The sequence below is a fragment of the Salvelinus namaycush genome, chromosome 3 (genome assembly GCF_016432855.1).
Source record: "Salvelinus namaycush isolate Seneca chromosome 3, SaNama_1.0, whole genome shotgun sequence".
Taxonomy (NCBI): Eukaryota; Metazoa; Chordata; class Actinopteri; order Salmoniformes; family Salmonidae; genus Salvelinus; species Salvelinus namaycush.
In genome coordinates this window covers 55,064,366-55,131,563 of record NC_052309.1, presented here as the reverse complement: position 1 = coordinate 55,131,563, position 67,198 = coordinate 55,064,366, and the positions used below count along the sequence as shown (strand labels likewise).

Below are 67,198 nucleotides of genomic sequence, written 5' to 3'. Positions count from 1 at the left end.
GTGGATTTTGATGTCTGCTTAGGGTTATTGCCTTGCTGTAACATTAGTTATCTTGTTGTTATTAGTTGTTATTAGTCCAAACCTTCAGCTCCATTCAACCCCTCTCATCCATCTCTTAACACCATCCATATTGGATTTCTATTTGCCATATATTTTTCAACTGTGCTGCAACATTTCCCAAAAGCTCTGCACCTTCCTATTCTCATTGTTTCTACAGATTGTAAATTGAAAATGTTTTGCTAAAATTATTATTATATTATTGATCAATTGACTGTGACTTTTCAGATCACCCAGTAGTGCTATCTGCAGGGTTAGCTCCAGGTAAATATTGCAATTATTCAGCCATTCCTGGACCTGTGACCAAAAACAAGCAACATATGGGCAGTACCAAAACAAATGATCTAATGATTCTGCCTCTTCACAACAAAATCTGCAGAGCTGGGAAGGCTGTATCCCCCATAGAAATACAATTATATTGGTTGCAAGAATTTTGTATAATTTCAATTGAAAAATTCGAAGTCTTGAATCCGTCGCAATTTTGCATATCAGTTCATATACCATGTGGCATGGAATCGGTACGTCAAAAATATCTTCCCAACTATTTTGCAATCTATATAGCACGGCTGTCAATTGTTTGGTCCTCAAATGAAACCGGTATACATTTTTATTTATCACAATTTTCTTTAACCAATTATGGTCTTTAATGCAGGGATGACAACCAGTTCCTTACTTTTTCCCCCTTCCATTTTCCTCTTCCATTTTGGCGGCAATGCTGCAATTAGTTGGTTGTAATTTCAGGTAGAGCAGACATTTCCATATGTTTTTGTTAGCTGTATATGTATCCTTCTTTCGATGCAAAACCCACCACCGGTGTACGTGGCCAAAGAGCTCTATTTTCATGTATCCAACAAATGTAAACACCTGGAGTTTGCTAACTTGGATTGGAGCTCTTTGGCCATGCACACCAGTGGTGGGTTTTCAAATCATATGTTATTTGTCACATGCTTTGTAAACAACAGGTGTAGACTAACAGTGAAATTCTTACTTACAGGTCATTTTCCAACAATGCAGAGTTAAAGATTAAGATACATTTTTTAATAAAATAGAAATAGTGAATAAATGCGTGTCTGTGTGTGTGTTTGTGTGTGTGTGTGTGACGTCAGAATGCATGTGTGTGTGTGTGTGTGTGGTATGTGTGTGTTATGTGTGTGTGGGCATAAGTAGTGTGTGTGTGTGTGTTGGGGTGTCAGTGTAATTATGTGTGTGTGTTTGGGTAGAGTTCAATGTGTGTGCATAGAGTCAGTGCACAACACAAGAGTTCGTGCTTGTTCAGCAGTCTTATGGCTTGGGGGTAGAAGCTGTTCAGGGTCCTGTTGGTTCTAGACTTGGTGCACTGGTAACGCTTGCTGTACGGTAGCAAAGAGAACAGTCTATACCTTGGCTGGAGTCTTTGACAATTTTTAGGGTTGTCCTCTGACACCACCTGGTATAGAGGTCCTGAATGGCAGGGAGCTCGGGCTCTAGTGATGTACTGGGCCGAACTCACTATCCTCTGTAGCCCCTCTTGTCGGGTTCCTTGCAGTTGCCGTACCAAATGGTGATGCAGCCAGTCAAGATGCTCTCAATGGTGCAGCTGTAGAACTGTTTAAGGGCATCTCTTTGGCTTGTTGGGCATCCTCTCATACTGTTATGAGGTTCTACTGGCAAGACGTCACTGCACCTTCATTGGCGCATACTGTCCTCAGTGTCGGGACCTCTGAGGGTTGAAACGTTGAGACTACCTGGCATCGGAGCACATGTTTGCGATACAGGAGTTGCGCATATCCCACATGTGAGATATCAAAACAAATAATATCAGAGAACCTGGGTTACGCAAGTAACCTTACATTTCAACACCCACTGTCATATCCATTCATCTCTTCCAACTCCATAGATCCCCCTTCTCCCACCCATTATCATTCCATCTCCTAGGTTGTCATAATTATAAACCACTCCCCCACGGCTGTACTGGTGAGAGTGTTCTTACATCGTAGGGTCGAAGAGGGAATTGAAACCTCTCTGGCCTTTCAGCTGTGAATAGCAACGGTGGTGAAGTCCCTCAAACAAACTGTAGAGTGGAAAATAAAACGTAACTCTTATTGTGTAGAGCTCAGCTCCACCTGGTAAAGTACAAAGGCCTAACTTGATCCAAATTTGACTGGCAAGCATTCATTGGTTTGGAAATGTGTACGCCCAAATCAAAACATACATGATAAAATAGTAGTGATCAAGTCTGATTGCATTGGCACAAAACTGATTCACAAGCTGATTTCCTCCCTGTGCCTTCTATACAAAGTTGAATGTCAAGGCCTTTCAAAACTGTTAACTTAAATGAAAATGAATGAACATATTTTCTGCAAGCATTTAAAAGAAGTCAAGTGTATTTTCTAATGTGCACATTTCTGGTGCTTTGCTGTGGTGCAGGCAGCCCTCCCCCACTTCCTCCATCTCTCTCTGAGCTGAGCTGTGGGTTGCTTAGACATGAAAATATCTCGCTATGAAGCCAGCAAGAACAATGTGGGTAAGAAGTCGTTTTAGATATACCATAGTGAGCCTTTCTACAAAGGTCGTCAGGGCAAAGGGGAGGAGCTATGTTATGCTACTTTACAGCATAATCCAATCCATATAGTTTAATCTTACCTATGAGAATGCCTATATACAGCCTATATACAGTATAAACATACTATAAACATGCAAATACAGTATTTCCTGTTTTCAAGAAAAGGAAAAAGAAAGCTACTGAGAGTGACATACAGTATGTGTGAAGACTACAGTGCAGGGGTAGGCCTCGCACAGGAAATAACATGTTTTTTTCCCCAACAGGTACTTCCTGAAATAGTATTATCAGACAGTTGCACAATACCAATGCAGGTAAAGTCACTGAGCAATGAATTAAAATAAATAATGCCATGTAGTGTGCTGTGGTATGTTGAGTTATTTTTTACATTTAGCATCACTACGTCAAGGGAAATATAGTATTCTTTCTAACAAATACTGTATATCTACATATATTTCAGGATGTTGTGTATCCCTTGAAATAATGTGAATTAATGTAAACATAACAGTTTTGAAAGCATAGGTTGTCCAATAAAAGTGGTCTCTTGGCACAACTTACCCCGGGTATGGGGTAAATAGAGCATAGGGACAGGGTAAGTTGAGCCGCCTTTCTGCATTTGAGGCTACTAAGCCCATGAAACTGCCCTGTGAGATTATTGATATGTTTAGCAAGCTCAGACTCCATGTCATCAGACAAGAGCGTGTGTGCCTCTATCTAGCCTCTTTGTCGAACAGGTACATGTTTGGTTTATTTTTTGTCATTGTACCTCTTCAGTGTCATTTCGATCAATGTTTTCATCCCTTGCTGCTGCTTGAATGGACTTCTTCCCTCCTCTCACTTCCTTGACTGCTCTTTCAAGAACCTCAAAGTGGGCAAGACCCCTGCTTGTTTGACATTTGTATACACAAGGCATGATTGTGTCTGCTCTGTGACAGTTAAAATGCACTATCTTGAGTTCATCTGCATGACAAATTGCAAAAATACTATACATTTTATGCATAAAATTGACAATGTAATCATCATTTGTATGGGGTATAATGAGCCATTGGCCCAACTTTCCCCTGGCCAAATGGCACAATTTCCCCCAGAGCAACCATTTTTACTGTATTAGACCACACAGCTACGAAGATGCACTTTCACGCTAGGTTTAGGATGTCATATTGTAGCTTATAGAGAACCTAACTGATGTATAAAACAGTATTTAAATGATCTACTTTGGTTTAGATACAAGCATCAGGAAAACTTTAACACAATACATGCATTTGACTTGTGAAAATCTTGCGTACCACTTTTTCCATGTGTTTTTTTCCTTCACAGACTCCATGAAATGATGACCTCTTCCTAAATATTTGGTCACATGATTAATTCTATGTAGAGTTTTCTAGAAACAAGGGGTGGCTCAACTAACCCTTTGGCACGACTTATTCAACCTCCACTGGTAAAACCAATAGACTTCTTTCACCTGACTGATCTCATCTGATATTCTTGTAACTATAACTAAAGTTATATAAAATGAACTAGATGTGATATTGGTGAAGAGACATACGCACACACTCATCATGAACACTATCGTAGTTTATCTCTCTTCCAATTGATTCTCATCATTGAATGTTTGTCAGTTTCTCTTTTCATTTCGCAACTGTGTTATTGACAATATAAAGCAGTCTAGATTACAGATGAGAGCATGGTTTCAAAAGCCAATGGAACAGAGAAAGAAGGAGATAAGAGGGGATAACTGTGGTTTTACCCGAAAAGGAACACGAGGTTGTAAAATTATTGGGGTGACAGTAGATGTGATTAGGGGGCTAAAGTCCTGAGAGGGCCCTCAGTTTCCTAGTTGGTATATCAGTACGTTTACTTCATAAATTATTGCGTTTATGCACTAAAACCGTCTATTGACATGTATTGGCTCGTTGACTTCCCTCCTTTGGCCTAATTTCCTACCAAGAAAGATGATCGAAGAAAGTTCTGAGGATAAAGTTGGATATGGGGCTGTGAGAGAATAGGTCTTAAATAACCAGGGTGGATTCTGGATTCAAAATGGTTTGATTTCAAAATCAACTAATACATGTAGATTAGAGGATGATGTGTCTGTTGTGTGTTTCTTCGTATGCCTGATAGGCATTGTAAACTGCATCTGCAAGAGCGAAAGAGAGACGGAAGGAGAACAAGCGAGACGGAAGGAGAAGGAGAGAACGCCTGTGACTGTTAGACCTCTTCCTGTGGTTTGTACCACGTGGGCGGAGAGGTTTAAAAAGGAGACAACTTCTTCTTCATCATCCACTTCTTCTAGGGAGGGGAGAAGACACCACCTAGACCGCTGGACAAGCTCTTCACTTTTTGTAGAGACAAAGGGGTCTTCACTCAGGTACAGTATGAACATATTGTATTAGGTAAAAAATTATGTTATTTCATTATGAGATGGAATAGAAATAGTCAAATTTAGGTAAGGAGAGATCATTCTAATGGGGGCCATTGTTACTAGTCCATTCACTCTCTACGACGCTAACATTTCTGAATGTTTACAGTTGATCAATGTGTGGGGGAAAAATGTATATAGTAATAGTGTGAAATCTTCATTCATTAATTTAAAAAGAAGAAACCATACCAAATGTTCACTGTAAAACAGAAATGGGGATAAATTCGGGACATTTTGGAGTTTTGTATTGTCTTTAGATTTTAAGTGAATAAAAGGTAGTTTACTATAACCAACAATCATATTTGCTGTAACATTGTTAGGATAATCATTTTTACTTCACCTGTCTTCAGAGGGGGAAAAAGCGCACTCACATAAGACAAAATGGCTTCCACCAGATAATGCCTCAATAGACTGATCTTAGCTGAGTACAATGGCGTTGGTATGTTGTCTGAACAGAACAATGCCATTGCACTGATCTATGTTAGAGAAACTGACTCTGGGCACAGTTTGAGGGAAGGGGAGGTGTTGTCTTTTCCCCTTCATTTCTACTGCCTTTGATCAATGCTAAAACCTGTGCATTTTATTCTCTCTCAAATATGTGAAACTAACTGCATCATTCCTCATAACTATACAATTGTACATGACCATAGGAAGCTCTATAGCAATATTTAAAAAAATCTATGACGCTTGTACGTTTCTGTAATTGAAATCTAAATATTTTATTTTATGACGTGTCTATGGCTGTAAGTTGTTACAGTATGTCTGATATTTGTTTCAAACATTGTTCCCCCTGCTGCTGTCTTGGTTGGACCAGGTCTCTCTTGAAAAATGTAGTTTATCTCAATGAGAGGAACCTGGATAAATAAATGGGCACCAGTGTTGAGGCAGGTGCAGGAGAAGAAGCGAAAGAAGCGGGAAAGGAAGACATTGGAGGAAGTACAGTGCAGTCATCCATAAAGTAGAAAGCACTACTAAACTCCTCACCAAAGTGTAGTGTTTCCTACTTTATGGATGAGTGTACTGTTGGCTACGGTGACAAAGACATAGCAACCAAAATGGCGCCTGAAGAGAGAGACTGTTCACATACAGGAAATGAGAAAAAGAGGAACCCGCTTTTTTCACATAGTGGTGGTGTGCGCAACTCAGAGTGTCACCCCCTACAGTTCACATGGGCTGTGCACCCACCCAACACTGAACAAAGCTGGAAATACCTCATGCGTCTCCTTAAAGAAATGTGAGGCACTGAATGCGTTTTCGTATTACAATTCTGAACATTAAATGTTTTAAATGTCTCAAACTGTATAGATAGACTCATTTCCGTTGAACTGTAAATGGTCTTGTCCTTTAAAGAGGTCTTATCATCCTATGTTGTATCATTCTATGCTTTTGATTTAGAAATGTATGATGCATATTGATAAGTCTGTATTGGTAAGGGTATTGCACAATTTGTGCTCAATAAAGAATGAAATAAAATGTGCATTTTTTTGTATTTTCTATAACTATACTTTCATTTTGCATTTTTAACACCAAGTCAAAATCAAAATTCACATAATAATCCACAGCACAACTGCTTTTTATGTGAAAATATACTTTATTCCTGTAAAAAGATCCATATTGAAAGAAATCGCCACCATTTCAAGTCAACAAGTCCTCTGTGCACTACTTCTGAGTTATTGTTCCTCAATCAACAACACTGCCTCCACATGCAAAAAGACATCTGAAAAACAATATTAACAAAATCAAAACAAAAACATATTTACAGGTGAGCTTTTCCAAAATGGGTAATACAAGCCTTAAGATACAAAAGGTAAATCTTCCCCTTGTTTTCAAAAGAAAGCATACATACAGGTCAGGAAAGACAAAAAAAAGTTCCATTCTCTGTATGAAAATATGATCATACCTTATAGTCCAAAGCCCCATAGTGCCTCACTTACAGTAACTTACAGCTAGCTGTAAATTATAATACACATACACACATAGACTCCTGAAACTCCATAATACTCCACACTTGGCTTCCACTGCATCGATAATCAATCAGATGACTAAAAAATTGCAAACATAATGCCAAGTAACGTTAGACCTATACATAAATATGACGATAATAAATAAGGCCAAATATGGGTATAACATCATTATTATGCATGCAATCAATAAAGTAGTGTAAACAACATATTAAGACTAAACAGGTCTTGTAAGGCTAAATATTATATCAACTATATCAAAATGCTTGCTAAGGGTTAAGGTCCTATTTAGATAGCAGAGCAGGATAGATGTAGCCTATGTGGAGACAGACATGGGCAGTAGTAGTTCGCTCCTAAAGCTTGCAATAACAATGAATGCTACTAGCTTTCTGACTACAGATTAGAGCAGGTAGGTAGGGGAACATTGGTCCATTAAAGGCTGTGAAGGAATACAAATATCCACTGTAAATGTTCAGCCACTTTAAAGTACAACCTGACACGTACAGTACAGTACTAATACCTTATCTCTGCTTTCTTACCAGGATTATTCAAGGCCAGCTCAAAAGTGGCGCAACCGATGTTTCCTCATTTTCTGCTATTCGTTATTGTCCCTTTTAATTTGTAACACTGATAGAACTATACAATTAAAATAATAAATAAATAAAACAAAGCATTCATAACATCAAAGAAACCAGATTTTCCTCCTCTAAAGTCTGGAGTCAGGTGTGCTTAGACTCCGCCCTCTGCTGGGGCTAATCCAACGGGTCGCAAGCAATGTTCAGAATGTTGCAGATAGAACTGTGGCCTATAGAACATACATGTCTCACATAGGCTGTTATTAGGTAGAACATACATCTGTTCTATGCTGTATATTTCGAGCTATTTCACCCCTGGTGTTTCATGCTTGGTATCTCCTCGTTATAGTAACGGATAAAGCACCTAATGTTTTGGCAAGAATCTCCCTCTGCGGTTCAACAGACACATTTTAGTGAGACGAGGTGGCTCAACTGAGCAGAGCTGAGTGACTAAAACTAGTTGAACCTGAGAAATTATTAACATTTAACACCAGCCCTGTATTCAACACAACAAACACATAAAACCAACTTATTACATTTACTAACTTCGCCTGTCATTTTGACACCTTCAGAAAACTATTACTGCATATTATACCGGATGGAGCAGCTGTATCAAACAATGCAGCTACAGTGCATGAGTTGGGTTGTTAACCATGGTAGAATAAAATGAACACTTCCAAATGTTTTAGTGTTCATTGTCCTTACAACACTCCTAAAATGGAGGAAAATAAACATCTAACCCGAAAGAAAAAGGACAGACTCAAGACAGACCCTGGACTAAGACACTATACTATGACAGTACAGTGACAGGAAATTACCCCATACACGCCCAGACATGCACGCACACACACACACACACACACACACACACACACACACACACACACACACACACACACACACACACACACACACACACACACACACACACACACACGAGTATGAGTTCTGTGCGCCAACATTATACAGAAAGGCATAGATAGGTTTCAGTCTCGCTACCGTCAGTCTCGCTTTGTCTACACACTTCAGGAGGCCATAAGACCCATCCTTCCTCACACTAAAAACACAATTTACCAAACATACTCAACTTCAACACAAAGATCTAAAATAAATTACTTTATGGTTGTCAATCGTAATGAATGGACGGAGTTGTTGTTAAACTTCCATTCAGCTATACTGTAGTGAGCTCATAATGAGTGAAAGTGTACAATTAGCGTTAAAAACAATCCTAGTTAGTTTCAATACTTTTGATATGAGACAGAGAGGGACTCACTGACCAAACTGATGTTTAAAATACATCTATGTAGAATAGATTCCAGATCGGTCTGAAAAGTGACAGGGATGAGAAACAACAGCCAACAGATAAAGAGATGCTCTCTTCCATCCTCAGTTGAACTGACAGAGTTGGACCACAGACAGAGTTGGACCACGGATAGAGTCTAGAGCAGCATTTGAACATCACCTCTGCATTTGTATCTGATCAACTCAAAGCAAATCCAATCCTTCCAGAGATTACTTCCAGATTAACGTCAGGTACAAACCCTCACAGAGTGGAGTGGACTACTAATGGTTAACACGTATTAGGTAATTGGTGGGTATTTAGAGGCAGCCTGTAAGCACAGCACAGGTTAGGAGTTTAAATACTTCAACATGCTCATTAGCATGCTGTCAGTGATGCTGCCACATTTTATATATGACAATCTCTGTGTTTGAAATGGCACCCTATTCCCAAAGTAGTGCACAATGAAGGGAATAGGGTGCCATTTCGGATACAGACAAAATATGCTCCACCATATAAAGCTCGCCAGCTTGTAGTCGTAAAAAAACGGAAATTAGTTACCTTTTGTTTGTTCAACCATTCCTATGGGGAAAATTAATGGGGAAAAAACAGGGTTTTGGGATAAATAAATGCAGAAAATAATGTCTGAGGTTAACACAAGCTTAGGAGATCTTTCTGTTCTCTGATACTTTCTGTTCTATGAGATAATAGCAGTCAGTTAACATAACCTTTATGAATTATGAAGCCTTTATGTGCTTTTTTTCCTAACATAAATGCTTGAAAGTTCACAAAAAGTGACATTAGCTGATGAAGATGATCTCATAAAAAAAACGTATAAGATCTCCTAAGCCTGTGTTTACCACAGATCCTATTTTCGACATTTATCCTAAAACCCTACAAAAACGTATTTAAAAGCAATAATCTCCTCATAGGCTTTGTCCTACGCACCATAGTGGAGTTAGTGCCTTAAAAAAAATTGATCTCTACTATTGATCTCTATTGATAGCTGGTTTAGTAGTATTATCAAGAAAGCCCATTGAAGCGGTATATTTAGCTGTATAATATCGGCCAAGGACAAGTTAGTGTATCTGTAGTTACAGAACACTCCAACTAAATTAACATAGACTAAGACAACGAAGACTGATAACAAACATGTAAAAGTGCTTTCAATAAGGTGGGGTAAATGTCTCAAGTTTCAATCCTTCTTGCTGGATCCAAGCTTTTTGAAAAGCTTCTTCCCTTTGGAGAAGAAGCCTTTCTTTTTCTTGCCTGGTGGGGAGGCATCTGTCTGGTCTGTTTGTGAGGGGCTTTCTGGTGGAACGTGGGGTGGAGAGGTGCTGATTCTGGGGGCGGCTTGTCTTGGGGCTGGGTTGGGGTAGTATGCGCCTGGGCCAGGGTCCGTGGAGGGGTCTATCATGGCTGCTGCGGCGGATGGATTCAGGTCTAGGTGCTGGAGGTGTGTGTGGACTGGGCCAGTCAGCCCTGTCTGTAGGGGTGAATGTGGAACCTTCTCTGGTGTTGTCTGCTCCATGGAGGTGCTCGGGCTCACCTTGGGGAGGGAAACCCATGCAAACAGAGTATAAGAAAAGAAAACTTTCTGATCATCTGTTTCTTTATTGTTATCAGGATTCTACTGAATCTGTCTATCCAAATAAAACTGTTAAGTAACATACTATCAACAACGCTCCTACTAAGTCAGTAACGTACATTGTACATGAACTGATTCAACTAACATCAACACGTAACAGAGAGAACATTTTACTCTCTAAAGCTAAACGTGTTAAAGATCAGGGAGTCTGAAAGTAATCATGGAGGCCAAGGGATACAGGAGAACGGTTGGGTAGGGAATGCATAAGCGAAGAACACCCAGATGTTCAGAAATCTCAACCCATCAACACACCACCCTGGGCCTGATCTCATGAACATGGGGACCCAAAAGACAGGACACTACACATACTAGTACTGGTACGGTAGGAAGGATAATGATAAAGAGTAGCACAAGGTGGAGGGAGTAGGGTGCACTAGTTACTAGCACTCTGCTGGGAGGGTGTTTCCGCCCCAGAGACACTTACGCTCAAGTCTTAAAGTGCACAGTTCGTTTTTGCTTCTGCAAAAGGCCATGCAGGAAACAGAAGGACAAAAGAAATGCAAAAACAGAACGGAAATTATAGAGACAACCAAAAAAAGACAAATGAATACAACGACTAAAAAAGCATAGATATGAAAACAAAATTAAAAGGGAATATTTTGGAAAATGGTCGATAATAAGTGCATAGAAAGATCGGCAGTCTTCTGCAACATAAAATGCTGTGTGGGGGATCCACCTTCACAAAAGCAATTAACATTTTTCATGCTTCTATTTGTGCTTTGAGAGGCAACGGGCTAGAAACGTTTTTGGCAATTAGGCCATCATCAGTGTTTGTTCACAAAGTAGTTGGTGATGTACTGTACACATGTATCCACAGTGTCATAGACGTAACCCGTACACAGACACACCTGTAATTCTCTCCTGGGCTCTGCTAGAGGCGGAGGCTGAGGGTCAGGTGGTGGGGCTTTCCGAGGAGTCTCTGGGATAGCCTGCAGGAAGTTAGACGGGACCAGGCCTTTGTGTCCGTTCAGGTCGCCCTGGAAACACCCGCATACACATTAGACACCCACATCACATATAACCTTTACTGTAGTCAATCAAAAAAGACAGTCTGCTAGCCTGTCTGTTCATCAACTACAACTGTATTACTAGTACAAGAACAACTAATGTTACTACTATCTAATCCAACATCTTCCCTTGTCATTCAAATGGTCATGCCTTTAAAGTGTTGAAACGGTATCAAAAAGAGAGTGCTTACAACCTTCTCAGAGTTTTTGTTTACATGAGAAATAGCTGCATTGTTCTCTTTGGTGTATGCTTGTACACTTACATAGAAGAAGCCATCATCGTCCATGTCACCAAACACATAAATGACGTCCCCGGCACTGAAGGTCAGCTCAGCCTGCATAGGGCGATAGAGAAGACCAGATTCAGATTACCTTTATTATCCCACCAGGGGGAAAATAATTTGGTCATGTGCTTAAAAAGACGGTACATAAAACATGGAAACACAGAATCTACACAAATTAATTAATTGAAAGTGCTATAGCTACACATTTAAAGTGAAAGTGTAATTTGCTGTATACTTGAGGGACCAACAGACGATGCATTACACATATATCTCTGTTTTGACTTTCTTTTGAAGAAGTCTCTTCCCCCTTGTCCGGCTGCTGCTGTGACTGAGTTTTGAGTGAAAGGGATGAGTACTGTCCAATTATCCTCCCCGCCGTCTTGATCAAGCGCTGAAGCTTGATTTGGTCTTGCACTCACATGTTTCCAAACAGGCATATCATACCAAAAGACAGTACACTCCGCATAACAGATTTCTAGAACATTTGTAAGATATGGCGGTCGACATTAAAATGGTTAAGTTTGCGTAAAAAAAACATTCTCTGTTGCAATTTCTTCATCTTTGCAAAGGCACTCCCCCCGTTGCAGGGGAGTGATCTATAACTGTGCTAATAACTCACTAACTAGCAAATGATATGAACAAATGTGCACACGTTGCTACATGTAGCTCTCGCTTTGATCTCTAAACAAGCACATCCACTCACGACTGCTCATGCTATAAACACAGTCCAGTTCAAAGTGAATGGCACAGATCAATATATGGCAATGGTCTGTTTGCATATAGGCCTACTGCAGCTCTGATTGGTTATGGCACACTGGTCTGTAGAATACGGGCCTGAGTTGTGCTTGTCAATGCAATAGAATCCTACTCCAATGTGCTTTGCCTACAACAAAACCTCTTGCATAGTTAGTTTTGCATACTAAGTCTTGCATAGTTCATTTTGTTTCGGTACTGTATTCAAAGTGGCTAATATTGCATTGATTCGATCACATTTCCCACAGTACAAGGAAATATTGATAGGTGTTAACTAACAGGGAAAACTCTAGAAAGTTGAGTGAAGTTCAATCTTCTGCTTCTCAGCATCAACTGATCTTTCTTCTGCACGGCAGTTTCGGGGAACATTGCAAACAATAGAACATTATAGTTACAGCGTTATTGTCAATTGAATCAGAAATGTGTACTTTGCTCTCTTTTAAAAATGTTACTATAACACAAGCCTTTTTTGTTACAGAGACGATTATGTCGCTTACCTCAATGTCAGCGTTGGGAGAACTCTCTCGAGGGTCGTAGTCAAAGATGGCCTTCATCCTGCGAGGAACGGGACCTGCTGGGTTCGCCATGGCAACACCAGACTGGCTGGGATCTGTCGATCCAACACAGAAATACAGAGTCAAATTTCGGACCAGATTTTTTACAATTTCTGAGTGGCACACCCTGTTCATTTGAACCTCCATGTCAGCATGCAGTTCATAGTAACTCAGAATCATGCAGTGCACAGCTAGCTTCACACCATCACAGGGAAAACCAAGATTAAAAGATTAACAATAGCAGTGGCTAGCTTTGATGATGATGTTTTTGGCCCATTTCCTTGCAGGCAAGCAAGATGGTGAGGGTCACATAAGAGTCACGCCAGTTTAGCCTGTTTTCACTCGACAGTTAGTGAACTGTAAGTGCAAAACACGAAAAGACATGAGAGTTCATGTAGTGATGTCACTTAGAAAATAAAATGAAACAGGGTTAGGAGGGTAATGGAGATGGAGAAGAGGGAAATGCATTTAAGGAGATCATCATCATCATTATCACCAGGCAAGCAGACAATGTTTCCCCTAAGTTTTATTTCCAGCAGCGGTGGCAGAAGTAGCGAGGAGGGGGTGAGGGGGGAAAATCAAGGACAGTTTAATTTAATTTTAATGACATCACCAGCCAAGTCTATTTTAACCCCAAAAATGATTTAGCTAGTGTAACGTTACTGTATTTTAGCTAACAATTATTACAGTGCATTCGGAAAGTATTTCTGACCCCTTAACTTTTTCCACATTTTGTTAAAGCCTTATTCTCAAATGGATTAAATATCCCCCCCCCCCCCTCTCAATCTACCTACAATATCCCATAATGACAAAGCAAAAACAGGTTATTACAAATGTTTGCAAATGTATATAAAAAAACCCCCGGAAATATCACATAAGTATTCAGACCCTTTACTCAGTACTTTCTTGGAGCAGCTTCGGCAGCGATTACAGCATCGAATCTTCTTGGCACACCCGTATTTGGGGAGTTTCTCCCATTCTTCTCTGCAGATCCTCTCAAGCTCTGTCAGGTTGGATGGGGAGCATAGCTGCACAGCTATTTTCAGGTCTCTCCAGAGATTTGATGGGGTTCAAGTTCCTCATGGTTAGAGTCCTTTAGGTGTCTTTTGGCAAACTCCTAGCGGCCTGTCATGTGCCTTTTACTGAGGACTGGCTTCCTTCTGGTCACTCTACCATGAAGGCCTGATTGTTGGAGTGCTGCAGAGATGGTTGTCCTTCTGGAAGGTTCTCCCATCTTCAAGAGGAACTCTGGTGCTCTGTCAGAGTGACCAGCAGGGTTCTTGGTCACCTCCCTGACCAAGGCTCTTCTCCCGCGATTGCTTAGTTTGGCCTGGCGGCCAGCTCTAGCAAAGTATTGGTGGTTCCAAACTTCTTCCATTAAAGAATGATGGAGGCCACTGTGTTCTTAGGAACCTTCAATGCGCCATTATTTTTTTGGTACACTTCCCCAGAACTGTACATCGACACAATCCTGTTTCAAAGCTCTACGGACAATTCCTTCAACCTCATGGCTTGGATTTTGCTCTGACATGCATTGTCAACTGTGGGACCTTATAGACAGCTGTGTGCCTTTCCAAATCATGTCAAAATAATTTAATTTACCACAGGTGGACTTCAATCAAGTTGTAAAAATATCTCAAGGATGATCAATGCAAACAGGATGCACCTGAGCTCAATTTCGAGTCTCATAGCAAAGGGTTTGAATACTTATGTAAATAATCTGTTTTTTTTATATTTTTAATCAATTTGTCTGAATACTTTCCGAATGCACTGTACATTCATCTATTAACAGAGTTGGCTCCACTTCCAGGATTACAAGCTATCTAGCTAGTTACCTTGAAGGTTTTTCGGATGACCTGATGAGAATCTGAGGAAGAGCTGTAACTTGATGTCATTCTGATGTTGAAAGCTTGTCTCGGCAGAAATGTTAATTATTTGTATTATTCTTATTGAGAGTGGCGGTACGCTACTGCTAAATTAATATAGGAGAAAACAGACAGTCCTTGGTAACAGCAGGATAAGGCTAATATCTGCCTGATAGAATGATGCAGTAAATCAGAGACAGATTTAGAGAGGTCGCATGTTAATGATGTCATCAAGTGTAATGCATGAGTCGTTCCACGAAATGAGTCCCTTTTGAGTCCTTTTGATATTGTAAGTAGAAATTGTGCACCAATATTGAATGTTAAAAGATGGTTATATATTAAATGAAGTGTCCTGTAATATAGACCACATGGAACATTCGATAAATCAGATATTTTATATGAATTAAGACTTTCTAGTGCCAAATTCAGCATTTTGACGTGCCCCTGGGCAGCCCGTTACTTCTAGGAATATTTTAACCCACTTAACCATAACATTTCTCCAAGTTTTCACAATCACTGTAAAGCCCTATTGTTTGGAAGCTACGGAAATGCTTTTATTAATGTCTACATTTGTATGACAAGCATTTTCCATTACAGACATCTTAATGCACACTTTTAAATTCTTATCAAATGAACTGAAAATAACAATTACAAAAAATATATATAAAACCAATATTTTTCCATAAAATATATATATTTTTAGGGATGCATGATATATCGGTGAACATATCGGAATTGTCCGATATTAGCTAAAAATGCCAACATCGGTATCTAGTTTAACACCGATGTTAAAAACCGATGTCAAAGCTGCCATGCATACCTATATTATGTAGGTACATGACGTAATGACGCCACGTAAAATTTTGCGCTACACTTGCAACACAGCATTCCTAACCTAGCCCACAATGTCTGCTGTGTGGATCAAGCAGTCAACAAGTCAAGCAGTCATATGAAAGAGTAAGAAAATTTCAGCGAGACAACTCAAAGGCGAAATCCATTAAAGCCAAGATAATGGAATTCATTGCCCTTGACAATCAACCGTTCTCTGTCGTGGGTGCTGTTGGCTTTCGCCGACTGGTCGAGCGCCGGTACACACTACCAAGTGCGCTATTTTTCAGATGTTGCCCTAACGGAGTTACACAGTAATAGCATCACTGCTATTAGCTTCACAACATACATACTATGGAACGCCGTTTGGGTCTTTGTGTGTCAAAAAAGATACAGTAGCACTGTCAAAGCTGTACAAAAAAAGTCTGCAAACAAGCAAATACCGGCCACGAACGATGTGTTTACAATACCACGTTGGTAATAAAGCATAATTTGTTCGACAGCAACTTCTGGGGTACCTAGCTAGCACCAATACAACCAGCCTGAAAACAATGACCAGTAGAAACTGGAGTCATGTTCATTATTCTTAGCAATGATTTAAGAATCCTTGTAAGTATTAGCTAGGTTGCCACTTGTTGTTCGCCTACTGAAATTGAAATTCAGTTCATGGAACAAAATAGCTAGCCAGCTACTTAACCCTGTTGCCCAAAGCTAACGTTATAAGCAGCCAGCTAGCTTCATCTGGCTAGTGAGGCTCGACCGGACCGGGTTATGTGCTGTGAAGCTAGCCACAATAAGGATTAGGCACAATAGTGGAATTTGTCATCGACAGTGATGCAAATGAATACAAATAGTAGAATTATGCCATACTTTTATTTTGAAGGCTAACCGCAAAGTCCACTATTGTGGCTAATACTTACTGTGGCTAGCTTACTGTGGATGGGTCCGACCACCATTAATCAAATAAGAACTGTCTTATAAATTAGTTTTTTTTTTAGATGATGACACCTAGCTATGTAGTTAGACAGCTACAGCTACTGAAACAGATTGTCATTTTGATATGTTTTTGGGGAAAAACAGTGTTTGCATCCATAAGCTAGGCACTGCAGGTGCGCGAGACAACTTTACCAGCATCATAGCATACGTATCGATGAATCGTTGTGACATATGAAATACGAGTGATAGTGTAATCAATGTGTAATAACTATGTAAAAAACGTACGAATGCGTTGAGTTATTATGTGACGTGCAGTCATATTCAGATCCTGATTGGTCAACAAGCTTATTTGACACGTCAAATAGTGTTATTTTGACACGTCAAATAGTGTTATTTTGACACGCCAAATAGTGTTATTTTGACACGTCAAATAGTGTTATTTTGACACGCAAAGACCCAAGCAGCGTTCCATAGAAATCCTGGTTGAGAATGAAACGACTGAAGAAATGAACAACAAAACAGCACAGCAAGTAAGTGAAAGAAATAGGTTTTGAATATGTTTTACTGGTAATGGGGACATACATAAATGCCAACAATTTTTGGGGGGGTGGTCAGTGTGGTGTGTAACCTTTATTTAACTTGGCAAGTCAGTTAAGATCAAATTCTTATTTACAATGACGGCCTACTCCGGCCAAACCCGGACGACGCTGGGCCAATTGTGCGCTGCCCTATGGGACTTCCAATCACGGCCGGATGTGATAGAGCCTGGATTCGAACCAGGGACTGTAGTGACGCCTCTTACACTGAGATGCAGTGCCTTAGACCGCTGCGTCCATGTGTGTGTGTTAAGCATTCTAGTACAGTTAAATAGTTAAGGCCCCTAAAATCTTAAATATCGGTTATCATTTTTTGGGGGGGCAAGGAAAATATCGGATATCGATACAGGCCAAAAATGTAATATCGGTGCCTCAATATATTTTACTAATGTTACTGCACCACAACAACAAATAAATACTTAAATATACTGACCAAAAATATAAATACAAGATGCAACACTTAAGATTTTACATCAGTCAATTGAAATAAATTCATTAGGCCCTAATCTATGGATTTCACATGACTAGGAATACAGATATGCATCTGTTGGTCACAGATACCTTAAAAAAAGGTAGGGGCGTAGATCAGAAAACCAGTCAGTATCTGCTGTGACCACCATTTGCCTCATGCAGCGCGACATCTCCTTCGCATAGAGTTGATCAGGCTGTTGATTGTGGCCTGTGGAATGTTGTCCCATACCTCTTCAATGGCTGTTTGAAATTGCTGGATATTGGCGGGAACTGGAACACATGGTTATAGAGTGAGTATGCAGGCCATGGGAAAACTGGGACATTTTCAGCTTTCAGGAATTGTGTACGGATGGGGCCGTGCATTACCATGCTGAAATACGAAGTGATGGCGGCACAACAATGGGCCTTAGGATCTCATTACGGTATCACTGTGCATTTAAATTCCCATCGATAAAAGGCAATTGTGTTTGTTGTCCGTAGCTTATGCCTGCCAATACCATAACCCCATCATCACTATGGGGCACTCTGTTCAGTGTTGACATCAGCAAACCGCTCGCCCACACGACGCCATACACGTGGTCTGCAGTTGTGAGGCCGGTTGGACGTACTGTCAAATTCTTTAAAACAACGTTGGAGGTGGCTTATGGTAGAGAAATTAACATTCAATTCTCTGGCAACAGTTCTGGTGGACAATCCTGCAGTCAACAGACCAATTGCCAATTCTGGCATTGTGTTGTGTGACAAAACGGCACATTTTAGAGTGGCCTTTTGTTGTCTCCAGCACAAGGTCCACCTGTGTAATGATCATGCTGTTTAATCAGTCTCTTGATATGCCACACCAGTCAGGTGGATGGATTATTTTGGCAAAGGAGAATTGCTCACTAATAGCGATGTAAACAAATTTGGGCAATTTCTGGGATCTTTTATTTCAGCTCATGAAACATGGGACCAACAGTTTACATGTTGCATTTTAATTTTTGTTCATTGTACGTAGAATTTTGTCCTTGTCCTCAAACATTTTATTGAAATACTGTAGAATTCCACTCCTTCTGGGGAGTGCTAATATAGCGGCCAGTGGCTTCAAGCTTCTCATTGGCCATTACATAGCATCAGCAATCCACGGTTTATACACATTATTGGTGTAGAGGCAGGTGAGCTGGTTCTCTCCTTTTGGACATTTCCTGGTGTTTTGGTCAAGCATAAGACATCAACCCTGTTACCCATAGATAGACAGGCTAGACATGTTATAACAACTTACATTTTTTTGTGATTCCTGTTACACATAACAATATTCTATTTCCCCTGACGCAAGGCGATTTATGGCTGATTTAAGATGAAAGATGATGGTCAACTATATTACTTTATTTGACACTTACTATAGTAATGGGAAAACATGTTTTTTATTGAACATGTGCTCTTGGTGGCAGAATGTAAACATTTGGTAAAAAGCTTTTTGCACAAAGTTACACTACCCAAAAGGTACTCATTTCGTGGATCGACTCACATTCATGTATCAGGTGGAGGCTAGAGAAAGGTTTAGAGAGGTCTCATAATGATGATGTCATGTGTATCTTGTCTAATACATGCAGGTTTCCAGTCGATGCTAGAGCGGGCGTCCCTTCATGCTTGTGAGGCAGAGAGAGAGAGCCAATGATGGATACATTACAAACCTTGACTGGAGGATTCTAAGCTATCCTCCCACATTGCAGTAGACTCAACTGGAAGAGTAGATTGGGACGTGAGTGGGGTAGGGTAGGGTGGGGAGAGAGAAGCAGGTTAAAGCATTTCACTCTGGTCCTAATTGGCTCTGACACATTCAGTAGTACAACCAAACCAAAACGTAGAAACCAAAGCCAACCCTAGAGAGAGCAGCCTGAGGCCAGATATGATATCAGACAGTCACACAGGAGTAGACAGAGGCACAGATAGATGGAGGAGATCAGAGGGGATGCTGAAGAGTGGGACCGCACTGAAACTATGGCAACTCCTATATCCAAATGCTTTAACCATGCATATAAGTGCAAGTGCATTAATAAAAGTGTTAGGCCTAATTTTCAACAACAAAAAAAACGACCTACTACATCTCAGTCTATAGCAGATCATTATAACGTTCTGTATATTTAATACTGTGAATCCACAAATCCCCTCTGGTCAGTGAGCAAGAAGGAGTGTGATAGAGAGAGAGAGAGAAAAAAAGGCAGACCAAAGGAAGAGTGGGCAAGAGGGAAGGAGAAAAGAGAGAGAGAAAGCCAGTCAGCAGCGACAGCGAGACACACCTTTCTTGGATCGTCTCGGTTTCGGCGGTGGGACAGGCCGACGCGGAAGCTTTGCATGTGAGCGAGTGCCTTTATGGAGTTTTAAAAAGGGAAACCAAATTTGAAACCATAAAGAAAAACACAGACAGACAGAGACACCAAATCGTGAAGAAGCAGACCAGACAAGAGACAGAATGAGTTTGAAGGCTGTAAAAAGCCATTTTAAAAACCAACCAACCAATAATAATAAAAAGCGAACAGAACACAGCAGGTGAGACCAAGTGGAAGTGAAAGGGTTAAAACATCTACAGAGATCATTGTGGGGGAACGATAAGCAGGAAATAGAAGCACATTGTTTGTCAGCTTGATCTAGTTGGCAGGGTGGGTAATGACGTGTGTGGTTCCTGAGGGTGTGTGTGTGCGCCTGTGTTTGTGGGGGTCCAAAGCAATGAGCCCCCAGAGCTTATTACACTAATTAAAGTGATTTGCATGACACAGAGTCGATGAAAAAATAAAAGAGAATTAGGCTTGGCAAAAGCTGAAGCTGGGATGATTATCCTAAAACAGTCAGTGACACAATCAAGTCTAAGTGAAGACAAACTACAAGAGCATACAAAGCAAATAGGCTGAACTACAGAGGGGTATCCTACGAATCAGGTTTGAAGAGATATTGAGGTAACTTTGGTTAACTCTGAGTTCAACTTGGGATAACCAGTCATACGAATGTGGCTCACTTTTTAGTCAGGTAAATTTCTATGGTAACGAATCCTTCAGAACTAACCTGCTCCGGGGCAGGCTAACTCAGGGATAACTCTACTTATCCTGAATGAAGTATCTGAGCCGCGAGTTGAGGACCAATAAAATCAGATTCCCTCCCTCTCGCAAAGATTGCATTATCATCCCCTTCATTTGAGAAAGACGGATGAAAGATTTTTTTATCAAATGGTTTTTTTGTGTTTAAGAAAATTGTAAAATGTTAAAATACCAAGTAATTTAGTAATGACAGAAAACATTTGAAACTTCACGCACAGTAAAACTTTCGTATGACAAATACAATTATTATGATACAATTTAGAGGTCGATTTCAAGTTTTCATAACAATCGGTCATTGCCATTTTTGGACACCGATTACATTGCACTCCACGAGGAGACTGCGTGGCAGGCTGACTACCTGTTACGCGAGTGCAGCAAGGAGCCAAGGTAAGTTGCTAGCTAGCATTAAACTTATCTTATAAAAAACAATCAATCAATCTTAACATTGTCACTAGTTAACTACACATGGTTGATGATATTACTAGTTTATCTAGCTTGTCCTGCATTGCATATAATCGATGCGGTGCCTGTTAATTTCTCATCGAATCACAGCCTACTTCGCCAAACGGGTGATGATTTAACAAGCGCATTCACGACAAAAAGCACTGTCGTTGCACCAATGTGTATCTAACCATAAACATCAATGCCTTTCTTTAAAATCAATACACAAGTATATATTTTTAAACCTGCATATTTAGTTCATATTGCCTGCTAACATGAATTTCTTTTAAGTAGGGAAATTGTGTCACTTCTCTTGCGTTCGGTGCAAGCAGAGTCAGGGTATATGCAGCAGTTTGGGCCGCCTGGCTCGTTGCGAACTGTGTGAAGACCATTTCTTCCTAACAAAGACCGTAATTAATTTGCCAGACTTGTACATAATTATGACATAACATTGAAGGTTGTGCAATGTAACAGCAATATTTAGACTTCGGGATGCCACCCGTTAGATAAAATACGGAACGGTTCCGTATTTCACTGAAAGAATAAACGTTTTGTTTTCGAAATTATAGTTTCCGGATTTGACCATATTAATGACCTAAAGCTCGTATTTATGTGTGTTATTATTTTATAATTAAGTCTATGATTTGATATAGCAGTCTGACTGAGCGGTGGTAGGCAGCAGCAGGCTTGTAAGCATTCATTCAAACAGCACTTTCCTGCATTTGCCTCAGTTCTTTGCTGTGCTTCAAGCATTGAGCTGTTTATGACTTCAAGCCTATCAACTCCCGAGATTAGGCTGGTGTAGCCGATGTGAAATGGCTAGCTAGTTAGCGGGGTGCGCGCTAATAGCGTTTCAATCGGTGACGTCACTCGCTCTGAGACCTTGAAGTAGTTGTTCCTAAAATGAAAGTGTTCATTCAGTATTGTTGTAACTGTCATTATTACAAATAAATAATTATTAAAAAAAAAACATACATACATATATATAAAAATCGTCCGATTAATTGGTATCGGCTTTTATTGGTCCTCCAATAATCGGTATCGGCATTGAAAAATCATAATCGGTCGACCTCTAATACAATGATTTTATCGATAGGAGTGGGAAACAAGGTGCTCATGCATTGATAAGCACACCAAAGAGCAGAAGGCATTTCTAAAAGCCCATTTCACACCATAGCCTGCTGAATTTGCAAGATAACTTTTGCTTCATTTTGATTTCGGCACAAATTGTCTCAATGAAGAGTTCGCCATTCGACTAACCACGTGGGATGTGCACGTGCAGTTGCAAGCCTGCTAGAGTTAGCGGCGGGTGGACGAGCAATATCCACCGTCGTAGTATATGGATGAAGCCTGAGCTGGAATGTGAGGCTACCTGAAGCTGGTTAGCTTTAGAAAACCCTGAGTAGATCTTGCTTGCTCAGTAGGATACCCCTCAGATTATTATTATTTTTTTTTCATTTTGAATTTAATCAAATAGTGCAATTTGGCCAGTTTTGTTAATTCTTACAAAGTAAATGGGTCAATTACAGTAAAAAGTTAATAGGTCAAATGAATGTTTTCCATTATCTAAGACGCAGCTGCTATTTTACCGGTTGTGAGGATTTCCCCCAACAGATTGTGGTGAAGAAACACAGACTTTTGCTTTCATTTCAAATTATTCAAGTTTGAAGTATAGTATATGATTGAGTCACAGCTGGTTGATTTCAAGACTAGTAAGAGAGGAGTAAAAAATAAAAATGGAGCATCTGTTGGCAGTTATGAAACTCACAACATCTGACACTTCACCCTAATGGTCATAGCTACAGTACTTCTGTATTGCCATTTTTACTTTCTTTCACTTCCACTCCACAACATGGACAATGGAGATTTCATTAAAACAAAACGACAAAGAACCTACCCACACCTGCTGAAAAGTGTTAGACCGCAGTTGGTGCATATTTTAAAGTGAAGTGTACAGGCTGACAACATCTATACAAACCATTGAGCTGACACCAAACAGAAAGAAAAATACAATTCAAATGTACTTGATTGATTGTTTGATTGCATGGGCAGTATGTTACTTGGATCAGAGAAGGGCCCTGTTTAATTGGACACTTGTGGGATGAACCCTGCTGGGATTGGCTGTTGATATGATTGACAGATGTAAAACCCTTTGATGATTGACTGGTGCTGTTACTGACAGTTGTGCCTACCTATCTTCTCCATGTTTGCGTGGGTAGACAGGAAGCCCTGCTGCAGGAGTGTCTCTCTGGTCTCCTCATCCTCCACCTGAATCTCAGACACCATGTTACACGGTACGTAACCATGACGACCGTTCAATTCGCCGTGGTAGAACCCGTCCGAGTCTTTATCTCCGTAGATCTGTACAGGAAAATGGAGGATGGGGAAGGTGAAGAGAGAAAACAAGATGGCTGCTGTTAGGTTGTGCCATTACTGTCTTAACTTATTAATAGAAGAAGCATAACATGGATAAACGTTTTGCCTTGAACAGCCTATAATTAATGATAGATTAGATGAGAGAATGTGTAAAACATGGTGCTAGGGATATCACTATTCCAGCAGGCAATACTATCATTTTAACCAGTTGGGTTCCATACCTTGATGATCTGTCCCTCTCTGAAGGGCAGTTCCTCCTCAGCGGCATCAGGGTTCGGGGACATGTTAACCGGGTCGTAGGGGAACAGCGCCACAAAGATACGCAACTCGTTGTCTCCTATAGGCCGTGCAGGCTCCATGCTCTCTTCATGCAAACACACAAACAGATCCGACATTATTTGGAGCAACAGTTAGCCTAAGCATTGCGGTGCATACACCTGGATTTGCCTGGTCACACACACCCACACACATCCCCCACGCCCACAGTTCTCAAAATCCACACGGAAGAGCCCACTTCCACTCTGTTAAAATGTGTGTGTTTTGTTTCGGGCCCCCAACAGGCTTGGGCCAGCTCTGACTGCATGTGTGTGTATATGGATGTGGGTACACAGACCTGCCAGTCACTGCGCCCCCTTATGATGAATTCAGACTTTTCTTGTGGCCCCCACCCCCATTAGAGTTGCCCATCACTGGTCTATGTGATGTAGTGATCAAGATGACTGATTACCTAGACCTATATGCAGGCCTATAGGGCAGTGTAGGGAATGTGAACTGCTGTAGTTAACTAGGACTTAAGCTGCACCAATGAGACAAGGTTCGATCTCATTAGGAGGGATCAGCCTATCTGTATGTAGAAACAGTCAGACTATAGGCAAGCAGAGCAGAGCTGACAGGAAGAAATAGACCACATTCATATCCTCTGTCTGTATAGATATCTGGAGATACTGTATGTGAGAACAACATCTTCGCTGATCCCTCCCTCCCTCTCTAGTGTCGTGGGGCGTACGTGCAGAGTGCATGTGTGTGTGTCCTATGTATGTATCTGCACGTTCCTTGTTCTTCCACCTGCCGCTGAGAATAGCAGAACTATATCTGTGAGCTTTTCCATGAGAACACAGCTGTGAGATTGAAAGAGGGAGAGAAAGAGAGTGAAAGAGGCAGAACGAGAGACAGGAGGGAAGGAAAGAGAGAGAGAGAGAGAGAGAGAGAGAGAGAGAGAGAGAGAGAGAGAGAGAGACTCCAGTTTGGTTGGTTTCACTGTGGGCTAATCTAGGGTACTATTTTCATGGTTGTCTCTTCCTCTCATCCATCTCATGTCATGACGAGCCATTTTGGAGTGAAGCCGGTTCTAAGCTTACAGGCCATCTCTCGCTCTCCCCAATCACCCTATCCCTGTTAAAGTCCCCCCCCCCCCCCCCCCCCCACACACACACAAACTCGTAATCTGACATCCTGGTGTCTTTCTCAGAGAGACAGAGACAGGCAGACAGAGAGGGAGAGAGATAAATCGCAGAACAAGAGAGACAGAGATAAAGAGAGAGAGCGCGTGAGAAGGGCGGGGGGGGATGGGGGGTGGCGAGAAGAAGGATGAGGAATGAGATTCTGACCATTGAGCTCCTGCCTGGCCTCTGCCCTGGTCAGCTTAGGGGAGAGCTCAGCCTGTCCACTCCACCCAGCATTAGCCTCCATCGACGGGTCTCTGCCAGGCTCCTGGTCAACATAAACGCACGCACGCACGCACGCACGCACGCACGCACGCACGCACGCACGCACGCACGCACGCACGCACGCACGCACGCACACACACACACACACACACACACACACACACACACACACACACACACACACACACACACACACACACACACACACACACACACACACACACACACACAGAGTCAGAGAGAAAGACAGCAGCACATAAGACAATAACTTGCATTCAGGTTGTACAGTAAGGGACTGCATGGTTAGAGACATGAGTAGTATGCAATAAGGATCAGGTGGTCTTTCAGGCCTTGTGCAGGTTGAATGAGTCTGGAGAAGCAACGGTGCCGTCAGACAGACAGACAAACAGACGCTAGGATCTCAGATAAAGAGGACATGCGACGCATGACAAGCCAACTACACAGACGCCGGTAGAGAAGAGGGAATTTAAATACAACCACGGGGTACAACGAGTGAGAACACACCCATTCTGCTGCAGCAGCTGCAATGGCCTGGAGGGCAGGTTTTCCCCGGCGCAGGGCCAGAGTGAGGGGGTCAGGCTGTGACCCCTCCACCCACCACTCAGAACTCATCTGCTCCACCACCACCTCCCCTCGTTCCCCGCGGTCATAGGTCAATGTATCCTCCTCGTCAGTCCCATACTCAATGTCGATCTCTGCTACCGAGCCCACAGGGGACTTGACCGTCCGAACGGTCTTGCTGACTAGGTAGGAGCATGGTGCGTGGCCGGTGGCCTGGGACGTTAACGCAGCGACCGCCATCTGACTCCGTAGCAAGGCTTCTCTTCTGAGCCTGTCCCCTAGCCCGCCTACCAGGGCAACCGTCCCCACTCCGTTCCTTCCCCCACCGTGGTGGGCATTCTGGGGGGCCTGACGCACCCACATCTCCTTACTGGGCCCGAGGACCAGCTCCCCCTCCTCAGGGTAGCTGATGCTGTTTACTGTGTCTGCGTAGTGGACCCTGTGCTGGGGCCGAGCCCTGACAACAGCACCACCACTATGTCTGGGTAAAGGCTCTTTGGCTTCAGCTCTGCTGCTGTGGTGGTGGTGGTGGTGGGGCTGGGGTTGGTCTTGGGTTCTGTGGTAGTGGGGGTCATCGGGGTGGAGGTGTGTGCGGCTGGGCCTGGCTTGGGACTGTCTTCGGTGGCGCCGGTGATTATAGTCCTCGTCCACGCTGTTGTCCTCTTCATCAGTGACCTCTGGGATGCTGAACAGGTGCTTGTTGAGGTGATGATGACCGTGATGGTAGTGGTAGGCCTGAGCCTGGGCCTGTGGAGGAAGCTTCAGGATACTCTCCAGAATCTCTTCGTCACTGTCCGGCACCTCCCACTGGTCTGGCTACAGGGGTCATGGGTCACAGAGGAGAGGGTGTAACAGGTTGAAGGTAAGAGGTTGGATGTAGGAGATGGAGATAGGAGGTCAGGAAGGAGGCGGATGTGAGCAGGTTGGGCAGGGCACGGTGGCATAAGGTAGGGGTGAAGTGTGACATACAAAAAAAAAAAAAAAGAATCAAAACAGTGAGTGAATTCAAGAATGAAAGAGGGAAAGTAAAGCAAACGTAACAAAAACAGAGGCTGTCCTCCTCAGCAAGATCAGTAAAATCAAGTGTTTGTAGTGAATGTTTACCCTGTCGGCTCCTGTGGTGTACCCTCGGGCCAGGGTGGGTCCACGGGGGTCTGAGTACATGTCCTCCTCCTCTTCCTCCAGGATATCAGACAGGTCCGAGCCCCTACTGTTCTCTGTTGCACCGTACGGAGGCTCCACCAGGCCAACAGCATAACCCTGACACACAGAGCACAACCACACAGTACAACAGGACAGGCTTAGAGCATGTGGATTAACCAATCATGTCAATACAAGTGAAACGTAAATTGACTAGGTAAATCCTCCAAATGCTCATTTTCATAGTAGGAAATGTTACTATGAACATTGGTATGTCTTGGTATAATGCCTCTATCCTCAATGCTCTCTAGTCCAGGGGTTCCCAAACTTTTTTGGCCCACAACTCCATTTTGATATCTGAAAGTTTGCACGACCCCAACCATTTGAAATAAATTATGTAATTAAACATCCAATGTTTACTTTTTTATTTGTGGCTATGTGTAACGTCCTGACCAGAGTTCTTATGTGTTTTGCTTGTTTAGTGTTGGTCAGGACGTGAGCTGGGTGGGAATTCTATGTTGTGTGTCTAGTTCGTCTGTTTCTGTGTTCAGCCTAATATGGTTCTCAATCAGAGACAGCTGTCAATCGTTGTCCCTGATTGAGAATCATATATAGGTGGCTTGTTTTGTGTTGGGGATTGTGGGTGGTTGTTTCCTGTCTCTGTGTTTGTATTCTGCACCAGATAGGACTGTTTCGGTTTGCCACATTTTGTTATTTTGTTCGTTGTAAGTGTTCACTGTTTTTGTTGAATTAAACATGTTGAGCACTGGCTACGCTGCGTGTTGGTCCGATCCCTGTTTCACCCTCTCTTATAGTGAAGAGAGGGAAGGCTGCCGTTACACTATGACAGTCAATTGCAAATTAGTCTAACATAATCTCTCTTATCTCACCACCACTAATGAGATGGGTGTGCTTGATGCATGTTGAGTCAGAGCTTCTCAAAGTCAGGGGGCGTGGTCGACAGTACGCACCTCATCTCTGCGGTCACATCCAACCTGGATATATTTTTTATATTTTTTATATATGCAGACGAGAGCACTGAATCCAGCTTCACACAGATATAAGCTGATGAAGGGTACCATGCGTTTTAATGCTCAGAGGGAGACGGAAGTGGATTCCCTTTGAGTCAGGAAGCAAAACTCCTCCGTAGTGACCTGTACTTTTGCTGCATTGTCTGCAGCATTCGGTCCCATGACAGCTCGATCAGCTGTTTGACTTCACTTACCGGCATGTCGACTGAGCCAGGATCACAGTCAAACTGATTGGGAAGCAGGTCCCAAAGTGCTCTTCCAAGCATTGGAGGTGCACAGTCACCACTCATGTGGGACGCTTACTGATGCTGTTTTCTGTTAGAAACATGCACAGCCGAGGGAAGGGGGCATGGTCCGCTTTTGAAAAACTCTCTCCAATAAGAATTCTTTCCTATCTGACAAAGGTATTAAATGTGAGTTTCTGTGCCTCGACCTTCTCACACTTTATTTTCCGGTAATATCAAAGTCTCTGCAATATTGTGTGGTTTCATAGCATAGCAGGCCTATCCATTCACAATGGAACGATTCAAGCGCAATTGTCAAGTGCGGCCTTTTCCCATGAGCTAAGGTGCTCTCTGGTTGAATTTGATCTTTTACATTTGAATAATTTTCATTTAGATTTTTAAGGGTAACCACTTTACAATGATTTTGAGATACAAATACGATATTATAATATATATAAAAAACGACGTATTTTGAAAAATAAATTCATTATCCATTGACCCCATTTCATATCAGGTGACCCCATATGGAGTCACGACCCCTAGTCTAAAGCACCATGTTGATAAATACGAGGTAATGATCCCACAGCCTTTCCTAGACCTAGATGAGTTACTGGTTCATCTAGTCAAGGGGTGAGGCTGGGTGAGAAAGTTTCTTTCTGCAATGAACATCATCAGAGGATTAAAGCACAGAGTTCTAGCCAATGTGAGGGGAACATTGGAACAATAAAGAACACATCAGAGTTGCCGTGCATATTGCATCTGCCCAGAAAACTGGCAATGATATTTAATGTGTCACATTCCAAAAAAGCACAGTCAGTCCTAAATAACTAACTAACCAACCAACCAACCTGTGGCTGCCTGCTGAAGCCTGGGTCCTTCTCCTGCCTGAGGAACTCCTCCATGGACACCAGGCGTGTGGTCGACCTCTCCATAGAGTAGTCTGGTTCTGACTCCAGGGGAGAGGGGGCTTTGGGGGGCAGGAGAGAGTGTCTGTCCTGGGTTGGGGTGGGGCAGGGCTCAGGGGTTGAAAGGTTTGCACGGGAGTCGTCTTCCATGGGGAGAAAGTCTGTGATGGACATGACGGGACGGGGAGCTCCGGGGATTTCTGTGACTGCTCTGCTCTGCTCCATGGCTGCTGCTGGGACTAGGCCTGGGACTGGACTCTGGTTGGGGGGCAAGGCTGCATTGACCTGGAGAACAGACAGGCGTACATACAACATACACTTAGTTAAAATAGTTATAATAATGTAAACTAGATAATAACATACCTCTAGTACTATATATTTTAGAGCAGTTGCAAGGCTCCAGACTGAGACCATTTAGTCGCATTTTGCGATTCTTAGGCTGTGCGAGTAAAATGTTTGATTGGTCGCATCGGTGCGAACTGCAAATTCAAGCTGGTCACTCAAAACATATTTTGGGGCAGCTAAAAGCATGATTTGATAAAACAGTAGCCTAAAGTGCATTATTTTCCTGATCCCTGTATGAAAGTGTCTGCCCTGTCCCTGTGTCTGTTTCTCCTTTCGCGCTGAGTAGGCTAGTGGGAAAGAAAAATGATTGCAACATTAAAAAAATGCAATTGCGCCAAAATAAACGTTTTGAAAGCAGTTGTGCCTGTTGGTGAGAGGAGGGTCTCAGCTCTCTGCAGGTATTACTCTCAACATTGACCGTGTGCGGAGACTGCACAGGCCATAGACATAAATGGGTATGCTGCAAAGTTTTTAGGACATTACATTTACTGTTACATTCATCAATTACACGGCTAACTAGCAACATATTATATTTAGCGATCTACCTAATGCATTTTGAGTTTCCACTTCCTCAGATGGTGAATTAGCCCCAAATGAATTACCTTATGTGATATTTAATTTATACACACAAAATTTTGCTAAGCAAATGAATCTCTATTGAACAGAATAAATGTGCAATTCTGGAGCCTTATATTGAGAGTAAAATATAGCAACAATAGAGTAATTATCAACCCAAAATTCATGACAATCACTGGTTTAGGTTACACATAAAAATATCTTGATCATGAATCCCTGCTTGAACATGTTTCATGAATCATACCGTCTCAGTAGCACTGCGAATTACTTCATAAAATGACTGCAATTTTTTTACTATTGTGTGATGCCGCAACAAAGTTTTGTGCGACCGAATAATGGGCTGGTGCCACAAACTGTTAGTGTCACCAGTGCCACCACAGGAAAAAGTAAGTCTGGAGCCATGAGGTGAGTTCTAGAGTTCTAGATGACAGTTTTAGAGGAGGTGTTGTTGCATTATTGTAAGTACCGTTGTGTTGATGTGAGAGGCTGGTGGTAGCATGGCCTGACAGGCTGGTTGTATTGGTGGTGACATCATAGCCTCATAGGCTGATGGTACTGATGGCAACTTGGCCTGATAGTTTGGTGCTACTGGAGGTGACATGGTGGCCTCATGCACTGCCAAGGCATCCCGAGGGGGAGCAGGAGACTTTGCTAAGGGGTTGGCCCAGGCCTCTGCGTACGAGGCAGGGAGCGGGGAGGAGGCCTCTGTGTGGAGGGTGTGGACTGGGGGAGAGTTGGCAGAGGGCAGCCCCCCGTTAGGGACCATGGCGTGTGCGTCTAGCGGCGGTGAGGCCGTGGCGTAGGGTAGCGTGGAGACTTTGGCAGCTGAGTTCCCATAGGACGGGGATTGGGGCTGTATGGGTGGTGATGAAGACAGGAAGGGGGGTGACTGGTGGACAGGGGGTGACTGGTAGGGTGGTGACTGGTGAACGGGGGGTGACGAGGAGCATGGGGCGGAGGTAGCCGAGGCCTGGTCCGTCATGATGGCGGCTAGCTTGGCGGGCACGTTGACTGGCACAGAGTCGGTGGACTCCCCGTGGGCGGACATGGTGCGCACGGTGAGTTGGTGGGCCGTCATAAGGGACTGGATTTGAGACGGGCCCATTAGGGCACTGCCTGCCGTAGGGGATGACACCTCCAACACCTAGGGTACGGCAAAATAGGAGATGGGTAGTGTCAGCTGCACAGACACATACTCTCTACACAAAATATCCTCACAGCAAAACACTCCTCACACACACTATCCTCACACACACTATCCTCACACAGAGATGTAAAACACTTCTGACTTAAAAGGATATAAAAATTAGCGGCATAGGACAGGGCATCATCACAGATACTGTTCACAGCCCAAGCTGAAGCACTGCAACTACCATGGCACATTTAAACACAAACCAGCGTCTTGAGGAAGAGAGCAACAGACTCAGTGGCTCTTTAGAGCACAGAACCTCTCTGAAAACACTGGCTTGACAGACACACCGATTCAAACTCATTTCAAAAGCATTTCCCTCTCAGCATAATTTCATCCCCATTACATCCAAAACCTTAAACACTCTCCTCTGTTTCCAGTGCATTCAGGTCCAGAAACACAACACTACAGTTATATTGCCTTTTTCTTGTCAGCGTAGATGGTGTATCCGGTGACGCGGACTCCGTTGGAGGTCCCAGCAGCATCGATGGTGACAGGCAGCCAGCTGATAAGGGCGATTCCCGGGGAGGGCCCCTGCTCCAGCTGCACATCCAGAGGAGCATCAGGGGGACCTGGGAGAGGAGGTAATTGTTAGGAATTTTGTTAATAAATAGTTAAAACAAATTCTAGCTTTAGATAAAACTATAACAAATTGAACTCTGCATGCCTGGTGAAAAGAGATTTGTGTTGTGGGTCATAAAATAAGCAGAAAGGGTCATTAAACTATGGTTGAACTGACCCAACTTAGCCCTGAGGTGTTTAGATAAACTTTTTAGGTCTTCCATTATCTTGAGTTGTCTGCTAAAGTGGTAATAAATTATAGTGAGCCTTCAGGATAAATGATTATATATGTGTCATGTGAGTGCCCTGTGAAGTTGGAATGAACTTTTGAACCTGTTTTCTATTTGTCAGGACAATGAGACTATTCTGTAACCTATGACGTCATATATTGTATATAAATCTGTGTTTATGATCAAATGGGAGCGTGCTCCGAGAATAAACACTATTATTATCTAATTTTGATAAGACTGTATCCTGTCTATTTTATGTTAATAAGTATCTTACAAATTCTTATAAATAGACAGATTGAATTTAATTAATGAGTACATTAGAGGAATTATTTAATTCCACTAACAGTAATACATCTTAGAAGACAAGCACATCTTAGGTCTTAAACAGGCCCTGATTTCATTTGTCCTCTCTAATCAGGGCCTGTTTTAAAGACCTGGGAACACCAGGTGAGTGGAATATATTTTCATGTAAAAAATTAAACCAGCAGTTCTTCAGCACTCTTTGATCTCCAGTATCTCTCTACCCTGTTTGCTCACTTACCTGCGGCCAGCATGGTAAAGGTAGTGGTGGCGGTCTTGTGTTCCCGCCTCTCCTGGGGAAGCTCCCAGGGGGTTTGGTGTGGCCGAGCCTCCACCTTGACCGTGTAGTGCAGGCTGGGGGAAAGGTTACTGAGGCACAGCGAGTAGCTGCCAGCCTTCACCAGCTCCATCTCCTCCTCGTTCAAGGACACAATGTGCACATAGTTACTGTTGCTGGGCAGCCACGACAGGCTGGCCGAGGTGGCGGTGACACGGTCGACTCTGAGCTGGGTGGGCGCCACACATACGTCCCTGCCCACCAGCATGGAGCAACGGAGCTGGTCCGAGCTGCCGCGCTCAGTCAGGCTCTGCACAGACACTCGATAGGCCTTGAGATTGACGTCTAGTCTCTCTAGGACAGCTTTAGTCTGAGAGCCGAAGGGCACGTTGAGCCTCAGCTCCTGGTCCACGTACACATTGTAGCTCCACACATTGCCCCAGCCCGCTGGCACCAGCGGCCCATCCCAGCCAATGATGATGCTCTTGGCCAGCTGCTTGATGAGGGTGAGCTTGCGCGGGTAAGGCACAGTGTCCACCCCCACCTCCAGGTCTAGGTCCAGGCCGTTGGTGAGGGGGGCTGGGGAGAGGAGGGGTCGGAAGGAGGGGTCCGAGGGGGCCGGGACCTGCTCCCCTGAGGGGAAAGAGACGGATAGGGGACCTGGGTTGGAGGCTGCAAACGTAGGGTCGATCTTCTCAGAGGTACCTGGGCCCCCCAGGCGGAGGTGGTGTTGGTGGCTGGCACTGTGCAGGCTGCTGTCCAGCAAGGAGTTGTGGGATATGTCCGTGCCCTCTGGAACATGGGCGCTCATCATGTCATCATCTGAGACGCGCTCCACAAAGTTGGAGGGGACCAGCCCTCTCCGCCCGTCCATCAGCTCACCTGCAGGGGGACACAGAGAGACAGACTTGTGTTTGGTATGTCGACACTAAAAACCTGGACCGTGTTAAAATGTCAGTGTTAAAATGGGAACTTTCAGTGTAAAAAAATCTAACTTTATAAAACTGTTATGAAATTAAAGTGCCAATGAACAGTAGAAAAAATAACAGAGGGATGGGTTTGGAGAAATGTAACCACTCAATTTCAAATTCAGAGCTACAGATGCAAGGACTGACCATCCATGATATCAAAATTATAGTTTTAACCATGTTTTGAGGCTATATAATATTTGTTTACATTTACTTTGGAGTAAAACAACCTTACATTTTGGGTTTTGATGGAGTACAACAGTTGAACTTAGCTCATGAGGCATTTATACGTTATTTTCTTTAAGAATAAATGTTTTGGATGTAGCAACTGCTGATTGCCCCTTTGAGGTTTTGGAGAAGGCTCACCTTCATAGAAGCCGTCGTCATCCATACCGCCATAAACATAGATGTACTCCCCAGCGGTGAGTGGCAGCTCCACCTCTGGGTTATCATTTGGACCATCATAGGGGTTATAGCTGGGGAAAAATAAAGTCACATTATCAACACTAATGTATTATAAACATTACCCTTCTCATCGCATTGTTACAGTTGAATGCTGAGATAGACAAAAACGATAACATTCTTAGTGAGAGACAAAATTATCATAACTGGTCTCCAATTCAATCTAATAAATACCGCCACTATAGTGAAGGCATACTGTTGCTTTGGCCAAATCTGTGTCTGCCAGTCCTTACCTGTATCTGCCGATGAAGACCTGTAGCTTGGCGGCTCCTCTGAGAGTGGTGTAAGGTGCTGGGGACACATCAATGTCCAACTCCTCCACTTCACTGGCTGTGTCAACCTTAGAACATGACAGTCAACAATGAGGCCACTGGAAACCTGTTATACTGGGTGGCTCAGTTGGTAAGAGCTTGGTGCGAGCAATGTCAATTCCTAGCAATGTCCATTCCTAGCCAGGTTCAATTCCTACAGTTTCACATATTCATACAAAAAACATATACTCACTGGAATGTAAGTGTCATGTTTTGTCTTTGATCATCATGTCTTGTCCCTGTGCTTCCCTCTGCTGGTCTTATTAGGTTCTTTCCCTCTTTCTATCCCTCTCTCTCCCCCTCCCTCTCTCCCTCTCTCGCTCTCTCTCTCTATCGTTCCGTTCCTGCTCCCAGCTGTTTCTCATTCTCCTAACTACCTCATTTACTCTTTCACACCTGTCCCCTATTTTGCCCTCTGATTAGAGTCCCTATTTCTCCCTCTGTTTTCCGCTTCTGTCCTTGTCGGATTCTTGTTTGATGTTTGCTGTTCTGTGTCCTTGTTCCGCCCTGTCGTGTTTTTGCCTTCTTCAGATGCTGCGTGTGAGCAGGTGTCTATGTCAGCTACGGCCTGTGCCTTCCTGAAGCGACCTGCAGTCTGTGGTCGCGTCTCCAGTCGTTCCTCTCTACTGACGAGAGGATTTCAGTTTCCTGTTTTGGATTTACCTAGGATAATATCCAGGAGTATCATTGTTTGTTAAAGACTGGAATAAAGACTCGGTTTCTATTAAGTCGCTTTTGGGTCCTCATTCACCAGCATAACAGTAAGTGGCTTTGGATAAAAGTGCTTCCTTAGTGTTATATATAATTTCTACTGGAACCTTGAGCTGCCAGCAGGTCAACATCTTCCCAACACCTGGCTGGATCAATGCCTCCTGAATAGTAGAAGGCCAGGACCACACGCAGGATATGTTTTTCTGCCATTGACTTACTCCCTCAGAGATTGTGCAATGAGATTTATGTATAATGTGAGCAATGGGCACAATTCACAGTGGATTGGGACACTGGCCACTAACAAGCTGCTTATACAGAATGTTCTCTTCTCTGAAAATGCTCCCTTTAATACCACACAGCATCAGCTTAATGATCTGACTGCCTATGTTTACCTCTGGCTAATACTGTAGGCAACGGGTAGGCAACTAGATTCAGCCATGGGACAGTTTTTGTCCAGAACATGACTATAATCGGGTAAAATGAAGGGGGGAGGGGTGTGCATCTTTGTTAACAGCAGCCGGTGCGCAATCTCTAATGATAAGGAAGTCTCAAGTTTTTGCTCGCCGGAGTTAGAATACCTCATAATAAGCTGCAGACCATACTATTTACCAAGAGAGTTTTCATCTATATATTTCGTAGCTGTCTATTTACCACCATAAACCGATGCTGGCACTAAGACCACACTCAACGAGCTGTAGAAGGCCATAAGCAAAGAAGAAAATGCACACCCAGAGGCGGCACTTTTCGTGGCCGGTGATTTTAATGCAGTGAAACTGAAATCCGTTTTACCTGCTCATTCCGTTTGCTCGAAAATGGATAAATGGCAAAAAAAAGTAAGGCCGCAACCATAGATACACATACCAGCTCTACTGGTAGTACTGCTACTACCAGCAGTACTACACCTGCACCTGTCGACGACACAAGTTGTTCTGCTTCCACGAGCACATTCAATGTTAGCATCAGTAATTCTACAATTGTTGTTAGCCCAGCTAGCATGAACACTGACAGTTGTGAATCTGATGCAGCCCGAAGAGCTACTGCCCCCTTACCCGGGGAAGCACCGAACAACAGACAGGGACGTTGGACCATCGAAGAGGCGCAAATATAATGAGAACTACATTGATTTGGGGTTCACATATATTGGGAGTAGTGCCTTTCCTCAGCCACAGTGTGTTATATGTGCAAAAGTACCATCTCACAACTCAATGAAACCTTCACTCTTGCGCAGACATTTAGAAACAAAACATGCCATCTTAAAAATAAGCCAGTTTTTTGAGCGAGAATTAAGACGACTTTTGAGTAACAGATACCATTAATAAGAAGCATCTTATATGGTGAGCTACCGAGTGGCTAGGACAGGCAAGCCCCATACTATTGTGGAGGACTTAATTCTTCCTGCTGCCGTGAATATAGCTGGGACAACGCTGGGGGAAAAGGCCAAAGAAACTAATGCCTTCATCAAACAATACTGGTTCACGACGCATCAGTGACATGGCAGGAGATGTTTTGAAACAATTACTGCTTCGCATACAAGCTAGTGAATTATATGCGTTACAGCTGGATGAGTCAACAGACGTGGCGGGCCTGGCACAGCTCCTGGTATATGTCCGTTACGTTTATGGGGGGGCGGTCAATTAAGGAAGACATCCTCTTCTTTGTTATAGCAAGGCCCCTGAAATCTTGTGTATTTTCTGCACTATGGGCAGCGACCATGTAACTCTTTTACAACATACAGAAGTGCGCTGGTTATCAAGGGGCAAAGTATTGACACAGATTTATATATTTTTTTAAATTGGGAGACAAGCTTAAAGTTATTTTTACTGGCCATAATTTTCACTTGTCTGACCGCTTGCACGATGACGAGTTTCTCACATGACTGGCCTATCTTGGTGATGTTTTTTCTCGACAGAATGATCTGAATCTAGGATTATAGGGACTCTACGCAACATTATTTAATGTGCAGGACAAAATTGAGGCTATGATTAAATTGGATCTCTTCTCTGTTTGCATTAACAAGGACAACACACAGGTATTTCCATCATTGTATGATTTTTTGTGTGCAAATTAACACAAGTTTACGGGACAATGTCAAATGTGATATAGCGAAGCACCGGAGTGAGTTGGTTGCGCAATTACGCATGTACTTTCCCGAAACGAATGACACAAACAACTGGATTTGTTATCCCTTTCATGCCCTGCCTCTAGTCCACTTACCAATATCTGAACAAGAGAGCCTCGTCAAAATTGCAATTAACGGTTCTGTGAAAATGTAATTTAATCAGAAGCCACCTGCCAGATTTCAAATCAAATCAAATCAAATTTTATTTGTCACATACACATGGTTAGCAGATGTTAATGCGAGTGTAGCGAAATGCTTGTGCTTCTAGTTCCGACAATGCAGTAATAACCAACAAGTAATCTAACCTAACAATTCCACAACTACTACCTTATACACACAAGTGTAAAGGGATAAAGAATATGTACATAAAGATATATGAAAGAGTGATGGTACAGAACGGCATAGGCAAGATGCAGTAGATGGTATAGAGTACAGTATATACATATGAGATGAGTAATGTAGGGTATGTAAACATAAAGTGGCATAGTTTAAAGTGGCTAGTGATACATGTATTACATAAAGATGGCAAGATGCAGCAGATGATATAGAGTACAGTATATACATATACATATGAGATGAGTAATGTAGGGTATGTAAACATTATATTAAGTGGCATTGTTTAAAGTGGCTAGTGGTACATTTTTACATAATTTCCATCAGTTCCCATTATTAAAGTGGCTGGAGTTGAGTCAGTATGTTGGCAGCGGCCACTAAATGTTAGTGGTGGCTGTTTAACAGTCTGATGGCCTTGATATAGAAGCTGTTTTTCAGTCTCTCGGTCCCTGCTTTGATGCACCTGTACTGACCTCACCTTCTGGATGATAGCGGGGTGAACAGGCAGTGGCTTGGGTGGTTGTTGTCCTCGATGATCTTTATGGCCTTCCTGTGACATCGGGTGGTGTAGGTGTCCTGGAGGGCAGGTAGTTTGCCCCCGGTGATGCGTTGTGCAGACCTCACTACCCTCTGGAGAGCCTTACGGTTGTGGGCGGAGCAGTTGCCGTACCAGGCGGTGATACAGCCCGACAGGATGCTCTCGATTGTGCATCTGTAGAAGTTTGTGAGTGCTTTTGGTGACAAGCCGAATTTCTTTAGCCTCCTGAGGTTGAAGGCGCTGCTGCGCCTTCTTCACAACGCTGTCTGTGTGGGTGGACCAATTCAGTTTGTCCGTGATGTGTACACCGAGGAACTTAAAACTTTCCACCTTCTCCACTACTGTCCCGTCGATGTGGATAGGGGGGTGCTCCCTCTGCTGTTTCCTGAAGTCCACAATCATCTCCTTTGTTTTGTTGACGTTGAGTGTGAGGTTACGACGAGACGCCCTCTAGGCCGTCTCGTCGTTGTTGGTAATCAAGCCTACCACTGTAGTGTCGTCCGCAAACTTGATGATTGAGTTGGAGGCGTGCATTGCCACGCAGTCGTGGGTGAACAGGGAGTACAGGAGAGGGCTCAGAACACACCCTTGTGGGGCCCCGGTGTTGAGGATCAGCGGGGTGGAGATGTTGTTACCTACCCTCACCACCTGGGGGCGGCCCGTCAGGAAGTCCAGGACCCAGTTGCACAGGGCGGGGTCGAGACCCAGGGTCTCGAGCTTGATGACGAGTTTGGAGGGTACTATGGTGTTAAATGCTGAGCTGTAGTCGATGAACAGCATCCTCTTGTCCAGATGGGTTAGGGCAGTGTGCAGTGTGGTTGCGATTGCGTCGTCTGTGGACCTATTGGGTCGGTAAGCAAATTGGAGTGGGTCTAGGGTGTCAGGTAGGGTGGAGGTGATATGGTCCTTGACTAGTCTCTCAAAGCACTTCATGATGACGGAAGTGAGTGCTACGGGACGGTAGTCGTTTAGCTCAGTTACCTTAGCTTTCTTGGGAACAGGAACAATGGTGGACCTCTTGAAGCATGTGGGAACAGCAGACTGGGATAAGGATTGATTGAATATGTCCTTAAACACACCAGCCAGCTGGTCTGCACATGCTCTGAGGACGCGGCTGGGAATGCCGTCTGGGCCTGCAGCCTTGCGAGGGTTAACACGTTTAAATGTTTTACTCACCTCGGCTGCAGTGAAGGAGAGCCCGCAGGTTTTGGTAGCGGGCCGTGTCAGTGGCACTGTATTGTCCTCAAAGCGAGCAAAAAAGTTATTTAGCCTGTCTGGGAGCAAGACATCCTGGTCCGCGACGGGCCTGGTTTTCTTTTTGTAATCCGTGATTGACTGTAGACCCTGCCACATACCTCTTGTGTCTGAGCTGTTGAATTGCGACTCTACTTTGTCTCTATACTGGGACTTAGCTTGTTTGATTGCCTTGCGGAGAGAATAGCTACTGTTTGTATTCGGTCATGTTTCCGGTCACCTTGCCCTGGTTAAAAGCAGTGGTTCGCGCTTTCAGTTTCACGCGAATGCTGCCATCAATCCACGGTTTCTGGTTTGGGAATATTTTAATCGTTACTGTGGGTACGACATCGTCAATGCACTTTCTAATGAACTCGCTCACCGAATCAGCGTATTCGTCAATATTGTTGTTGGACGCAATGCGGAACATATCCCAATCCACGTGATCGAAGCAGTCTTGAAGCATGGAATCAGATTGGTCGGACCAGCGTTGAACAGACCTGAGCGAGGGAGCTTGTTGTTTTAGTTTCTGTTTGTAGGCTGGAAGCAACAAAATGGAGTCGTGGTCAGCTTTTCCGAAAGGAGGGCGGGGGAGGGCCTTATATGCGTCGCGGAAGTTAGTATAACAATGATCCAAGGTTTTACCAGCCCTGGTAGCACAATCGATATGCTGATAGAATTTAGGGAGTTTTGTTTTCAGATTAGCCTTGTTAAAATCCCCAGCTACGATGAATGCAGCCTCAGGGTGTGTGGTTTCCAGTTTACAAAGAGTCAGATAAAGTTCGTTCAGGGCCATCGATGTGTCTGCTTGGGGGGGAATATATACGGCTGTGATTATAATCGAAGAGAATTCCCATGGTAGATAATGCGGTCGACATTTGATTGTGAGGAATTCTAGATCAGGTGAACAGAATGACTTGAGTTCCTGTATGTCGTTATGATCACACCACGTCTCGTTAATCATAAGGCATACACCCCCGCCCCTCTTCTTACCAGAAAGATGTTTGTTTCTGTCGGCGCGATGCGTGAAGAAACCAGCTGGCTGCACCGACTCCGTTAGCGTCTCTTGAGTGAGCCATGTTTCCGTGAAGCAGAGAACGTTACAATCTCTGATGTCTCTCTGAAATGTTACCCTTGCTCGGATTTCATCAACCTTATTGTCAAGAGACTGGACATTGGCGAGTAGTATGCTAGGGAGTGGAGCGCGATGTGCCCGTCTCCGAAGCCTGACCAGGAGACCGCCTCGTTTGCCCCTTTTACGGCGTTGCTTAGGGTCGCCGGCTGGGATCAGATCCATTGTATTGGGTGGAAGGCAAAACACTGGATCCGCTTCGGGAAAGTCATATTCCTGGTTGTAACGATGGTGAGTTGACGTTGCTCTTATATTCAGTAGTTCCTCCCGACTGTATGTAATGAAACCTAAGATTACCTGGGGTACCAATGTAAGGAATAACACATAAAAAAACAAAATACTGCATATTTTCCTAGGAACGCGAAGCGAGGCGGCCATCTCGGTCGGCGCCGGAAGTTGTAGACTGATTTCTGGACTGGGCTGCGCTCAGAGTATCCTGTCTTGGAAAATTGCGCTGTTAAAACACTGATGCCCTTTGCAATCACGTACCTATGTGAGATTGGATTCTCGGTCTTCACAAAAGCAAGAAAACTAAATACAGGCACAGACTGTGTGGAAAATGATTTAAGACTGAGACTCTCCAATACAACCCAACATTGCACGTTGCATCCTTTCAAGCACACCCTTCTCATTAACCTGTGGTGAGTTATTCACAATTTTCGATGAACAAATAAGGTTTTATATGTATGATGGTCAAATAAAGAGCAAAATTGTTGATTATTATAATATTATTATTTGTGCCCTGGTCCTATAAGAGCGCTTTGTCACTTCCCACGAGCGGGGTTATGACAAAAACTCACTCATTCTTATGTTTAATAAATGTATCGTATAGTATGTGTGGCATGCTTACAATGATGGCAAAAGACAACATTTGAGAATGCGCTGACCCTGGTGCTAGAGGGGGTACGCAGCTGGAGGTTAAGTGTTTGAAGGGGTACGGGACTATAAAAAGTTTGGGAACCACTGGCCTAAAACATTATTCCTCAAGTTCAACTGTCGGTGTCAGTTGGTGCGCACTGCCTTCATATCATATGCCTGCAGTATAAATATACTTATTTCCTCACCACACCAAACCTTCACAAAAGTTTTGCAATTTTATTAAGGTAACATCAAAAGTAAGTCAAGTAAATTTTAATAGGGAAAATACGAGCAGGATGTTATATTGCGGCAAACATTACAATTGGAACTTAATTTGGCAAAAGCAACTTGCTCAGAATGAAACAAAATAACTGGTTTAAGTTATGAACAGGCTGTATTACAGCAATTACCAAGAATGGTCTACTGCCTACCATACCAAACAAATGACAGGAATAGGCTAATGATATTTATTTTACAACAGGTCTACTTACAGTGCATTCGGGAAAGTATTCAGACCCCTTGACTTTTTAAAATTTTTGTTACGTTACAGCCTTATTCTAAAATAGATAATTGTTTTTTTCCCTTGACAATCTACACACAATACCCCATAATGACAAAGAAAAAAGTTTTTTGAAATTTGTGCAAATCAAGAATCTCTGTACTTTGGTCTGTTCATCTTTCTTTTTCTCTTTGCTGCCACCACCATGCTTCACTGTAGGGATGGTACCAGGTTTCCTCCAGACGTGACGCTTGGCATTCAGGCTAAAGAGTTCAATATTTGTTTAATCAGACCAGAGAATCTTGTTTTCATTGGTCTGAGAGTCCTTTAGGTGCCTTTTGGCAAACTCCAAGCGGGCTGTCATGTGCATTTTACTGAGGTTGGCTTCCATCTGGCCCATGTCTGATTGTTGGAGTGCTGCAGAGACGGTTGTCTTTCTGGAAGATTCTCCCATATCCACAGAGGAACTCTGGAGCTCTTTCAGACTGACCATCGGGTTCTTGGTCACCTCCCTGACAAAAGCCCTTCTCTCCCGATTGCTCAGTTTGGCCAGGTGGCCAGCTCTAGGAAGAGTCTTGGTGCTTCCAAACTTCTTCCATTTAAGAATGGTGGAGGCCACTGTGTTCTGCTGCAGAATTTGTTTTGTACCGTTCCCCAGATCTGTGCTTTGACACAATCCTGTCTCGGTGCTCTACGGACAATTCCTTTGACTTCATGGCTTGGTTTTTGCTCTGACATGCACTGTCAACTGTGGATCTTATATAGACAGGTGTGTGGCCGTTCCAAATCATGTCCAATCAATTGAATTTACCACAGGCTGACTCCAATCAAGTTGAAGAAACATCTCATCTCTTAGAATTAGGCTGTGAGGTAACAACACGTGGAAAAAGTCAAGGAATTATGAATACTTTCCAAATGCACTGTATAACCCATCTAAAACTAAATACGGAACACACAATTACATGACAGATCGAACTTAATTCAGCCAACGAAAATGTCTCAACAGAATGAAGAAAAAAAACACATTTGCATATTTAAATAACTGGTTTAGATATGCCTACAATGATAACAATGATATACAGTAATAATAATAATAAAACCAATGACTATAAATACAAAAAAAAAAATGACTACCTGAATAGCGAGTTGCACAGTAGCCTACATTTGGCAGCGCCAACATTCTTCCCATCTTTGTCCACTACAACATTAAAACTTGTCCATATCGAGGGCATTCCACTTCTAGGCTTTTCACTAAAAGGCATAGGTCACGCTCTAACTTAATTTTACTCCATTGAAAAAGGCCTCCATCTTCGCAATCAACAGTAGCCCAAGGATCCTCTCTCGCTCTCTCTCCTCAGCAGCATGCACGTAAGGCAGCGGGCAAGGAGTGAGAGAATGGTGCTAAAGCGTGAAATTGGGATGTATGATATGCTGCCCGGACAATTTGGCTGGCTACAATTGTATTTATTGGCTTTCAATTAATTTTAGAATCGGCCAAAAGCCTGCAATTACTGGCTAACGGAAACCCTGGACCAATGTTACACATCATTAGAGCTGCATGCATCACGAGCAAATTCATTGTATCATTTCACTTTGCCTGTAGCGCAGAAATCGTGAGAATCTCGCAGTGAAGATGGAGTTGGAGGAATGGAGGCACTGGCTGGAAGGTGCAGAACACCCGTTCATTGTATGGACTGACCACAAAAATCTGGAGTATCTCTTCACCGCCAAACGCCTCAACTCCAGGCAAGCTAGATGGGCCCTGCTGTTCACACGCTTCAATTTCTCCCTCTCATATCGGCCGGGATCCAAGAATGTCAAGCCGGAAGCACTGTCTCGCCGTTATAGCCCCACGGCTATTACCCCGGAGCCCGAGACCATCCTTGCCTTGCGATGGCCCACTCAGCTGGGGTATAGGGAAACAGGTCCGGGAGGCACAGCATTCCCAGCCGAACCCGGGGGGGGACGATGACTTTGTCACGGGTCTTCCCCCATTTGATGGCAACACTGCCATCCTCACTGTGGTGAATTCGTTTTCCAAAGCCACCCACTTCATTCCTCTACCCAAACTACCCTCTGCCAAGGAGACGGCCCAGCACATTTTCCGGATCCATGGACAACCGGTTGACATGGTCTCTAACCGGGGCCCTCAGTTCTCGTCTCGGTTCTGGAAGACGTTCTGCACCCTCATTGGGTCGTCTGGCCAGCCTGTCCTCCTGATTCCACCCCCAGTCCAACAGCCAGTCAGAGCGAGCGAACCAGGATCTGGAGACTAATCTGCGATGCCTGGTCTCCGCCAACCCCACCTCCTGGAGCCAGCAACTGGTGTGGGTCGAATACGCCCGCAACACCCTCCCCTGTTCTCCTTTTCAGTGTTCCCTTGGGGTATCAGCCCCCGCTCTTCCCCGAGCAGGAGGAAGAGGTCAGCATTCCTTCTGCCCAGATGTTTGACCGCCTTTGTCGTCGTACCTGGAGGAGAGCTCGGTCGGCCCTCCTCAAGACCACCTCCAGGTATCGACGACATGCGGATCGCCATCGGACCCTGGCTCCCCGGTATCGTCTCAGGCAGAAGGTATGGCTATCCACCCGGGATCTGCCCCTCCGGGTGGAATCCCGCAAACTCTCCCCCCGGTTTATTGTCCCATTTCCAAAATTATTACCCCCTCTGCTGTTCGTCTTCTGTTACCCCGCACCCTTCATATACATCCCACTTCTCATGTGCCCAGAGTTAAACCTATATCTCACAGTGTTTTTTTGTCTCAGCTCCTGCTTTTCCCCAGTCTCTCTTTTTCTCGTTGTCCTGGTTTTGACCCTTGCCTGTCCTGTCTCTGAACCCGCCTGCCTGACCAATCTGCCTGCCCCTGAGCCTGCCGTCCTGTACCTTTGCCCCACCTCTGGATTACCGACCTCTGCCTGACCCGACCCTGAGCCTGCCTGCCGTCCTGTACCTTTCCCCCACTACTCTGGTTATCGACCCCTGCCTGCCTTGACCTGTCATTTGCCTGCCCTGTTTCTGTAATAAACATTGTTACTTCGACACAGTCTGCATCTGGCTCTTACCTTCAAACCTGATAACCAGGGATGTTCTCTTTAGAAGTGAGTTACTTGGACAACTTCTCTGTCCTGCTAAGCATTCGAAATGTACATTTTGGGTGTCAGGGAAAATGTATGGAGTAAAAATTAAACATTTTTTTAAGGAATGTAGTGAAGTAAAAGTAAATGTTGCCAAAAATATAAATATTAAAGTCAAGTACAGATACCCCCAAAAACTACTTAAGTATTACTTTAAAGTATTTTGAATTAAGTACTTTACACCACTGCAGCCACCCAAGTCATAGACTGTTCTCTTTGCTACAGCACGGCAAGTGGTCCCGATGCACCAAGTCTGGAACCAACAGGACCCTGAACAGCTTCTACCCCCAAGCCATAAGACAGTTAAGATAGTCCAGGTAGCTATTTTGTCATCTATCTGCATTGACCCTTTTTGCACTAACTCTTTTGACTCACATACGCTGCTCCTACTATTTATTCTTTACCCTTACCTATATGTGTATATATAGTATCTACCTCAATTACCTCATACCCTTGCACATAGCAAAATTATCATTACTGTGTATTTATTCCTTGTGTTATTATTATTTATAATTGTTCTCTTTGCATTGTTGGGCAGGGCCTGTAAGTTAGCATTTCACACCTGTTGTTTATGAAGCATGTGACAAATAACATTTTGATTTGATAATAATTTGTACACTGCAAATCAACCACAAGTAAGCCCAAAAAGTGACTGTATTAGAAAAATAACAATAATTTTATACCTTGATTGAGCTATATTGCATGCTAATGACATTTTTTCTATACTAATACAATTGCTCAGTAAAATAGATTTTGTTTAACAAGTAATAAAAACAAATCTAAAAAATATGAAAATAATTGGATCCCCTGTTTTCAATACTCCAGCATCCCCCCCACACACACACTTGCGAGGATAACAGAAGGTCTGAATCCTAAGTAACCTGCACTTTGTTAGATCAACATAGCAACTGTAGTAGCTCAAAGCTGTGTGCTGGAAAACCATGAGAGGAGTAGGGATTGTGGTGCTCGTGAATTTCCTTTATTTTTCGGCTTCAGACCAATGCCTACTTCTAACTTAAAACATAGTTTTAGTTTTTAATACATTTTGCACAGTATTTGTATTACTTTATCTTTTTAATCTATCTTTTTTTGCCCTTCTTTATTTTTTATTTATTTCACCCTTATTTAACCAGGTAGTCGAGTTGAGAACAAGTTCTCATTTACACCTGCGACCTGGCCAAGATAAAGCAAAGCAGTGCGACACAAACAACAACACAGAGAGATACACATGGAATAAACAAGCGTACAGTCAATAACACAATAGAAAAAAAATTGTCTATATACATTGTGTGCAAATGGCGTGAGGAGGTAAGGCAATAAATAGGCCATAGTAGCAAGTAATTCTAATTTAGCAAATTAACACTGGAGTGATAGATGTGCAGATGATGATGTGCAAGTAGAAATACTGGTTTTCCAAATAGCAGAAAAGTCAATAAAAACAATATGGGGATGAGGTAGGTAGATTGGATGGGCTATTTACAGATGGGCTATGTACAGCTGCAGCGATCGGTTAGCTGCTCAGATAACTGATGTTTAAAGTTACTGAGAGAACTATAAGTCTCCAGCTTCAGCGATTTTTGCAATTCGTTCCAGTCGTTGGCAGCAGAGAACTGGAAGGAAAGGCGGCCAAAGGAGGTGTTGGCTTTGTGGATGACCAGTGAGATATACCTGCTGGAGCGTGTGCTACAGGTGGGTGTTGTTATCGTGACCAGTGAGCTAGCAAAGACTTATAGATGACCTGGAGCCAGTGGGTCTGGCGATGGATATGTAGCGAGGGCCAGCCAACGAGAGCATACAGGTTAAGGGATCCAATAATTTTGAGCCCCACTGTACGTCTCTGTATACTTGGGAACAGATTTCATACATATAAATATTTTGGGGATTCATTCCTGGTGATTTAAAAAATAATAATTATAATATCTTTACTAAAAACTTTGGAGGACCCCAAAAATTCACTTGCAGGCCGGTTTTGGCCCACTGGCCGCTTGTTGCAGACCCTGCTGTAGGCCGACACAAACAATCGCTGCCAGTAGGATGAAATTGCACCCTATTCCCTATAGGCTATATTGCACTACATCCCTATATATAGTGCACTACTTTGATAGGGTTCAGATACACACACGGATATACACACACACCGATACAAACGTTGAGTGTTTTGTTTGTCGACTGGCCGTATGTCTAATTATAAGGTCTGAGTGATACATTATGCATAAACAATAAGTAACAGGCATATTTTTTATCGCTCCCTGCCAGCAAAAAACCTTTTAAGGATAATCACTTACAACTACTACAACCTTAATAATCCACAGCAGTGGGATTATCTCACTAAATATGAGCTTTAGAGAGCTAGCTGCTGCTGGTGCTGCCTGTCCTGACCTGGCTGGTTTAGATGGATGAGAGGGAGGCAGGATAAAGATCTACTACAGAGAGACTTAGACCCAACACTGGCTGGCTGGGGCACGCAGGACAGACATCAGCTAGCTACAACACACAGCTGGACACTGGATGAGGGAGAGGTCTGCTGCTTTAAAACATGGAAGAAATGGTTTAAAAGCCCAACCCAAAAGGGTCTTATCTTTTGAATTGTATAATAAGTGCTGCATTTGTCTCTGGCCAGTATGCTACATGACAGTGCCATGTGAGAGAGAGAGAGAGAGAAAGGTTAAGGCACAAAGCTGGACACTGTATGAAAGAAGAGTCAGACCACCCAACCTCAACAGGGTCCTATTCTCTTATCTCTAGCAATGTATGTGTTGTATTTGCCTTTATTTATTGAAGCCTAGGCTGTTTGATAGTACAGTCAGCACAGTGTGAGAGACAGAGAGAAAGGCTAATGACGTTTTTAAATCCATGAAGTCTGACGTGCAAATCCATAGGAATGACTGTGACATTTTGTTAATCTCAACAAGCAATCTGTCCTAACCACAGAGTTGAAAAGGAGGAGACAATCCATACGAGCGGTTTGATCTTGAGGAATATTTGAACCCAATTAATTGAAAATAGCATTGCAGTTATTTTCATGACTAAAGACGTCAGCAGCATGTCTAATGCAAAAAAGTATCTTAATCTCTTTGTGTAGAAGATTATTGTGTGTGTCACTAGTAGATACCCATAGACTTCCAGTCATTGCGCTAACGCTAGTTAGCATTGGCACGCAAAACTACCTCTAACTTCCTACATACTGGAAACCGACATAAAAATAGTAACCACGAGTTCATCTGACTCTGGGGAAGTAGATAAAGGGCCTTATTGCCAAAATCCTGAAGTATCCCTTTAAACAAAACTCAAATACTAAGCCAATCTGAAATTGTCATCTAGTCCTACCGTTAGTGAGACTACTGTACTATGTTTTTAAGTTGAACAAGAAACTCCCCATATGAATTAAGTAGTGACTTTCCCTATGCAATAAATCGGGATTAAATGATGTGAAACAGTGTTAGAGGTCTCACCTCGTGTGGCGTGGGGCTGGTCCTGCGTGGGCTGTGATGGGGGCTGTGGTGGGACTCGGCTGACTTTGGGGAGAGGTGGGTGGTGTCAGAGACAGACTTGGGGGAGCTGGAGGACTTGGTCAGGCTGATGGTGGGCAGCTCACGGTGCTTGGTGGTGGGGGAGCGTGTGAGACCCGCAGCGTGAGGGGTGGCCCCCATCTGGAGAGTTGCCGCCACATCTACAGGGAGGAGGAAGGTACATGAGCAAACAAATCTCTTTGCTTTTTTCATGTTTCATTGAAAGGATAGCGAGAGAGTAACAGGAAAGTTAGGAGAAAGTGTGCTAGAAGAGCAGTGGGTCGGATTGGAACCCATGTGAGCACAAGTACATGTGGTCTGGAGGCAGTGGCCTAGACTGCTGGACCACCTCAGGCTACAAACATACACCCTCTTCTGTGACCTGTTTGTAGTTATCCATTTGGGAGTTGGTGTTCTAGGTCCCTGGCTGATTAAACAGTGGAGTGGAGGGAGTAAAACCCTCCTGTCCCCATCTGTCTCTGTGCTTAGAGGTCACGACCCCCGAGCACAGCACCATACATGGCACACCGGGGCCAGAAAGAACTAAGGGGCTTAACCATACAGCCCGGATATCACTCACTCACCGTTGTTGACCCACGTCTCTGTGTGTGTTTGGGACCTTTGTGTGAGAGGGATTGTATATGTGTGGCATCATTCATTCAGCCACTCACTGCAAGCCCCACCAAACCAAACCAATTGATTTTGAATATGTGGGTCGTTACAATGAACCTAACAGTGATTTCAGGTACCAAGTTACTCAAAAAAGACCAGGAAAGGGAGTGATAGTGCTCATGGTAGCAGTGACAGTCTCAATGACCCAAGATCTCTAGGAACAGTAGCAGTACATGGTAGCGAGGAGTCCTAAGGGAGAGTATCTCTCTCCTCCAGTCCACATCATCACCCAGAGAGTTCAAATCATCCCATAGGTAGGCCACCTTGATCTACAACAGAAACAGAACACCTACTGTACATGGCTGGAGGGAGGGATGGATGGATACAATAGGGATTTGAAGGGATACTTTAAAGCCAGTGGCGGCCAGGATTACAATATAATATGTTCTTAGTCCGGGTCTGCATCATATGGAATCCCTTTCAAACGTAATCATGTCGATCTAAAAGTAATACCAACACAATCCTAAATGGAGATCCAGGGTTGGAACAAACACTCTTTAGTTTAGCAATCTTCATGTGTACAATCAATCTTGGTAGGAACTATAGACCATATTGGTAAACTGTGCCTGAGGGAGATTCAGTATTAGTAGTTAAAATGAGCCAGAGGGGGCATACAAAGGCCATATGAAGATGCATTTATTGGGATGGGGAGTGTATTTCATGAAGGGAATATGAGTGAGCATGTGGAATGTATTGGTGTCGTGACGGTATTATGATATGGTTTTAATGGTTAGGGTAATATCATGGTAATAACGGTTGCCCTTCGGCATGTATCAGGAACATGATGGTAATAACGGTTGCCATGGTTACCCCCAGCGAGGCCCACACCGTTGGTCAGATGGCAGAGGGCATGGTTAGTGAGGAGTGCGGAGCCAGCCAGGTCCAGTTTGCCGGCCTGCAGTCGGAAGGTCTCCAGCTCATGGCTGAGCAGGCCGAACTGTTCACTCTGGCTGCGACATTTATCCTCCAACTCACGCACCTTAGACTGAAGACAGCACAGAGAGAGATAGAGGTACACACACGTACACACACACACACACACACACACACACACACACACACACACACACACACACACACACACACACACACACACACACACACACACACACACACACACACACACACACACACGATTTAGTTTCAGCTCCTAGGCAAACAAAATATCATAGGCTAATGAAAGGGTATTTGTGTGGTGGCCTACTTTGACAATCTGCCTATTTAAAAATTATACTACTGGAATATCAACTTTAAAAAATTGACTTATTATATGCATAAACACTCACAATTACAATCACATTTAGGATCAAATGAAAAGACAAAAAGGCGGGAAAAGGAGTGAGAAGGTTGAGTAACAGGTTTCAGGGCCTTAGTAGGAGGTGTTGGTTTTGTGGGTGACAAACAGAATCTGAAGCGTAGCTAGCGTAGTTTGCAGCGAGTTGCATGTCCTCCGACACAGTTCAGCAGCGCTCACAGTCACACTAGCAAAGCCACGGCCACAGCTCAGTCAGAACGCTCTAACAGGGTTTAGCATCAGCCCCCAGTGAGTTTCTATAACCGGCTGCTTTCACTTCCGGTTGTGGTGGGAGTTTCCTGGTAGTGATGTGACAGGGCCCCTAGCTAAACGAAACACACGTGCACTGACACACACACACACACACACACACACACACACACACACACACACACACACACACACACACACACACACACACACACACACACACACACACACACACACACACACACACACACACACACACACACACACACACACACACACACACACACACACCTTCCTGTCAAACCTCTCACCTACACCACCAAGCACAGCCTGTCCCAAATGACTGCTCGAACTCTAACATGAACCAAGTCACAAAGTGGGAGATATAGCAAGTAGATCCAGCTAATGTATGACATTTTACATTTTAGTAATTTAACAGACGCTCACTTACAATTAGTGCATTCATCTTAAGATATCACAGTCATAGTAAGAACATCTTTCCTCAATAAAGTAGCTAACAGCAAAGTCAGAGCTAGTAAGGGCGGAAAAAGTCAAGTGCAAGTGTTGGTTCACAAAAGTATTTTATTTTGGTGGGGGCATGCTACCCGTTCTCTTACGAGATTTGAGTCACTGTGCTGACTATAGGATAGATCAAGCTCCCAATAGCGAGATACAAAACTACGTTGAGAGGAGAGAGAGAGAGAGGGAAGAGAGAGAGAAGCCCCACTATGTCAGGGTCACAGCTCGACTGCCAAGAAAGCAGGCTAACTCTATCTTAACACCTTGAGCTTAAGAACCAAGCCAATTCTCCTATGAACAAGGTTCAGTTTACTCAGCCCAGCGGGGGACTGGATTTCGTGCCATAGAGTAATCTAACAGCAGCGTCACTCGGCCTGACCTGTTTAACACTGACTTTAATCACCTACACTCACTCTCTCACACTCCAATTCCTCCCTCACTCACTCATTCTCTCACACTCCACTCCCTCCCTCACATTCCACTCTCTCTCTCTGTGTGTGTGTGTGGACGTGTATAGTGAAACACGTCCATACACACAGCGCTAGCGCACACACGGACACATACTAATACACATTCACACACTGAGGGCCAGCCGGCATCAGAGGGTTTCTCCGTGTCAACACAAAGGGATTATTTAAAATGAACACAATTACTACTAGGCTTGTTATGTAACTGGCTGAACCACACAGATGTGTAGGAAAAGGCACATAGGACAGTACACTGACACACGCCGGCCTGGCTGGAGCCTATCACCTCTCAGAGAGAGCCCAAATAAGCTTGTCGTGTTGTATTCAAAGCCTGTTACAACACTATAGACCACCTCTGCTGTAGCTAGAGAACATACGAGGCCATCTTTGCCTTTCCATAAATACATCCTAGAAACCAATAACTTCAGGTATAGAACTTCGGTAGCGTTTTCCTCAGATTTGCTTTATTAAAGTCCCCAGAGACAATAAATACGGCCTCAGGTTTAGGGCTGTTACGGTGACCATATTAGGCTTCTCCAAGCTCTGATGCTGCTGATGGTCATTAGTAGCCAACCAAACTTGCTAACTGCCTGGAACTCTGCACTCTATTGTCCCTCTAATCATTCTGACATCAATGCAAATGTATTCGAAAATCAAACACTTAATGAGAGCCCATGAGCTCATGTTGCGTAACATTTCTATAGGCTATGCAATTGCGTCAGAAAACAGAGTGATGGCCTCAATTAAAAAGAGGAGGATCCCATCAGCTTTCTGTAGGCTAGGCCTACCATATTTATTTCTCAAATGTCCTAATATTTAGCACATTGCTTCTCTTCACAACAGGATTATAGCCTACCTGGCTGGCATGAAAATGAACTATGTGAAAAGCATCCTCCAATCGCTTTTTAAGTGCCTAGATGACATGTATTTTTTTCCATTGCCCGTTTCGAGATAGGTGCATGATAATGGTGTCACGTTCCTGACCTGTTTTCTGTTAGTTTTGTATGTGTTAGTTGGTCAGGACGTGAGTTTGGGTGGGCAGTCTATGTTTTCTGTTTCTATGTTGGTTTAAAGGGTGACCTGATATGGCTCTCAATTAGAGGCAGGTGGTTTTCATTTCCTCTGATTGAGAGCCATATTAAGGTAGGTGTTTTCACATTGATTGTTGTGGGTGGTTGTCTCCTGTGTCTGTGTTTGTTTGCACCATACGGGACTGTTTCGTTCGTTCGTCGTTTTGTGTAGTCATTTTCCTGTTCGTGAGTTCTTCGTGTTATGTAAGTTCTTATGTTCAGGTTCGTCTACTCCGTTTGTTGTTTTGTTTAGTTTCAAGTGAAGTTCGTGTTTTCGTCTTTACTTAAATAAATCATGTCATATCAAGACGCTGCATTTTGGTTTAATCCCTGCTCCTCCTCTTCGGATGAAGAGGAGGAGGAACGCCGTTACAAATGGTCCATTCTAAATCAAAACATATTTCACACATATATTATTTAGTATATTTAAAGACAAGATTAAATCAAGAATAGTGTAATGGGTGACAACATTAGCATATCACTTGTGAATAATTTATTATCACTCGTGAATAATGCCTACGTCACGGATCCCCCCGGTACTGATGTTCTGTTCACCAGTACGTAGCCGGCTTTCTAGGCTTCACTGAACGGGATTCATTATCATCAACCCCGGACTGTCTTGTCTGATTACACACACCTGGTTCCCATTTCCCCTGATTAGTATGTTATATATGTGCCCTCTGTTCCCTCTGTCTTTGTCAGTTACTGTTCCCATGTCCGTTGGTGGTGTGAGTACCTATGCGTTGGTGCAGCTGTTATATAAAGCACGCAGCATGTTGTGTTTTATGGGTATCGTCCCGTGTCATTCAACGAGGTTTACCCTCGCTTGTTTGTTTGGGTACAGCCCAGTGTTTTTGTATACGTGTTTGTTTTGGGTGTATTAAAAACCCCTATTGTGTATTCCTGCGCCTGTCTCCAAATCCTTTATACCAGCGTGACAGCCTAGCTTAATGCAAACAGCGCATTATGATTTTTGTAACTTTTTCAAATCACAGTCAAATCACACCTCATGTAGCCTAGTCCATAGGCCTATATGTTTTGACAAGGTTTGTATCACAACTAAAGTGGCCAAATAACTTTACAGCGGGTGTAGAGCCTAACTGGCATACATACGTGAGTTTCTAGTTTGGGGAAGATCATTTTCATCATAAAAATTACCTTCATAATAAAAGCAAAACATGTATAAATCGCATTTGTGGTCACTTATGAGAATGGTGTTTTCCTGCTTTTCCTGCGCTTATAGCCTACTGTCCTGTGCGCATTGCTGTGCTTATAATGTGAAGAAATAGCCTAATAGTATATCAACATTTTGAGCTAAACGTTCTCATCTGCTGCGTCAGGCTCATTGCTTGAAACAGGTTTTTTGATCCTAGTGGTTGTATTAATTTGGGATCTATCGTATCCCACAACTGTTCAAGACTATGTATGTTTGGAATATTTATAGGTCAACTTTTGTACTATGGGGGATAGTAGATTGACATATGCTAGTGCTTTTGCTTTTCAGCTGACGAAAAGTAAATGTGGACAGTTCTTCCAATATCTACAATATGCGCCTTGGACAAGGACGCACGCAGTTGCAGCCCGATGTCTTCGCGCAGCCTGTACTTGTAGCCTGTGAGAAAGACCAGATCACGTGATGGAGAGCCATGTGAGTGAGAGGTGTTTCGGCACGAATTCTAATTGTTAAATTCAGCCCAAGGGCACAACGGCCACTGGCCGCAAAAGGTATGGATTTTTTTTTTTTGCATTCAGCCTTTTAGGAGGCATTATGGCCACACAAAGGGAATGCAGCAGGGAAATTCGAGGCATTATCAAGTGCTTGTCAAATTGTGAAGGAGAGACCGATGAAGTGTGTACAGCCTGCGCAAAAAACAAAGCAGAGCTCATGCCTTTCATGCGTTTCATGCATCATTTTTTCAAATGATCATTACAGTCGCATAATGCAGCCTTAGAATGTATTAAAAATGTAAACATACAGCCCAACATTTGTATCACAACTAAAGTTACATAAGGCCTGATGAGAATATTATAAAGTGCTTTTCAAATTGTGAATGAGAGACTGATGCCTTTCATGCAACTCTTTTCAAATCATCATAAGTTCCATCATCTAAACATTTAGCCTAAAGTTGCATAAATACATCTACATTCAGCATATAGGAGTACCTGTTTCTTTGTTAACCGCTCAACACAAAATAGCTGCATGTGCGCACTCCCTCAAATCGTTTGGAGAAAATATCATTTATATTTTATTCAGTTATGTTAAATTGTATTCTTCATACTATAAAATAGTATAAAATAATGTCACAGAATTCTAAGCAAATCTTGTTCGCTATATTAACTAGTGTAGCCTACAGCCATATGGCATAGCCAGATCAGGACCTAACATAAGGACAACTCAGTATGCTATTCTGTTCTTCTGAAATAGACTACATTTTCTTCATATAATGTTTCTTTAGACCTGTCTAAAATAAATAATGGATTTATTGTGAAGGTGTAGGCTATAATACATGGATTTATTAGACTTTTAAAAATGCAGATGTTCCAAAGGTCTGCATCAGTGGCTTGTAGGCTATGCATGGAAGCCAGGAGATGCTAAATGTGTTTATGTTCATAAAGGTAAGTTACTGTGAGACTGTCAGTTATTTGCTTGACAATCACCGCCACAGCCCTAATCAGGGTATCACCGGTCACATTTAAATTTGTCCTTGATTCTCAAACTAACTAGCCACTACTTGCTGCAAGGACACTTGTGTCTAGGACTTTGTAAAGGCAAGGTGTAGTAGTCTGTCTATCTATCTACACAGAGGCTTAAGGTGGGGGTTGGTAACAGGGTGGATGAGGTTGGGATCTGGGCTAGAGTATCAGGACAGAGGCTTTGTGTTGCTGGTACCTGCATGCAGTCCAGAGTAGTCTGGTTAGCAGGGAAACAAAGCACAGAAAAAAAGCACTTTAAAAACAAACTCATGCTTGTGAAAAGTGGAGTTGAGGAAGAAAAACATGGTTAATAGATTAGAGTCCAGGTCCTGAGAGAGAAGGGTCCGTCGGCGTAAATCATAGAGATGGGGATAGAAAACGGACCGTATGGACACTATGATCTCATCACTATTTCTCTCTGTCTTCCATACCTCCTCTGGAGGGAGAGAGAGACTTTTACAAGTGATGGTCTTTGTTTAGAGAGATGGAGAGGAAGAGAGTAGGAGGAATAGTAATGAGCAATTCAAACAAAACAGGAGCGTAACGGTACTGTACCAGCTCCCTCTGCAACACAAGCTGGATCAAGTCCTACAACAGAATACATACACACTTCATTTACACAGAGAAACACAACACATGAACACACTGTATAACAAAGGGTTTACTGACACAATGACAATATACACTATGATGATCAGTCTGTCGGAGGTTCTTTCACCGTTTAAATTGTTGAACATAAAATACTGTAGAAACACTAGCAAATCAGCTCCAAGTGATTTTTAGTTTGGAAATCTTTTCCAAAGTATTCCCACGCATAATAGAGAGATATATGTGGTCGTACACAAATGTAAGCAAGGTTTGAAATGATTATGCTTTGGTAAAATACTATATCTGTTTGGGCTTCTTGCGGTCAATTTGCAGTCTACAAATTATTTGTAATTATGTTCCGGCCCCCTGACCTTCCGCTCAAGAAAAAATCGTCCCTTGGCTGAATCTAGTTGATGATCCCTGCTCTAAAACAAACACACTCTACCCCTCACTTCTCTGGGGAGAGAGAGAGAGAGAGAGTCAGTGACTTCCACTAGCTATTGTGGCTTAGATAAATATTGATATATTCCCCTCGAGCGTGCAAGTTCACCTCAGTCTCATTAGCCAAGTCTGTAGGCCTATACTATAGCATGTTGAGGGAGGCCCTGCCTTTTATAGACAGTCCTGTGTTACACAGCCAGGCTACCTTCATGTGACAGAGAGGGAATGATAATGTAGTGTCTATAGAACTACAACAACCGCACCTCTGCACCAATAGAAATATCATCAGAAACATAGAAATACAAGATCTAGACCTCTGTCTGCACCATAGAAGTTCCTCTGTGGAGATGGGAGAACCTTCCAGAAGGAAAAAGCATCTATGCAGCACTCCACCATAGAAGTACAAGATCTAGACCTCTGTCTGCACTATAGAAATACAAGCTCTAGACCTCTATTGGCACCATAAAAATACAAGATCAAGACCAGACTTACCTCCAGCAACTGTACCACCCCCTCATGCTCCCTCTTGGCAAAAAACTCAGCCTGTTGAATTGAAAAATAAACACTGTTTTTTATTTATTAGTTCACATCTAGTCCCTCTCAAAAGTTCTCTCTAGAACTAAACAAACAACTTTGCACCCAAAGGCTGCCTCCTACTGGACAAAGTCTTAATTACCCATAATATAAGAGATGACAACATTTTTTATTTGAGTTTGATTGGGTTTTGCGGAGTGATTGCTGGGAACAGGGTTTCTTGGCAGTTGTGGTTATATACAGTGCATTTGGAAAGTATTCAGACTCTTTGACTTTTTCTACTTTGTAACGTTACATCTAAAATGGATTAAATAAAAAGCAATCCTTAGCAATCTACACACAATAACCCATAATAACAAAGTGAAAACAATTTTAGAATTTTTTGCAAATGTATTAAAACAAAAAACAGAAATACCTTATTTACATAAGTATCTAGACCCTTTGCTATGATACTCGAAATTGCGCTCAGGTGCATCCTGTTTCCATTGATCATCCTTGAGATGTTTCTACAACTTAATTGGAGTCCACCTGTGGTAAATTCAATTGATTGGACATGGTTTGGAATGACACACACCTGTCTATATAAGGTCCCACAGTCAACAGTGTATGTCAGAGCAAAAACCAAGCCAAGAGGTCGAAAGAACTGTCCGTAGAGCTCAGAGCCAGGATTGTGTCGAGGGACAGATCTGGGGAAGGGTACCACAACATTTCTGCAGCATTGAAGGTCCTCAAGAACACAGTGGCCTCCATCATTCTTAAATGGAAGAAGTTTGGAATCACCAAGACACTTCCTAGAGCTGGCCGCCCGGCCAAACTGAGCAATCGGGGGAGAATGGTCTTGGTCAGGGAGGTGACCAAGAACCCGATGGTTACTCGGACAGAGCTCTAGAGTTCCTCTGTGGAGATGGGATAACCTTCCAGAAGGAAAAAGCATCTATGCAGCACTCCACCAATCATGACTTTATGGTAGAGTGACCAGACAGAAGCTATTCCTCAGTAAAATGTACTGACAGCCCGCTTGGAATTTGCCAAAAGGCACCTAAAGGACTCTCAGACCATGGGAAACAAGATTCTCTGGTTTGATGAAACCAAGATTGAACTCTTTGGCCTGAATGCGAAGCATCACGTCTGGAGGAAACCTGCACCATCCATACGGTGAAGCATGGTAGTGGCAGCATCATGCTGTGGGGATGTTTTTCAGTGCCGGGGACTGGGATACTAGTCAGGATCGAGGCAAAGATGAACAGAGCAAAGTACAGAGAGATTCTTGATGAAAACGTGCTCCAGAGCGCTCAGGACCTCAGACTGGGGCAAAGGTTCACCTACCAATAGGACAACGACCCTAAGCACACAGCCAAGACAATGCAGGAGTGGCTTTGGGACAAGTCTCTGAATGTTCTTGAGTGGCCTAGCCAGAGCCCGGACTTGAACCCGATCTAACATCTTCAGAGAGACCTGAAAATAGCTCTGCAGCAACACTCCCCATCCAACCTGACAAAGCTTGAGAGGATCTACAGAGAAGAATGGGAGAAATTCCCCAAATACAGTTGTGCCAAGCTTGTAGCGTCATACCCAAGAAGACTCAAGGCTGTACTCGCTGCCAAAGGTGCTTCAACAAAGTATTGAGTAAAGGGTCTGAGTACTTATGTAAGTTTGATATTTACATTAGCAAACATTTCTAAATAACTGTTTTTGCTTTGTGTGTAGACTGATGAGGGGGGAAAAAAATCAAAAAATCAAAATACAATAATGCTGTAACCTAAAAAAGATCAAGGGGTCTGAATACACTGCAACCAATCAATTGAATTTACCACAGGCGGACTCCAATCAAGTAGTAGAAACATCTCAAGGATGATCAATGGAAACCGGATGCACCTGAGCTCAATTTCAAGACTAATTGCAAAGGTTCTGAATACTTATGTACATAAGGATATAAAAAATGGATATAATACATTTGTAAAAAATTCTAAAAAACAGTTTTTGCTTTGTCATTATGGGGTATTGTGTGTAGAATGATGAGAAAAAAACAAACAATATAATCCATTTGATAATAAGGCTGTAACGTAACAAAATGTGGAAAAAGGGAAGGGGTCTGATTACTTTCCACATGCACTGTATATGCCATTTATATATATTTTTATGTAAGTATACATTTTACGTATTGGTCCTGGGAATTGAACCCACTGTCCTGGCATTATAAGCACCATGCTCTACCAACTGAGCTACAGAGGACCAGAGGCCATGTACGGTGCTGCTCACCCGCTGTAGCCGTTTGATCTCATCCTGTTTAAACTTGAGGATAGCCAGTGCCTGCTCATGTTCTAGTTCCAGCTGCTGCCTTCGCTCAGCGACCTCTCGCATATGCTGCAAGCAATCAAAGGAGACACGTATTTCATGTAGTCAAACAACACTGACATAATTACTCTATATTCTCTACTCTCGGCTTCCATGAGGCAAATTCCCAGACAAATGGCAAGACTACTAGCAAATGCATACTGGCAACACTACTAATAAATGCTAACACTACTATGTTTGTAGTCAAAGTGAACCTGGCCCCAGGGATCTCCGGTTTCGTCACATTTGTTCTGAAATAGTGAAACTTGGAAGTGTTGCAACAGAAGACTGGAGGTGAGCCTGTACCTTTAGGACCTGCTCTAGGTTCTCCAGTTTGGCACGGAGTCTCTGGTTCTCCTCGAGAACTGAATCACGTTGAGCGGTCACTTCAGAGAGGTCTTCCCTCAGCTCCTCATTCTCAACCTGGGCCTGAGAGAGAGGGATGGGGAGAGAGAGAGAGGGATGGGGATAGAGAGAGAGTACTGGCATTCCTCATGACTAGCATGAGAAGGACAGACAAAACAAATACTGTCCCATTCCAACATAGAAACAGAAGCCCTTCCAGTCTACTGAAGGTTCACGACAGAAAAGACTGTTGAGGGTTCCCATTTGAACCATAATGTAGAGATTTATTCTGTCATCAAAACAACACTAAGCCTAAGAGGCCCTCAATAGAATAGAATGGAGACTGACCTGGTCGAGCAGCTGTGCCTTCCTCCTGAGGAGATCCGCCTCCTCCTCTAGTTGTTCATTTTTGCCCCGCTCATCCTCAAGCAGGCTCTCCTGTCAGAGCACAAACGACAACAAGAAGACAAGATTCAACAGCCAGGGATGAAGCCATTATTTCTCATCAGTCCCAGTCAAGAGAGAGTATAGTCACTATACTGTAGTACAGCCGAAACATTGGTGCTGTAATCAGTGGAGGCTGGTGTCACTTTCATTTCAGGATGGGTTTAATGTAATGGCTGGAATGGAATTATTGGAACCTTCATGTGGTTGATACTGTTCCATTCATTCCATTCCAGTGGGATGTTCTCACTTCACCAGCTTCCGTTGGTCATAACACCTGGTCCACTGGTAGTAGCACGCTGAGAGTACAGTAGTTAACAAACACATGAGTGGACGGCCCTGAAGATGTCTTACCAAATCTAGACATTTCTTCTGTCTCTTCCTTACTTCATGCTCAAGGTTTTCACATTCTTTTCTCTTCTTACTCAGCTCCTGTTTCTGAAACAAAGCCAGAGCATGTCACGTTACAGCGACTACACGACCTACATGCGTCAGAAACATCCATATCTGACCATATTCGCCCCATTGAAATCTGAACACGGTGTTTGAAATAGGAGCTTTTAGTGTTGTGATCATATGTGTGTTGTTTTTGGCTGCCTATTCCTAAACGTGACAGGCCTATTTGACGTCAGACAGTAAGACTATCATGCACATGTACACTGTTCTGTGAGCCTACCCAGCTACAGTACCATGTCTATGATACCCTGTCGTGCATATCAGATGTCAAAGCATATTAACATATCATTTTTGTGTTTGACAAAAAGTGTCTGCACAAATCACGATCAATCTGTTTTGGCTCCAAAATAAAATATAAGCTCTTGATTTCCATATTGACCTCTGACATGGTAACAACGAGGTATTAACAAGCTTAGCATTCTTTAATTACTCTAAATGCAGCTTACATGCACAGTCATGCAGGCCCCCCCACCCCCCAGTAGCGAAATGGAAAAAATAAATAAATAAAAATCGGCTTATTTCAACATCCATCGCCAGACACAACAGAATAACCAAGCATTATGATGACTGCAGAAGGACTGTTATGTGTGCTGTGTGGGGGGACTCAGTGGCTAATTGACTGACGAGACGCAACAGCTGCAGCACGACAATATTGATTATTAAAAAGCGAAGACCTGTGGCCTGATTTGTTCTAACGATTATTTGTCTGTGAGCCATCCTCCAGACTACAAGCAAACATTACATCATATCCCACTCATAATATCAGTCCAGTCTCCAACGAGAGGTATGTGCATGTGTGTATGTGTCAGTATAGCTAGCCATGACAGGGTTGTATATTGTACGAGGTGAGTGGGTCAATCATATGTGTGTGAGTGTGTGTGCATTTGTGGCATTGATGTATTTGTTCTCACCAGCAACTGTAGTCGCTGCTCCTCTGTGTGCTCCTCCTGGTGGGAGAGGCTAGGGGTGGGGGCGGGGCAGAGACCCAGTGGGGTTGGGGTCACTCGCGACCCTGACTCCTCCTCCTCTCTGGGAGTCTCCTCACACCTGGATGGAGCCTCATCTAACGCCACACACGGGGTCTCTGCTGCAACCTGCCAAGGGCACAAACCAGGAAGTTCACAATTATGCCTAGAAGGCAGACTCTGCGAGATGACGTTGCATGCACAAAGTAAACACATAATGGGTCAATTTTCGCAACTACTAAGAGCGTTGAAGAGCGAGGCTAAACTTCTCCGCTGTTTTGGTTCCGTAGTTTCCACGTTGTAGCAGTGTGAAGCGCATCCGTGCACATAATAATTAAACCTCACTTGATACAGATTAAAGAAGATAAAGAATGGGGTAAGGCAAGGGCAAACCTTGACACCTTGAGTATTACATAAGTCAACGTAATGAACAGACCTGGATTCAAATATCTCAATTACTTTCATATACATTTAAAGAATTTTACTTGAAAAGATATGTGAATGTATTTGGAAATACACTTGCAAAGTATTTGAAAAACTCATATACACAGAAAAATTATTTAAAATACCAAATACTGAAATGTATTTGAACCCAGAAGTTTCACACGGGCTCTGTAAGGCTAAAGCCAGACTAGACATAATAATACCCAGACCGACAGAGGTGCAAAGCCCATCATTCAAATCTATGGAAACCATGACTAAACAATTTTCTTTGGCTAACGGCTTGATTGAAAAGCGTTTCAATGAATTAGACGTGAGCATCATTCCCCCTGTGTAGAGAGCTGTGTCAAACAAAGGGGCTAAAAGAGAACATAGCAGAATAATAGCAGAACACAAATGTGTAATATCAACCTCAAGGTTGTGTAATATAAACCTGACTCTCAGCACCAACCAATTGACAGATAGACAGGGATTATAATACAGCTATCCTCCAGCCTTTCTTCCTTCCCAGTGGCCTGACTCCTCGGACTCCTCTACAGTCATCTAATCCACAGGGAATCCCTCCAGCCTGAACCGTGACTCACATACCAATACTAGCAGACTGGATGTAACTCTTAAGTATTCTTTAGAAAGGAGAGTCCCTCCTCTCCTTTAATTGATATTCCTTTACGATTATAATACACTGCTTAGAGTTAGGCGATTCTTCGAGTTAGGAGAAAGAGAGTACTTCTGAACCCGTATCAACTAAGCAGAGTAGGAGTGCTGATCGAGTATCAGGTATCCCCTCATATTCATTATGAGAAGGGAAAACTGATGCTCTATCAGCACTCCTAATCTGAGACGCTTTTTAAATACAGGTGCTGATGTATTAGTATTCTATTAGGATCCATATTAGCTACAGCCAAAGCTGCAGGTACTCTTCCTGGGTTCCACCAAAAATATAAAACATGACATAATACATACCATCAATAGACAATTACAGCTGAAGGACAGAACTACATAAAATGACATAATACAAAACATGAATAGACAGGTACAAAACTACATAAATTAGATGTAGAAAAAATTACAATACATAGCATGAGTAGACAGGTACAGAACTACATACATTTAAAATAAGAATACACACTTTTATATTTTTATGCCTTAGCAGTCCATGCAACATGTACTCATAATAACAGCTACACTGAAGTCATCCATTTTGTTACAGTTGCTTACTGTTACAAACGCAAGTCCTGATCCTAATCTCTCAGAACCAGTTGTTCTGTAAACACTAACGAGAATCTCACAACATTAGGAACCACCCGTGTCCTTGGTTCTCCCGTTTGACATCAATACTATTCATAATAATAATAATTCATAGATGCTACTGAATGCAAGTGCAATGAAAATGTCAATGGAAACACAATAATTCCTCCAGCTAAGGCTTCAACCACAGATTTCACCCTAGCAACCATGCCATTCAACTCATGAATGAATAACAGATGGAGTTTTCTCCCCGCTAAGGCTTCACTTTAATCCATCACCTCAGCAACTGTGTTGGAGTTTCCTATATCTAAAGTTTCAATTGAATCATTCACTTTACATATGTAGACTTTTTTATTTAGGTCAGTGGCGTTGTGCTTTGATGTGAGGTTTAATTCATTTTTAAAAGCTACTTTAGCTGCTTGTTTGAGTGATTTGAGATGGCAAGGAGTTCCATGCTATCATGGCTCTATATATTACTGTGCGTTGCCTTGAATTCATTTTGGCTTTAGGGACAATGAAGAGACCTTTAGTTGCATGCCTTGTGGAATATGAATGTCTGTCAGAGCTGTAAGTTAGTTGACTGAATAGACAGTTTGGAGTTTTTAACACATTCATATATCTAACAAAACGGAGAAGTGAAGGCAGACCATCTCTACTCTACTTTGAGCCATGAAAGGTCAACATGCATTTTGACATTAGCTCTCTTGGAACATTTTTAGGGCAATATGTTCTGTTCTGTTGTGAGCCAGCTGTAGCTTTTTTTATGTCTTTCTTTGCAGCACCTGACCATATTGCCGGGCAGTAGTCAAGATATGATAAAACTAGAGCCTGTAGGACTTGTTTAGTCAGTTGTGGTATTAAGAATGCTGTTTTTGTGTTGTATTGTTTCTGTTTGTTAATGTCAGTTTGTGTTGGATTGATTTCTTACTTTAATATTTTGCATGAACCAAACGTTAATGATGAATTAATTATGAATGATGAATAAGCTAAATCATGCGTATGTAATGTGTCTGTAAGCAGTATATAAGATATCTAACGGGACTGCCCCAATAGAGCTCCTGACAGACGTGTAATATGGTGCATCAAGTTTGTTGGAACCTCTCCAGTTAACTATTAATAAACAATGACTCTTAAGATTTACTTCGAGTGTCCCTGTGTAGAATTTCAATGACACAGATTATGGTCTATAATATCAAAGGCTGCACTGAAATCTAAGAGTACAGCTCCCACCATCTTCTTATTATCAATTTCTTTCAGCCAATCATAGAGTCGTTTGTGTCAGTGCAGTACATGTAGAATGCCCTTCTCTATAGACATGCTGAAAGTCTGTTGTTAATTTGTTCATAGAGAAATAACAGCTGTGGCTGGGGAGGGGAACTAAGTGTGGGGAAGTGGCTCTGGATCTGGATGACATTAGTGTCTTCTCCTTGTCACCCTAGCTTCAGCGGGTTAAGAGTCAGGAATCAGGTCTCTAATTTTAGAGCCACACCTACTTATCTAATCCTGTAGAACTAGGCTAGTGCAGACAAGGCTATGACCGAGTAACAGGATCAAAGTAAGGACCAGCCAGCGCCATGTGAAGAGAAAACTCTCTCTGAAGTGACTGCTTATACCTCTATGAAGAGACCGCTCAGTGTTGCTAGCCATTTGAGACCACATAATATACTTGCACACATGAGCACTCACACACTTACAATATAGAACACGAGCCAGGGAAAATAACTGTATTATTATTACTATTATCATTATTAAGGTTACTATGAGCAAAAAAATGATCAGGAGTGGAATAGAATACCTAAAATAGAACCGTAGAATAGAATACTGTCCGTGCACCTAAGCCCAGTCCATTGATCTAGGGAAGTGAGGGAGTGAAAGCGGTCGGTCCCCTGAGCTCAGATAGGCATGTATAAGGAGGGAATTTGATTGTTTGCCCACAATGCTGAGGTTCAGAGATCAGAGCCACAGATTATCAGAGTTCAGGCAGTGTGGCATGCAGGTCAGATAGTATTTGAGGGGAAGACACAGAGAGAGACGATGTTGCATAATGCCTAATGTGTTGAGTGTGAGCTATGTGATATATACAGAACAAAAATATAAAACGCAACATGTAAAGTGTTGCTCCCATGTTTCATTAGCTGAAATAAAACACGCCAGAAACTTTCCATATGCACAAAAAGCCTATTTCTCAACATTTTTGGGGGGAAATTTGTTTACATCCCTGTTAGTAAGCATTTCTTCTTTGCCAAGATAATCCATCCACCTGATAGGTGTGGCATATCAAGAAACCTTGTATTTGGGACCAAAAAAACGCCACTCTAAAATGTGAAGTTTTGTCACACAATCCAATGCCAAAGATGTCTCAGGTTTTGAGGTAGCGTGGCATGCTGACTGCATTTGGCATGCTGACTGCAGGAATGTTCACCAGAGCTGTTGCCAGAGAAATGCTATTTTCTCTACCATAAGCCTAGGCTAGTGTCGTTTTAGAGAATTTGGCAGTACGTCCAACCGGCCTCAGGAGTGGAATAGACCGCAGACCTCGTGTAACCATGCCAGCCCAAGACCTCCACATCCGGCTTCTTCACCTGCGGGATCGTCTGATACCAGCCACCCAGACAGCTGATTAAACTGAGTAGTATTTCTGTCTGTAATAAAGCCCTTTTGTGGGGAAAAACGTATTGTGATTGGCTGGGCCTGGCTCCCCAGTGGGTGAGCCTATGCCCTCCCAGGCCCACCCATGGATGCGATTTTGTTACTAAACTGTAGTAACTTGTCAGCCAACAGGCAGTGTTATGCCTTGCTGTGTTTAACCCGTATAGTGCTGTTTCTGTGTGTAAATAGACAAGTCCCATGCTGATATTGAATCCAAGTTGAGTGTATGTAAACTTCTGACCCACTGGGAATGTGATGAAGGAAATAAAAGCTGAAATAAATCATTCTCTCAACTATTATTCTGACATTTCACATTCGTAAAATAAAGTGGTGATCCTAACTGACCTAAGACAGGGCATTTTTACTAGGATTAAATGTCAGGAATTGTGAAAAACTGAGTTTAAATGTATTTTGCTAAGGTGTATGTAAACTTCCAACTTCAACTGTAGGTAGGGGTAAAAGTGACTAGGCAATCAGGATAGATAATAAACAGAACAACAGTATTGTGTGTGAAGTGTGTGAAAGTGGGTCTATTTCCAAGTGTGTGTGTGTGGCGTCAATATACATGTGTGTTTTTTTGTGCGTGTTAGCGTAGTGTGTGTGTGTGTGTGTGTTAGTGTAGTATGTGTGAGTGTAAGTGTTAGTGTAGTATGTGTGAGTGTGTGGGTACAGTCTAGTGAGTGTGCGTAGAGCCAGTGCAAGAGAGTAAGTGAAAAAATAAAAATAATAACATTGACCCCCTTTATAATTATATAAAAACAATGTTAATTGTCAGGGTAGCCATTTGATTAAATGTTCATCAGTCTTATGGCTTGGGGGTAAAAGCTTTTCATGAGCCTTTTGGTCCCAGATTTGCCGCTCCAGTGCCATGCGGTAGCAGAGGGAACAGTCTATGGACCTAGGTGGCTGGCGTCTTTGACCATTTTTAGGGCCTTCCTCTGACACTGCCTGGTATAGAGGTCCTGGATGGCAAAGAGTTCGGCCCCAGTGATGTACTGGGCGGTACGCACTACCCTCTGTAGCGCCTTGCAGTTGCCGAGCAGTTTCCATACCAAGCGGTGATGCAGCCTGTCAAGATGGTACAGTCATGGTGCAGCTGTAGAACTTTTTGAGGATCTGAGGGCCCATGCCAAATCTTTTCAGCCTCCTGAGGGGAAAGAGGTTGTTGCTGTGCCCTCTTCCCGACTGTGTTGGTGTTTGGGCCATGATAGGTCCTTAGTGAATGTGGACATCGAGGAACTTGAAGCTCACAACCCGCTCCACTAAACCAATCACTCCAAATGTCAGAACATGCACATTGACATGGCATTGTTCATGGAATCGTTGTGCAACATTATG

General features: G+C 43.0%; 1 protein-coding gene across 1 annotated transcript; it reads right to left on the bottom strand.

Moving 5' to 3' along the window:
- Positions 1-6,598: 6,598 nt before the first annotated feature.
- On the bottom strand, positions 6,599-59,342 carry LOC120043921 (peripheral-type benzodiazepine receptor-associated protein 1). The gene is made up of 21 exons (XM_038988522.1): positions 59,238-59,342; positions 56,937-56,987; positions 55,612-55,632; positions 49,972-50,146; positions 48,433-48,650; positions 34,348-34,454; positions 34,019-34,128; positions 33,429-33,566; positions 32,649-33,317; positions 31,737-31,888; positions 30,594-31,271; positions 29,150-29,491; positions 27,011-27,166; positions 25,850-26,722; positions 23,879-24,019; positions 23,474-23,642; positions 19,443-19,490; positions 13,020-13,132; positions 11,749-11,820; positions 11,327-11,455; positions 6,599-10,379 (listed from the first exon to the last, which is right to left on the bottom strand). The coding sequence occupies exons 1-21, from the start codon at positions 59,337-59,339 to the stop codon at positions 10,026-10,028; spliced, it is 4,818 nt and encodes a 1,605-aa protein (XP_038844450.1). The 5' UTR covers positions 59,340-59,342; the 3' UTR covers positions 6,599-10,025.
- Positions 59,343-67,198: the final 7,856 nt, after the last annotated feature.

Bases quoted from the DNA above. Each gene is read 5' to 3' on its own strand.
- LOC120043921 (XM_038988522.1), bottom strand. From the start codon at position 59,339: ATGCGAGAGGTCGCTGAGCGAAGGCAGCAGCTGGAACTAGAACATGAG. The intron at 31,889-32,648 runs GTAAGTGAGCAA...CTCCTCTCCCAG, and splicing joins CTTTACCATGCTGGCCGCAG to GTCCCCCTGATGCTCCTCTG. The intron at 29,492-30,593 runs GTACTTACAATA...TCTGTTCTCCAG, and splicing joins CCTCTCACATCAACACAACG to GTCAATGCAGCCTTGCCCCC.